General features: G+C 33.1%; 2 protein-coding genes across 2 annotated transcripts; one reads left to right on the top strand and one right to left on the bottom strand.

The window, feature by feature from the left end:
• The first annotated feature begins 9,104 nt into the window (after positions 1–9,104).
• On the top strand, positions 9,105–11,562 carry LOC107954686 (protein WHAT'S THIS FACTOR 1 homolog, chloroplastic). The gene has a single exon (XM_016890316.2). It carries the CDS (start codon positions 9,287–9,289, stop codon positions 10,532–10,534), a length of 1,248 nt encoding a protein of 415 aa, XP_016745805.1. The 5' UTR covers positions 9,105–9,286; the 3' UTR covers positions 10,535–11,562.
• A 14,153-nt stretch (positions 11,563–25,715) lies between these two features.
• Positions 25,716–27,320, bottom strand: LOC107956160 (uncharacterized). The gene is made up of 4 exons (XM_016891893.1): positions 27,153–27,320; positions 26,726–26,917; positions 26,289–26,631; positions 25,716–26,206 (listed from the first exon to the last, which is right to left on the bottom strand). The coding sequence occupies exons 1-4, from the start codon at positions 27,318–27,320 to the stop codon at positions 25,716–25,718; spliced, it is 1,194 nt and encodes a 397-aa protein (XP_016747382.1).
• Positions 27,321–53,932: the final 26,612 nt, after the last annotated feature.

Genomic DNA, 53,932 nt, shown 5'->3' on the forward strand with positions numbered 1-53,932 from the left:
GGATAAAGCCCTAGGCTTTTGATTAACTCTATAGTTCGCACATACAAGTGGCGACCCCTGAACCCAAGTCGTGGTATGTCATACGCAATGATCTTGGGACCCACATGTTGAGCGTTGATCCTAATGCGGTGCATGCTTTCGAGTTCCCTGAGTACCTGTATATAATACCTGCTCACCTGATTTTGAAAGATCCTAAATCGGAAGAGTTATTCATGGGCTAAAGATTTGCGAGCAAAGATAATTGTGTCACTGCCATCAAGCGGTATAGTATGATAATGTCGGTTGACTACAAAGTCGCTAACTCTAAATCAACAATATATGTTGGCGAGTGTTGAAGGTCGGTAGAATGGTGCAAGTGGCGAGTATGAGTTGTATTTATCCAGAGGTTCCAACTATGGGAGATACGTAACTATGTTGGGCTTCATATGTGCACTTCTGCACGTGTAATTCAAGACCACTACAATCTTGATTCGAAAACTATCTGCAACTGCATCATGCCAATGGTTAAAGGTATGCCCATCATTACTGTATCGGTACTGATTTTCGAAATGCAAGAACGATTTCAGTACCGAGTGTTATACTAAAAGGCATGGTTGGCTAAACAGATGGCCATAGAGCAATTGTAAGGAGATTGAAATGCATCGTACAATGAACTTCAGGAATGGATAGTCGCAATGTAAGAGTACGTGCCAAGACTGTTGTTGAGTTACAGACGTGGCCTTATTACGACTAGGGCGGCCAACTATATCTGGGGAAAAGAATTTTCCACCAGATGTTTTGGACATTCGACCTATGCATTCGGGCCTTTCCCTTTTCCCCACTGTAAGTCGCTTGTGCAGGTTAATGGGACCTGGTTGTACGGGAAATATACGCAGATCCTCCTTATTGCGGTTGCAGAAAACAGAAACTAAAATTTGCTACCGATAGCATTTCCATTGTGGAGTCGAAGAACATAGAATCGTGGTAATTTTTCTGATGACCTTGCGAAGGTATGTTGTTACACAAGACAATATTTATATCATTTCCGATAGATCAAATACAACAACCCATTCTCTATATACCACCGCTGGTAGTTGATCGAGAGTGTGAAATTAAAAATACATGATTCGAACCAATGCCTTCTCTCAAACCGGGCATTCCATAATGCAATATATTTTTTATGCTTTAATGCCCAATTCCGTGGACTTTATCAAAATTTTGTGGAACGTTTGAAATATCTTGTTTGCACCTAAATTGATGCAGCATTCAATCCCCGTTGTACCACTCAATTGTTGAAAAATTGAACACGGGTGCGTTAATGCACCACATGAGTGAGTAGACAATAGTTGACAGAGGAATGATAGATGCAACCTCTGGGATGCTATATGGCGTCCACACGAACTTCATTGTAACAGCCCAATTTTGACCCTAATCGGACATAATGGTTTTGGGACCACAAATCTGAGTTAGAAAAATATTTTAAAATTAATTTTAGTATTTGCAGTATGGGAATTACAGTGTGTGAAAATTTCATATGAAAATTTGATCCTTTGAGTGCTCAATTTGATAAAAAGGGCTTAATCGCGTAAAATGAAAACTTAGGGATTTAATTTAAAAGCATCTATTTGTTGATGTCTTTTTAATTAGGAGGCTTAAAAGTGTAATTAACCCACTATATAGATAGTGTATGGTTATGGACTAAATTAACCTTAATGATTTTATATTATAAATTATGTAAATAAGGTTAAATAGGTAAATAGATATATATTATATAATATACTTTAATTAAAAGACATAAAAATTGGTTAGTTGTCATCTTCCTCAAGCTGATATTGAGAAAATAAAAGGGAGAAACATCCAAGTTAGGGTTCGGCCATTAGGGAGCTTGATTCAAAGTTCGTTTTTGTTCGATTTTTGAAAATTTTTACATTTTTGTGATCGTTGCTTCGTGTTCTATCAAACCCATGCTTTAATTTTAGAAATTGATGGTGATTTTGAGATATGTCATTGATTAATGCTTGAGCTTTTTGTTAGTTAATGGTGAAATATGAAAGATATGTGAAAGATTAACATGTTTTGTATTTGAATTTTTGGCGAAATTGAGTAATTATGACTAAATTGTGAAATTAAATTTTTGAGGGACTAAAATGTGAAATAAATGAAATTTGTGGACTTGTATGAGCACTAGGAACATTCGGCCCTTGTAGGGTGTGGGCAAATTTTTATGTATTTTGTGTTTTATGCAATAGGGACTAAATTGCAAAAAATATAAATATTAGGGGCAAAATGGTAATTTGTCCATTTATGTGTTTTTGGATTAAATTGAATATAATAATATTTAAACTAGCTCATTTTGAATATGTTTAGATCAAGAACCAAAGAAATTGGAGTTAGATCGGGGAAAAGCTAAATTCGTCGACTAATTGGCCGGTTTCAATTTTTCACTGTTCAAGGTAAGTCTATTAGCTATTAAATGTTATTAAATTAGTATATATGTATGTATATGTATTGTATTTTTGCTGGACTATAATTTAAAGTATATTGATTTAATAAATTTAAAGTATGAATGATTTATATATAAGTATTTTGAACAAATAAGTTTATACTTATATAAATTTTTGCAAATGGTTAAAGTATGAAAGGTATATAAGTATATATATATAAATGTTCTTGAACATGGTTGAAGTATGAGGGTTTCATATGTATATACAAGATTCAAATTCACGTATGTATATACATGTATAAATTATTGATTTAATCAAAGTTATAGGTAACATAAATATATACAAAAGGTTCGAATGAATTTAAATTTATATACATGGTAAACTTTTGGATTTGATTTATGATATGTATGTTATAAAAGTATATGATAAATTCGATTAAGCACGCAAATATACATGTGTATGTTTCTGTATTGAATTTAGATATGTTACTATTTAAGTGTATGAGGTTCGATTATACATTATACATGTATAAATTCTTGTTATGAAATTAAGTATGAGTTTATATAAGTACATGATAAATTTGAAGATATATATATATGTACAGGTATAATTTCTTGTATCGAAATTAGGTATGGAATTATATATTGATATATGAGGTCGAATGTATATGTATATATATATGTTTAAGATTTGCATTGAATCAAAAGTATGAAATTGTTAGCTTAGATTATTTTAATATGTTCGAATGTTAAATGTATATTATTTAAGTATAATATAAGTTAAATATTATGATAGTAGTAGTTGAATCTATAGTATAAAGTTATATATAAATGTATTCGGTTGAATCATTGAATTATCAAGTTTGGAATTGGTGATTGAACTTTATATAATTATGTGTATCAAATATATAAGTTATGAATTTTAAGATGAATCTTTATGCATGGATTTTGTATACGTATATAGTTCAAAAATGAATTATATCTTATGTCAATTGAGTATTCAGGCTCAGCGCCTAGCAAGTATATTGTCAGTGAACCAATTCAGGCTAAAAGCCTAGCAGGCTAAGTGCTGGTGAACTGAATTAGGCTATAAGCCTAGCAGGCTAAGTGCCGATGATCTGAATCAGGCCTAGCAGGCTAAGTGCCGGTGAATCTGTTTAAATTAAGTGATTATATACATTGGGTATATATGTGATTTGGTTATTTATATTGGATAAATATATGAACATTTGTTTCTATGTTTTTTATGAGCATATAAACGTTCGAATCTTTGTTTTTAGTGAGTATATATATTGGTTATCATGAAATTGTTGGATATATATATGTGTACGCATTTGACATATGTGGATTATAAGTATATATATATGTGCATTCGGCACATGTGGTTGATAAGTATAAATATATGCTTTTGGCATATGTATTTGAATAATATATATATGCATTCGATGAAGTGCAAGCGATAAGTACACTAGAAATCAATATATGCAATTAATGAGAATGTTGATAACTTGGTTATATGCATATAATGTATATGCATATGTTCGTTTATATGTATTAGTTAAATATACATTCTTTAGATATCAACAAAATGACTTAAGATATTAATATTTGAGTAGTAATTATATTTGATATTTGTGATCTCAACAAATTTACTTAAGGAATTATATGAGTCTTTTATAAGTATTTTAGTTATGCTATAGACTTACTAAGCTATAAAAGCTTACTTTGTTTGTTTACATTTCTCTGTTTTATAGACTTAAAGAACAAGTTACAAGCTTGGGGATCGTCAGTAAATCATCACTCTATCTACAGTCTCGGTATTGAAATGTTTAAAATTTTAACTTATGGCATGTATAGACTGGATAATATTTTGAAAGTCGTACTTTTATGTACAATATATGTAATTAATAGCCATACGAATATGGCTTATTTTCTTATAGTTTAACTGGATTGAAATCTTATGTTCTGTTTAAAATGGTCAAAGTAGAATTTATATATATTATACTTATTTTATACTGGATGTCTGTTTTGATTTATGTTTGATTAGTAATGCCTTTTAACCCCAAATTCGGCGACAGACAAGGGTTAGGGGTGTTACATTCATAATTAATAACATGGTTACGGTGACATGATTAAAATACTTAAAATAACGTAAATAAATAAATGAAGTAATTACATGACATTAATATAATTTTATTTTATGAAAATAAATTACACCCTCTCCGACGTGTGCCTCGATCATCTGTCAATAGAAAACAAGTGTTTTCGACTTCTCAATATTCAGACAAGTATACCATCTAAAAAAGCAAACTTGCAAGAACATATTTTCACGAACAATAAATCTTGATCCAAGTTTCAAAATTTTTTTTACCTATTTACAAGTGGGAACACGTGTTTGGTGACCCACTGAGCCTAGAATGGTATCCTGTATAACACCTAGAAATGTTGTTAATACTATTTTTTCGCCCAAAAAAGCTCACGGTACAATATTGCTAATATTGCTGATCTCCAACTGTACGAATGGGCAGCTCGCAAATCAGATAATAGAGACAAGTACATCAAGTGAACTTTATTACTATTGGCGTCCGACATAAGTAGCCCTTTGTAACCTGTAGTATATATGCCCGAGAAGTGCACATCTTCTCCCACTCAATCATATTACTCGATAAAGTTTCGAAATTTATCTTTAACCAAGAAAATTTCAAACTTGTAAAAGTCGCTTCTGTTGGAAAAAAAACCCGGTTTGAAAATGGTTTTCTTGCATGGTGAAAAATTAAAATTTTAAAAATCGACTCGGTTTGTGAATCAACCTTAACCGAATTCGTACTTGTGTTTTTGGATAAGCGGATTCTTGATGCTTTTCGGCTTTCAACCAAATGATCTTCTCCGCTATTCTCGTACCATGAACTGCTACAAGTGTAGGCTCAAACCAATTGAATCAAAACACAAAACTAGAAAAAAATTTCCTTTTAGGGGTGAAAATGGAAATTCTCTCTTCTTTAATAGAAACCGGTAAAATTGTTATTTTAAAAAATATGTTTATAAGTTGAGAATAAATTCTTTATTTTTCGACAGAATAACAATCTCTCAAAAGTTGTGTTAATAGCTCTATTGGTGCCATCTATTTATAGGAAGAGAAAGTGGAGCCCTTATAGAGTTGTAGAGATTTATTTTAAATGGAAAAACAACATCCTACTTAGAGTAAGAGAGGGGTGAACAATTCACCCTTGTATTTCTACTAGGGTTGCCACCACCTTCATGTTATATGAAGGGTTTTGGGCCTCTCTCATATCGGGTCCAATTACGAGTACTTTCTGAGCCTTTTTGACCCTGTACTCAGTAATGTGATCCAACCCGATTCAGTTTTTCTATTTCTCAAAATAAACTTTAATGTTTACATATTAAATAATTTTATCATCCCAATTTTGTTTTAGTAAAATTTTGATGATTTTACCCCTGACAAAATTTCGAGAAAATTCGTTCAATATGCCTTAGCATGTTCATTATGACTTAATGGTTTATTTTCATTTTTGGGCCTCAAAACAGTCCAAAAACATGAACTCATTCTTCCATCATTTTTTTAAGTAATCCTATATAAGATTGCAAATTTCTATTTTTATTTTCATTTCTATTTTTGAAAATCTACATTCATTTCCAAATGATTTCATTTCTCAATTTCGGAGAAAACCATAATCATTCCTGAATGTTTCCCATTTCTCTTTTTCTCTTTATTCTGTTCATTTTTATTCAAACACGCAATTCATTTCTGGTTTCAACGAGCTAGCGGAGGGACCGATTGGACATATGAAGTTGAAGCTCAAATGATTTATCATTAAGTTCTAGCTTTTCACCCATTAATTATAACCTTGTTTAGTCATGAAGTCATTTCACTATAATATCGTGACTAAGCTCTCTCCAACAACATACCATTACGGAAAGAAACTATTTAACGCTTGTCCAATGACCTTATCATTAGTGTGTTACCCTCATAGTATATCATTGATCTCTTTGGGATAATATCCGTTCTTCTAATATAATTCTATTTTATCTCATGGTAATCATTAAATCTTCCTTTATGAAAAGTCAATCACTATAATTAGTGATAAAGTCATCTATCATAAAGACGGATGACCCGTAACCACGTTTACTTTTCATCAACCATGTAATGCCAATGAGAGGATATCATTTACCTATGTTTTGGGCTATGAATTCCACTGTTGTGAATGACACTACATACTACAAAAGTCGTACACCCAACACATCAACTTTTGGTTCCTTATCTATTTGAACTCAAGTTTTTACTTACATCAAAGTGTACGAGTCACGCATACATAGTCCGCCATCCACTTAGGATTTAGGTATGCTACACTATAAACGTCATAAGTGAATAAATCTATAAAAAAATTTAGAATCTATTCTGCTTAGGTCCTATCCGATGTACTGTCAGTTCAGTTAGTCACATATATGTGTCTATCTTCTGGGAGTCATCCGCTTCAGTGCCCAAGACAAGACATTTCCCCAATTAGACTTGATAGAAGACATATTAGTCTTTTAATCAGTTCTATCATTTCTGATTAAACTAAGGACATGTTTAGTTTCGTCTACTAATCCAACCTATCTTTTCGTTTTATGATATGTAATACCATTTAGTATTAATTAAACATTAGATAACCAATGAGCAACATTTGCTTTCATTTTGCTTTGCCTGCAAAAACCATTTGAGGACAATAATACAAAGTATATTAATCGTAATAAATTGATTTGTTTTCAAACAAATTGGTTAATAAAACAGCTTCACCATCATCAGGTGAATCTCCAAGCAAGTCATAGTAGAACGTCGCATGTTCAAACACTTTGCTTGAACTGACGACCGCATCACTGTCAACGGGGAGCCCTAGTTGCATTACTTCATCTTCTAGTGTGATGATGCATTCCCCACACGACAAATGAAATGTGTACATCTCTAGGCGCCACCACTCAACCAATGTGGATATTATGTCTGCCCTCAACTCAAACATCCGGATCAATGTCGCTGATCCAAATCCAAAAACATTTAGGTAGGGCATAATCTGTTCGTCCGACTGGTAGCTTGAACCATGGACACGCACCCTCAACATGTGATACTCTCCCTAACCATATTAAATTATTACATTAGTTAAAATCTTCCAATTAAAAAAAAATTACGTGCAACTTTATATATATACTCGTGAATACAAAATAACACATTTTTTTACCAACACATCAATCATCTTTATTGTGTGATTGTTTGCTCTTATCAAAGAACCCATTTCGATATCTGCAAAAACAATAAAAATTCAAATCGTCGACTGACCAAATAAACAATATAGAAATAACAAAAATTATTTTTTTCCTAACCCATTTTCGTAATTAAATTTTTATATACATTTTTTAAATACAAATTATATCTTAATATTAAAATCTAAAATTATTATTACAATATAAAAAATATATACAATAGTCAAACCAATCTTAATATTACTTTTAACACAAATCTAATCATTCAAACAAAAATATAATGTTGAATGTTATATCTTAAAATATACAAGTTATTATTACAAAAAAAAAAGACATACACTACCAAAATTATCTTAATGTTACTTTTAACACAAATATAATAATTCAAACAAAAATATAATGTTGAATGTTATATCTTAAAATATACAAATTATTATTAGAATATAAAAAACCATACACTACCAAAATTATCTTAATATTACTTTTAACGCAATTCTAATAATTCAAACAAAAATATAATATTAAATGCTATATCTTAAAATATAAAAATTATTATTACAATATATAAAAAAAATACACTACTAAAATTATCTTAATATTACTTTTAACACAATTCTAATAATTCAAAAAATTATAATATTAAAAATTAACATACCTTAATAATAATAATCTAATCTAATAATATATCAATAAACCTTTAACACAAATCTAATTTAATAATAATCTAATCTAAAATATAAATAATACTTCTTTTTGCAAATTTAATATTACAAAAAATAATTAACACACCTTAATATTCCTTAATTTTTTCTCCTCAAACCGCCAAACAAACACTCAAATTTTTTTTCTAACCCTTTTTTTTGTGGGCTGTGGGGACATTTTTTTTACCATGTGTGGGTGTTGGGGGACCAAACCCCCCTTTTATACTAAAAATTTAAACACAAAATAAATTTAAAATTCAATAACAACAACAGATAAAAAAAAAGAAAAAAAGGGAAATTAAGCATAAATCGTGATTGATCGGTCACTGTTTCATCTTAATTTCTCCATTTTCAGCCTTTTTTTATTTTTTTAATTTATCTACTTTAAAATTTTTATTCTAAATTTTCAACTAGTGCCCACTGACATATTAACGGTACCATTAAAAAAATATTTTCTTAACTTGATATTCATAAAAAATACGGATATTTTTTAGGCAATACATACTAGTGCTATCGATTTCTCAAGCGACACCAAAAAAGTATTATTTTTTTTACTTTTCAATTATTTCAATAATGATTGGTGGCCGATGAAGATAATGTCGCCAATTGACAATCTATTTTGCCTATTTTTGTAAATAAATTTTCTATCCTATTTCAGTAAAAAAAATTATTATTTTTATATTATTAGGGTTAGAAAGCGTATCTTCTTTATCCATTTCAGAGTAGTCCATCAGGTCCTATTGGGCTTGCCTCTTGTTAACTGTTTTCATTACTTTACTTCACCCCCTAAACCCTAAATTCTACTATTCACAAATTCTGCTTTGCACCCAACTTCCTACTGAGAATTCCAAGAATCATTTCAATGTTTTAGTCTGATCAATTGCTTTGGGGTTTCCTTTCTCCCTCGATGATTATTCCAGGTATTCTCTTCAAATCCCAAACCAGTTTTTCTTCCATTTCCAACCTTAAGCTTAACTTCAAATCTTTCTTAAACCCTAAGTTCACCCTCCAATTTAACCCCATTTCAAGCCTCAAAGTTGTTTGGAGAAAAGATTGGACATTAGATAAAGCCATTGAAAACGATAAACGATACAAGCTCTGTGCCCGGGTCGTCAAGCAAGTCCTAAAGGAACCGGGTCAAGCCATCCCACTCCGCTACTTAGACAAAAGGCGGAAGAGGTTACGCCTTAATGTCGGAGTTAAAACCTTCATTAACAATAACCCGGGTCTTTTCGATACATACTATGATCGGATTAGACCAAAATCCAATCTTGTCCCGTTTTTGCGGCCTAGTAACAGGCTGAGGAATTTCCTAGAAGAAGAAAAACGGATTTATGATGAAAATGAGGAGTTGGTTGTTTCTAAGCTTTGTAAGTTGTTGATGATGTCTAGATATAAGGTGATTAGTGTGGATAAATTGGTTCATGTGAAGAGGGAATTTGGTTTGCCAAATGATTTTTTGGTTAACTTAGTGCCCAAGTATTCGAATTACTTTAGGTTAACAGGGTCCCCTGGAGAGGGGCAATCGTTTCTGGAATTGGTTGAGTGGCATCCTGAGTTCGCTAAATCTGTTATCGAGCAAAGAGCAGAAGAGGAATCCCAGTTAACAGGGATTCGAGTTAGGCCAAATTTTAACTATAAGTTACCACCGGGGTTTTCTCTTAGGAAAGAAATGAGAGAATGGGTTAGGGATTGGTTGGAGTTAGATTATATTTCTCCATATGAGGATGTGTCACATTTGGACCAAGCCTCACGAGAAATGGAGAAGAGGATGGTGGCAGTTTTGCATGAGCTGCTTTCCCTGTCATTGTTGAAGCGGGTTCCTGTGCCGATATTGGGGAAGTTTACCAATGACTACAGGTTTTCGAATGCTTTTTCGAGTGCATTCACGAGGCATTCAGGGATATTCTATATGTCACTGAAAGGTGGGATCAAGACTGCAGTGCTGAGAGAGGCATATAAGGGTGATGAGTTGATTGATAAAGATCCGTTACTTGGGATAAAGGATAAGTTTGTTGAGTTGCTGGAGGAAGGATGGAGGGAGAGAGCCGAGATGTTGAGGGTGGAAAGAGAACAAGTTAAGAAGGATATGGAAATGATGGCAGCAAAGAATGGGGAATTGAGTGAACAAAGTTGTGAAGAGGCAGAGCTCTGAGTTTGAACAGGTAAAAAGTTTGACTTGGAGTTTGAGTTATTGATGATGCTGAGCTCTATATTTGGTTTTGAGAGGATTTCACTTATCTAATAGAACACAGTGGTTTAGAGAGGAACTACAATGCAGGCACCTTGCACTTTTGTCCGGGATATCTTCAGATTGTTGCTTGACTTTTTCGAGAACAAGGAGCATGAATTGGTTTTCTTATCCAAAGTATTGGGTCTTTGGTACTCTTCATTTCTGTTTGGAAAAGCTGTTTCACTAGTTCACGACTGATTAGAATCCATGCTTTGTAGCTTTTCTTTGAGAAGTTAGTCCCCATTCTAGCTTTCAACGTTTTGTTATGGATTAGCACTTTTACAGTACTTGTTGCAACTTCCTTCTTCTTTGTGCGGCCTTGAAAAGAACTTGGAAAGGGTCCTTTGAAAGGGAAAGCCCAATTCTTGTATAATGAATTTCTTAGAAACCGAGCATCAAACCTTTTTTGGTTGAAGTTGCATGAGAAAATCACACCTATTTCGGCATGTTGTATTTATGAGTTTGGTCATGATTTGCATCAGGTGGCTGCTACCCGTGTCTCTTTTGAGTTCTTGATGACTCAATTTCCACAGGTTCCTCTATGACTTTGTTTCTCGAGTTTGGGGGAACTCAGTTTTGGTTGAGTGTCCATTGTATTTATTGATTCAGATCGGAGATGTGTCCACTGTCACAGTAGTAAAGATTTTCATAGAGATTCACTGCATCAAAGGGTATACTTATCTTAATGGCTAAGAGGGCCGAGAGGACTGAAATGGTCGTGTGATCATATGGGGGTTTCTCTTTGCTTCCATTCTATTGACAGGGACCTGATTCAAGCAATGGAGGCTTGTTTCTCCTTTGTTTTGTACGGGGTTGAGGTCCTCAATTGCTTTCCTCGTTCTGTATGTTTCAGAATTTTGGTCCTCAATTGATGTAATACTTTCGTTCTTTAGGAAATAGATGTCTAAACAAAAAGTTTAAATATGATTTAAATCCCAATACTTTATGTATATTTGGAATTCGCTTTTTATTTTTAGGAATTTAATTCTTTTGTTTTCCGGATTTAAAGTTACAAGTTATTATTATTATTTTTTATTAAATCGAGTAACTTTTTTTATTTTAATTTCAACAATTTTCACCATTAAAATTTTAAATGTGCAACCATTACAAAGACTAAAAACAAGGCAACTGATTAATATTACATTTATTTTAGTAATTTCTATTCTTTTATTAGATAATATCAGTGTTGAGTTTAAGAAATGTTGATTAACATTGAAGGCTTAACGGTAGAAGTTAAAAGCTTAAGGGTAAAAGAAACATGGAATCATCTAAAGTTGCAAAGTTCCAGGATGATTTAATAGTTTTTTCTTTACTTCAATATTGTGAGAGAAGAAATTAAATCCAATTTAGGTTTCTTCAAAAGTAAATTTTTGGATTACTTTTTTTCTTTTCATTTTAAAGTTAATTTGGCATTTATGGATGTCTGAGTTCATTGAATATTCAAGTTATCTTGTCTATCAGGAAAAGAAGGATTGAAATATACAGTTTACAAGACTAAGTTTTTACTTGCATGTTGTGACAACCAACCCACTTAATTCAAGAAATTTAATACTTATTGATATAAATATTTCACTCCATCTTGCATTTCAAAAAAAAATCTTCTCAACCTTGCTTTAATGTTTTAAGAAGAATGCATAACTTAATCATTACCAAGATTCTAATGGAGCGGGAAAATTTTGGTGGCACATTATATACTATGAAATTAGCCCTCCAAAAAATGTATTTTGAGTATTAACTTTTAAAGAAAATGTTAGTTTTAATGTTCCAAGCTTTTGATATACTTGGTGTATGCCGGTTCGCAACGGAATGTGTAAGTATACACAGTCGTTATCAAGTAATAAGTAAATAAAAAGAGTATCGTCTCTACAGGGGCTGTGTTTAAATCAATAATTGTAAAATTAATATTTACAAGTTGGCTAAGAAAACACAATATTTTGAGACGATGGATGTTAAAATTAAATTAATAAACTATATGCAAATGAATTAACCTAAATGCAATGAAATGGTTTAGCAGCAATTCACAAGTTTTAACAATAATAACATGAATAAGCTAGAGCAATTACAACACTCGACTCAATTTGTTCTTTATCTTGTTTAACAATGTTCCGGACAAATTCTATGGCAGCTCGATCATTCATTAACTTAGAATCTCATATAAGTTCTTTCGAAGTCTTATACTTACGAAAACATATATATTTCTATGTCAATATTTAACTAAGGATTTCTTAGAATTTATGTGAAGTAACAGGGATTGAGTCAGTTTCAAACAAGTTAATCGCATAAACCTAAAGTTATGCAAGGTAATAGTATTCTTTCGGAATCATTACGAACCTTTAATTTATTCTAGGTCAGATATAAATTAAGCATGCACCTTCCAATTATTGTGTCTATTAATCACCATCTGGTTTGGATTAAGTAACTAATTCTAATGCATTTGAACATATTTTAATGTATGAATAATATGAATGATTTTAATCGGAAGCATGAACAACTGAGGCACAGAACAATAAAAACATGAATTGAATGAATTTAATCAAAGCATCGCAATTATTCTAGCTGAAATAATTTAAGCCATTATCATTAATGGAAAAACAATCAAACAATTTGCAAACATGTTTATAAACTAAAAACAAATTAAAGATAAAGGAAAAAGAAACTCTAATATGAATCTAGGAATTTCCTGAAGACTATTCGTGGTGGCTTCTTCCGATTTTCGTAATTGCTCCTTTGCAAATTGCTCCTCAAGGTGGCCAGCCAAGAGAGTTTTTCTCTTAAGGAATTGCTTGCTAAGGGAAAATGGGAAGATGAAGATGAATGAAGGCTTTAGGTGAGAAAAAGAGAAGAGGAATGAGTGATGATTGAAGAATGATGGATGATTTAGAAGGTGAAGGGAATGTGATATTTATACGTGAGGTGGAGCTTGAGAGTTTCCTAAAAAAACATGCACATCCCTTAGAAATCTCCCATGCATGACTAGTCTTGATTTGTGGGATGAGGAGTTGTTGGTTGCTTAATTTGTGCTCAATTTGTGCTTGATTCAAGGCGAAGGGTTGGGCGGCGACCATGACAACTTGTTGGGGCAATTATGTGATTTTTAACACATGTAGGGACCCTTAAATAATTTTTCCAAAAGTCATTGTGGGCTGCTCTTCATGTCTTTGTCAAATTTGGGCTCTTCTCCTCCCTATTGGACGGTTTGGCAACCCAATTAGAGGCAGACTTAATTCTTTTCAAAAATCGTCTTCCAAGCTGGGTTAAAAAAATTCTTTAAGTCCAATTCATCAGCTTGTCGTCCATAATATGAAATAAATATCTTTCTTGCATTTGTGTCCTTATTATAGCTCCCAACATTGAGCAATTCGATGGTTCAACTGTAACAATTTAAGCAAGAATTTAACATGTAGCATAATAAAGTGAAATTATGTAAAGTTAACACCTAATTATGTAGAATTACAAATTTTACTAAAATTATGCCCAATGTCTTAATATGAACTAAAATTACATAATTAACTATCTAAATGCTCAAGATATGCATAAATTCCAAGTAAAAATGTGCTAAATAACCTTATATAATTTTGACTTATCACACCCTCAAACTTAATCCATTGCTCCTCCTGAGTAACGTTTCATGCAAAGCAAAAATTTATGGTAATCTTACACAATATTTTAGTAGAATCAACTTTTCACAAAACCATGCATCAAAAAATTTATGCTCACAAACTCTTCTTGCTGATAAGTCACTCACATGCAAATATTATTCCCAAAATTAAGTAAAAGAAAATGTTATCATAAGTCATAATTTGCATGCATTTCAAAGTCATATAAAATCAACCATTCGACAGATTTTCCTTATCTAATTAGACAAAACGATCCTAAGATATAATTAATTGTCTTCATATGTTGAACTTAGTAATTTCTCTCCACTAATGTAGTCGGCATAATTATTAAAATCAATAGGTCTTTTATAAGGTCGTAATGGGGTTAGGCTCAATGTAGGGATATAGAGAAGTGATTCTTAGGCTAAATAACCCTAAACTTGCCTCGGATATTTATAGCACAATCCACCTTATTAATTGGGTTAACACCTCTAAACTTAATTTTGAACTCATGCTTCTGAACACTTTGATCATAACACTTAATCATACATAAACATTTGATCATGTTTTGTTTTTAAGCATATACTTTATTCTAACTTTTTCCTAAAGATTTCTTTTCACCAAAGCAAGTAAAGTTAAAATTGGTGCAAAGATAAGGTAAAACTAATGAAAAGAAGGTAAGATGACTTATGATATAGGTAAATCAAATAACAAAGGCCATATAGCTCAAAGTAAGGTTTCAAGGGTTAATTATAAATATGGTAGGCTTGAAAAGGCTCAAACGATCCAAACAAAATGTGCCTATATCATTTTCAGATTCTTTTGTCGACTAGAATTTTGCCTTAAGAAAGTTACTAAGATAATTCTAAAGACTTAAACCTTCATGCATGTCTATTTCTAAGGAAAGTAAATTTTCATAGCAAAGACTATATAAGACTAATGAAGAATACAAGCATATCATAACTGAGCTAACATATAAAAAGAACTTAAATAAAATCAGAAATGATACTTGCATATGAGCTAACTTATTAACAAAAATCTTCTATGAGCATTACTTTATTTTAGCATACTTATAAGTGAAAATTGAAAAAAAAATTAAAAAATCATTCAAGATTGGCCCTTACCCCTTTTAAAAAGAAGCAATGTTCTCATTGCAAAATAACAAAGTAGTGAATAGGAACTATCCACCATGTGGGATTTTACGAAAGAGAGGTGAGTCATGAAGACTGCTTAAATACTAAGTCTTTTTTTAAAAAGTCTAATCCTAGACATGTACAAAATTAATGGAAAAACATTAACTTAGTTTATTCATAAATTGAAAATTATTTAATTTTATTATGCATTAAATAAAATATTCCTAAAGTAAATATAAAAATGTCTTAAAAACAATACTACGAAAAAAAGAAAAAGAAATCCCCCTTTTATTAATTTGTATCATCCCCTTTGTCTTATTCCTTCCCCTTTTTGCTCTAATTCCCGAACTCTTTTTGCCTTGAATCTTGCTCCCATGACTCGAAAACATGATCTAGAAACTCAGGAATGAAATTGTTAGAGAAATTCTTAAAAGTATTCCTTATGGAATCATCTATAATTTTTGTATATTTCCACTAAACTTGTTGTTTGTTATGCATAAATTTCCACATATCCATCATAGTTAAAAGTTCTGACTTATTAATGGTGTTCGAAGCAGTGGTCATTGGAATGGTCAACTCAAGATTAACATTTGGCTCAACTGGTTCAACAATATTTGGTTTCATTCCTGGTTCAGGGTTGTAACACCCCTAACCCGTATCCGTCGCCAGATTAGGGTTACGAGGTATTAACAGACATAGCACAATTGAATACAATTAAAACAAAGTCATAATTCACAAAGTGATTTAAAGAAATAAATATATTTTTCTAAATAAAAAAATAACTAATTATACATAGTGAACCATTCAATTTAAAACAAGATGACATCTCATATTAAACAGCCAAAATCAATTTATCTAAGCATGTTCGAATATAAATATTTATACATATATATATTCAACATATATTAAACCTATGCTTTCATGTTTGCGAGTTACAAGTATATATGTTTATATCGATTATCAAATCCTATAAATATAAGTATATGTACTATCATCTCTTAATTTACTAAAGGAAATTTTGTTTGTCATATGATCTTCAAATAAATATATTTATACTTCATAAAATACACCAACCAAACATGCAAAGTCAAACATCATTTTAATCTCAAAATATTATAAACCACAAAGCCAAATTTTCACCAATCAAGTTTATATATAAATACCAAAACCGCATATACATATTCATAATTATTTATACAAAAAAACATTTACAAAAGTTTTTCATTTCATTACCTTATAACAATGGATTTCATATCCCATTTTAAACATATATACTATCATATAAATTCAACCTTTAGTCCTATGAATTTAGCTTCCCATTTGTATAACCCTGATCAAACTCAATTCCAACAACTAAAACATTTATATAATTGAACATTCATTCAATCTACTTATAATATTTAGTAAAACGTTTCCAAAATTTCGCATATATACTTCCATTTATATGCATAATATATATATCTATATATATTCATCTGAAACTAACTCAAACAAACCGCACAACCATGCATAAATATAATATGTCTCGTATAATACTAAACCTTAACCAAAATATGCATAATTATTCACTCAAACCAAAAACGGTTAAAACAAACTAATTAAACCACATTCGCATGACTTTAATACATATTTACTTCCAAAATAAACAATTTCAAACTAGTCTTAGTCTATACATGTCATATACTTAAAAAAAAAATTCAATTTAAGATACCGTTATCTGTCGATAGTGTGATAAACTTTACTGACGATTCCCGAGCTCGTAACAACCTCAAAAATCTATAAGACAAAATAAACAGAAGCAAACACAAACAGTAAGCCATTAATAGCTTAGTAAGTCTTTAGCATAAATAAATCAAATAATCATATAATTTTCTAAGCAAATTTATTTTAATCGCAATTACTACATATGCTCACTATTTAAACATTTGCTTTCTTATGATCATTGTATTAACAATCAAATATATGTACTCCTCGAATGCATATAACTGAATATTGATATACATCAAGAGCATATAACCGAGTATTTATATACATCAAGAGCATATACCCGAATGTATGCATATATTCGACAAATACATTTAACCTAATTCGTACACATCAACGCATATATACTAATGCATAAATATATATTTATCAAACACTTATACTCGAATGCATATACCCATCCAAGGTATATATGTATAACCGAATGCATATGTACTTATCAAATACTTTTAGCCGAATGCATATACACATTAAATGTATATAATCAAATGCTCATATATATTTATCAAATACTTATAATTGAATGCATATATACATTAAGTAGAGAACCGAATACATACAACCACATTTTTTTGTATTTTATTTACAGTTTATCAATGTGCTTAACTAACTTCTATTAAGATATAAATAACACATATTTAAAATGATTCACAAGCATATAGCCTGTTAGGCTTGAAGCCTGACTCAGAATACCGGCATTAAGCCTGCTAGACATTAAGTCTGAAAAACTCACCAGCATTAAGCCTGCTAGACATTAAGTCTGAAAAATTCACTGGCATTAAGCCTGCTAGGCACAGAACCTGAATATCACAAATATGAAGATAATTCCTCATATAATTCTTACTAGCAATACACATGTTTGAAACATTTATGTATAATTCATGTAACATTAACCTCACTTCAAGAAATTTGCAAACCATGTTCGAATTATATAGGTATTTAAAATTCATACTTTTAATTCAACTCAAGTAATTGTATATACATTTATATCCATTCGAACCACACACATTCATATATATATATATAAAGTTCATACCTTAAATTCATTTCAAGAATTTATATATATACATACACCTATATTCGAACCTCACACATTTACATGTATGTTTTTCACATCTTTAATTCAACTTGAAAACTTATACTTGTATATATATATATTCAAAACTCACATATAAAATATAACATACATACCTTTAAATCAATTCCAAAAATTTATATAAGTATATACATATATATTCGGACCTTATATATATATATAACTTCCATACTTCAACTAAATTCAAGAACCTATATATGTGTATACATATATATTCGAACAATATATATATCATTCACACTTTAATTAAATTCATTCTATATACTTTTTATCGCAGCTCATTAAGAATACAATAAATATACATGTATATATGTTGATTTAATAACATTAAATTGCTAATAGACTTACCTTGGACAGTGTAAAATCGAAATTGGACGATTAGTCGACGACTTTAGCTTTTCCCCGATCCAACTCCGATTTATTTGGTTCTTGATTTAAATATATTCAAAATGAGCTAGTTTAAATATTATTACATTCAATTTAGTCCAAAAACACATAAATGGGAAAATTACCATTTTTCCCCTGACATTTACACTTTTTTCAATTTAGTCCCTATTGCATAAAACACAAAATACACAAAATTTGTCCACACCATACAAGGGCCGAATGTTCCTTGTGTTCATACAAGTCCACACATTTCATTTATTTCACATTTTAGTCCCTCAAAATTTTAATTTCATAATTTAACCCTAAATTCTCAATTTCACCAAAAATTCAAAGACAAAACATGTTAATCTTTCACATATCTTACATATTTCATCATCAACTATCACAAAGCTTAAACATTCATCAATGACATATCACAAAATCAACACCAAATTCAAAAATTAAAGCATGGGTCTTGTAGTACACAAAGCAACGATCTCAAAAACGTAAAAATTATCAAAAACCGAAACAAAACTAACCTTAATCAAGCTATGAAAGTGCCGAACTTTAGAAAGCCATAGTTGAGTTTCTTTTTGCTTAACATTCGACTTGGAGAAGATGATAACATAGGAATTTTAGTTTAATTTTAATTAACATATATTATAATATATGTCTATTTACTTAATTAACCTTACTTACTAAATATAAAATATATATACATTAAGGTTAGTCTTGACTTTAACTGTCTACTATCTATATAGTGGTTAAATTGCACCTTTAAGCCTCCCAATTTAATAGACAACAACAATTAGATGATTTTAAATTAAATCCCTAAATTTTCATTTTACACGATTAAACCCTTTTTATCAAATTGAGCACTTAAACGATCAAATTTTCATACGAAATTTTCACACATAGTTATTCACATATTGCAAATACCAAAATAATTTAAATTTTTTTTCTGACTCAGATTTGTGGTCCCGAAACCACTTTGTCCGATTAGGGTCAAAATCGAGCTGTTACAAGGGTTGTTCAATTTGCCTTCAGATTCTACTTTTCTTGATTCAGTTACTGAGTCAGCTTTTGGTTTAGATTCGGTTGATGACTCGTCAGATTCTAGTTTGTCTGGCTCAGTCTGATGCAACTGTTCAACATTCTCTACTAACCTTTCAAGATTGTGTCTTGTTATGCAGCCTTGAACATAACGACCTTTCAAGTTCGCTTTTGAATGAACTTGAGCTCGTAAATAGAGTGAAGTAATCAATGATGGAAAGTAAGCACTTCCTACTTTTTTCTTAGCACAATCTTGGATTTCCTTAAGAATAATTTTTCCCACATTAATTGACTTTTCTATCATAATTGCATATAACAAAAGCATTCGTTCCATCGAGATGGTAGAACTATGTGAGATAGGCATGAAGCTATATCATATAAAGTAGAACCATACCTTAGCCACTGGTTTTAAGTACTCCCTTCGGCAAAAGTGATTGCCATATTTTCTTATGGTTCATTGGGATCCTGGATTTAAAACAATGTTAAGTACTCGTTGAAGAAAATCTCAATTGATATTTATCATCATGGTAGAGTATTCATCTTCTTCAACATCAGGAAAATTAAACAAACTATTAATGGATTTAGATGTAAGGGGTACCTTCTTTTTACAAACAAATACTTCAGAAGCGTCTGACACAATTAAATTGGTGTAGAATTCTCGTACTAATTCCTCTTCAGGCAGTGATCGTGCACCACAAAATTGATTCCACTGTAACACCCCAAACCGGCCTAGACGTTATGGCCGAATCTGGCGATGTCACAAGGAAAGGGATTTGAAGACAAGATTGTTGAGTTTAAAAACCGTTACAGTAAGTTAGCTTTTATTTAATTAAAAAACTAGTTGATTTGCTTTAAAACTTGTCTCTTAGCGGAAGCTTTTGTAACCAATTAATTTAGGGAAAATCATTTCTATTTACGAAAAACCTTAATTTTTAGAAAAAAAATCGTATTTTGTGGAGTTGCAGTTTTTAAAAAAATTCATAAAAACAATATAAAGTCCCAAATTTAAAGCCAACTAGTCCATAGTCCAGAAGATACATCAAAAACCCCAAATAAGTAATAAATTCTAGGCATTAACAGAAAATAGTCTAAAATTTACGTGTGGCCACCGTCGAGTCCTCCACGGCACCGACCCGTCAAGTCTAAGGATTACCTGTACAGATTAAACAGAGAAAGGGTGAGTTTTTACAAACTCAGTGTGTAATCCCCACAGAAAACATGCATACAGATAATTAACATAATTCAGTTAGATACAGTCTAAGGCCCGTGCCCATCACAAAATTAGTTTGGGCCTTAGCCCATTCACATCCAGTCTCAGAAATACATTATGGCCTTGGCCTATATCAGATACAGAATACAAATACAGTAAATCAGAATCCTACCGACCAGTCTCTACATACCATCTCCGTTCAACCCTACACACCATGTGGGGATTAAATCAACCCACCCATCCCTACACACCATGCTGTACTGAAATGCGGCACATAATCAGAAGGTTGCAGCTGAGCTGCCAAATAAAAGGCTTAATAGCCTTTCAGACACTTCTTCCAAATATCATCAACCCACCCCGATGCAATGCAACATACAAAATATGTCATGCAATTATGCAATTAATAGTACACAAATTCAGATATCATAAGTCATGCTCAGTATAGAAATCAGACAGATAGATCACACATATAGGGGTTTAAGTAAAGCTTACCGATCCTACAGTAGGTCTATAGTCGACTTGGGTGACCCATGCAACCTTACAGAACTTTCCAAAAAAATGGTCTCACGCGCCTATGTGGCCCATTTGGCCCAAATTGGCCTTGGCGAAGTGATCCATTTTTAATGTAACCCGTGCTAGTTAATTATTCATATGTGTTTTCACTATTTACTCATATGTTCCTTCAAAGTTGTCTACTTGAGTCACTATTACTAAATTATTTATATCTTGAGCTACAGAATTCCAAATTAAGATCTGCTTGATGTCTTTGAAACTACACTCAAATACTTTTCTACCATAAAATTTTCAGAGTTTTTGGTTCAGCCAATAAGTACAGTAAAATCTTCAAACTTACCCGTATTCTGCTGTCTGACAGCTTCGTCCCTTCTTTGCTAAAAATTAATTATCTCTTAGTACAAAATTTGGATGATGTTTGTATTTATTTCTATTGAAAATAGACTCATTAATAATTTAAACATGTAAATTTTAACCCCTAATTATTTTTCTCCAATTTTTGATGATTTTCCAAAGTCAGAATAGGGGAACCCGAATTCAATCTGACTTTGTCTCACAAAGTTTATTAGACGTCATGATTTACAATTACATTACTTACACCGTTTATTCTATGAGAAAATAAACCCAATAAGATTTAATTCCATATTTTTTTCATCCTCTAATTCGATTTCCATAATTGATGGTGATTTTTCAAAATTAGCCTACTGCTGCTATCCAAACAGCAAGTAATTTCAGCTTTTCGCCGAATTCATTTTTTTTTTGCGTTTCGGGTACACACCTGGTTTTGTTTGATGCTAAAACAGTCCCCGAGCACTCAAAAGCCTATAATCAAGATACTCAACATCAATTTAACGGATTTACAAGCGAATTGACAACCAAGAACGAACAAAAACTCTACTTACCACCAACGATAACCCTCTGTTTAACTATTGTTAAGACGAGAACATCGAATTCACTAGTTCGAGCCTCCCCCTACACCCAAATCTTAGAGAAAAAATAGTACCACTTCAGTCGTTAAGAGATTCATGACAGAAATAAAGAGAAACACTTACCGAAACTAAGCGAGCACTAACCACGTGCAAAAATGAAGGAAAATAAATGGATTAGGGAAAAATCAAGAAGAAGAAAAAGAAGAGAAAGATGGAAAAACTTAGAAATTCTTGGCAACAGGAGAGAGAGAAGAATAGACGGCAGAATTTTTTTTGAAAAAGAGAGTCAAAATTCGGTTATGGGAAAAAACTAAATTAAAACCTGATAACCCCTAAAATCTCTTAATCTTCTCCTTTAATTCCCACTACACATCCACTACTCAGAATCCCCTTATTACACAACTCTATCTCGAAATCTGAGCAAAAAACAAAAAATAATACCCTTACCTGTATAGGGATTCAAACACAAGACCTTCACCATAATAATACACCATTTAGCCACCAAACCAGCAGGCCTATTCTGATGTAATTTACCCAATAATCAAATAAAAGACTACTGAACAAAAGTAAGGCCTAATTCATTCAAAATACCAAAATTTGCGCAAGCGAAGGCTTGAACTTGGGACCTCCTAAACACACCTAGAACACATAACCACTAAAGCTGACAGATATTTGTGTCATATTTTTACAATAATGAAATTAGAAAGTTTAGGGCGTTACAACTCTACCCCCTTAAAAAAATTTCGTCACCAAAATTTTACCTGATCAGAACAGATGAGGATATTGCTGATGCATCGCATCCTCAGGCTCCCACGTGGCCTTCTCAGTACTATGATTATGCAACAGAACTTTCACTAAAGGAATAGACTTTTTCTGAAAGACCTTTACATCATGCTCTAGAATTTGAACCAGCTCCTTCTCGAAGGTCAAGTCTGGCCTAACCTCAATCTCCTCAACAGAAACAACATGCGTGGGATTAGAGCGGTAGCACCTCAACATCGAGAGGTGAAAAACATCATGAATGCAGTCCAACTCCGGAGGTAACTCCAACTGATAATCGACAAGTCCCATACGTTTCAAAATGCGGTAAGGTCTAATAAACCGAGGGCTCAGCTTGCCCTTGCGACTGAACCTCAGGACCTTTTTCCATGTCAATACCATGAGAAAAACTAAGTCCCCCACAGAATACTCGATCTCACGCCTCTTCAAATCCGCATACGATTTCTGCCTATCAGAAGCCGCTTTCAAACGATCCCAAATCAATCTAACATTATCCTCTATCTTAGAGACCAACTTAGGACCCAGAACACGTCGCTTGCCCAACTCAGTCCAACATAAAGGAGTGCGACACTTACGACCGTACAGTGCCTCATAAGGTGCCTTCTAGATGCTAGACTGAAAGCTATTATTGTAGGCAAATTTCGCTAACGGCAAGTAGTTCTTCCAACTACCTCAGAAATCAGTAGCACAACTCCTCAACATGTCGTCTAGTATCCGAATCACCCTCTCCGACTGACCATCTGTCTGAGGATGAAAAGCAGTACTGAAGTCTAATCTTGAACGCAAAGCCTCATGAAGCTTCTTCCAGCACTAAGACGTGAAACGATGATCTCGATTGTAAATAATCGAGATAGGTACCCCATACAGTCTCACTATTTCTGATATGTAGAGCTTAGCTAATTTCTTAAGAGAAAATTCTGTCCTTACCGGGATGAAGTGAGCAGACTTGGTCAACCGATCCACGATGACCCAAACAAAATCCTTTTTAGTGGGTGTTAGAGGCAACCCACTAACGAAGTTTATCGTTACTCGCTCCCATTTTCATAACTGTATATTAACCGACTGCAGTAAACCCGAAGGTAACTGATGCTCAGACTTAACCTGCTGACAAGTTAAACAGTGAGCAACGAAGTCGGTAAGTCATGCTTCAACCCTGGCCACCAGTACAATTCTCGAAGATCTTTGTACATCTTGTTCCCCCTGGGATGCATAGTATAGGGACTACCATGCACCTTTCTCAGAATCGATTGCCTTAAATCCTCATCATTCGGTACACAAATCTGACTGCGGAAACAAAGTACCCCATTATTGTTTATCCCCAAATCAGTAGTGCCATTATTCTCAACCTCACGAAAATGTAACTTGAGAGACTTACCCCCTAACTGTTTACCTCGAATCTATTCAATCCATGTCGATTTGACCTGAATTTCTGCCAAAAGACTTTCATCATCGAATAAGCTAAGTCAAGTGAACATCACTCTCAGATCGGTCATAACCCTACAGCTCAACACATCGGCCACCACATTAGCCTTGCCGAGATGGTACTCAATGGTACAATCATAATCTTTAAGTAGCTCAACCCATCTACGTTGCCTAAGATTTAACTCCTTCTTAGTGAGGAGATACTTGAGGCTTTTATAATCAATGTAGATAATACACTTCTCACCTTACAAATAATGCCTCCAGATTTTTAATGCAAAGACTATGACGGCCAACTCTAAATCGTGCGTTGGATAGTTCACCTCGTGTGCCTTAAGCTGACGAGACACATAGGCAACCACCTTACCATCCTGCATCAACACACATCCCAAATCGACATGTGATGCATCACTATAAACTGTGAACTCCTTTCTAAATTCAAGCTGTAGCAAAACAGGAGCCTTAGTCAGTACAGTCTTAAACTTCTCAAAGCTCTCTTGCTACTCATTAGTCTAGTCAAATGGTACACCTTTACATAACAGCTTAGTCAAGGGTACTGCAATCAGTGAAAATCCTTCTACAAACCGTCGATAATAACTTGCCATCCCCAAAAAGTTACGAATCTCAGACACATTCTTAAGCTGCTTCCAGTCCAATACAACCTCAATTTTTTGAGGATCGACTCGAATCCCCTCAGCAGACACCACATGACCTAGAAATGTTACTTCACGTGACTAGAACTCACACTTGCTAAACTTAGCATAGAGCTGCTTTTCCCTTAAAATTTGAAGAACAAACCTAAGGTGCTCGTCATGCTCATCCTTAGTCCTTGAATAAACCAATATGTCATCGATGAACACCACTACAAACCAATCTAGGTAGGGCTGAAACACTCAGTTCATCAGATCCATGAAAGCTTCTGGTGTATTAGTCAGTCCAAGGCATCACTAGAAACTCGTAGTGGCCATAACGAGTCTTAAATGTCGTCTTATGCACATCAGCCTCCTTAACCCTAACTGATAATACCCAAAACACATGTCAATTTTGGAGAACACAAACTCCCCTCAGAACTGGTCAAACAAATCATCAATCTTTGAAAGTGGATACTTGTTCTTAATAATCAACTTATTTAGTTATCGGTAGTCGATACACATCCTCATGGATCTATTCTTTTTCTTAACAAACAGTACCGGTGCTCCCCACGGAGACACATTAGGGTGGATGAACCCACGATCCAATAACTCTTAGTTTTGAGCCTTGAGCTCCGTAAGCTCCTTCAGTGTCATTCGATAGGGAGCGATAGACACTGGAGCTGTACCAGGGAGAAGCTCAATCCCAAACTCCACTTCCCGATTCAGAGGTAAACCCAATAACTCCTCAGGAGAGATGTCCAAAAAATCCCTTACAGTTTTAATATCCTTAACAGTCTGAACTACTTTATTACCCCCTTCAGTTCTCAATAGAACCCTCTTAGTCTCACAGTCTAAACTGACACGATACTTGACCAACCAGTCCATCCCTAATATCATATCGAACTCTCCAAATGGAAGCTTCATCAAATCAGCCAGAAATACCATCCCTTGAACCTCTAAAGGAACATTCCTGTACAGTTTGCTAACTCTAACAGATTGCCCCAGCAGGCTCAGCACAGTCACCTCACTAGAAGTACTCTCAATAGGAATCCCTAGGTTTTTGGAAATAGAACAGGAAACATAGGAATGCGTAAATCCTATATCTATCAACGCAATGTAAGGCAGATCAAAAATAAAAAAACATACACGTGATGACGTCTAAAGCATCTCTATCCTCTCAGAGACGAGCAGCATAAACTAGGGTCGACTGTCTCACCTCAGCCTGTCCAGCACCTTTGTCCAGTGCACTTTGCCCACGACCCATACCATTACCACCCCTAGCTTGATCTCGACCCCTAGGCGGCTGCTGAACTACCCTCGGTGGCTGTGCAGTAGCAGAACTCACAACTTGCACCTGATCGGCCCTCAGTGGACACTCTCGAACATGGTACTCAATAGACCCATATCTTAAACAAGCCCCAGTCGTCCTCCAATATTCGCTCGGATGGCGTCTTCCATAATGCCCACAAAGTGTGATCCCAATAGGTTCAATAGGGGTCTCAACTCTAACTGGCCCACTAGATCTGACCTTTTTCTTAGGCCTCATTACAGAAATCAAGGGCTTCGAATCCCTTTATTCTTGTCCCTATCTTTATCCTGGTTTTGGCACTCAGCGCCTTCACCTTTTCGGTGATCTTTTCCTTCTCTACTAGTGCTAAAAAGTCACGCTCCCTCTGCGGAGCTATCAGAACTCTCAAACTGTCCCTGAGTCCATCCTCGAAGTGGACACAAAGCTCATATTCAGTCATCACCATGCCTAGCGCATAGCGGCTCAATCTCAGAAACTCGGCCTCATACTCGGCCATTGAACGATCCTTTTACGTGAGATTAGAAACTCATGTCTTCTAGCGTCAATATAGTTTGCCTCCACATATTTACCTTGAAAAATAGCCTTATAAAAATCCCAAATCAGTCGTTCGAATTGAGTGCCTTCTTTAACGATCAGCCACCATTGGTATGCTTCATCGCGAAGCAAGGAAACAACCCCTTTCAATTTCTTTTTAATAGTAAAGTGCAGATCGTCCATGATTCTTTCCGTGGCCTCCAGACCACACTAGGGGCGACTCCAGTGACACCCTTAAATAGCTCAGCCCCATTGGACTGGAGTCGTTCTGTAACCGACCTTTGGCCCCCAGATTCAGTGTTGGGCCTAGCAACCCTCTCTAATATCCTCAGCATAGCCTGGGATAAAGCGTCACCCTCGGCCAGATTCGGCATGCTGCCTAACGACGAGGACTCAGCTCGAGCCCCTCTACGTCATCTACCTCGGCCTTTAGTACCCCGTCTACAGATACCTCGTGCACTTATCGTAGAATTTGTAGCTTATCTGTGCTAACAGTTTTATGAATTAGTTACAGTTTCGATATCTATTAGTAGATATTTTGTGCAAAATAGTATCAGAAGTTTAGAGTCTGTTATCACAAATCGCAGTCTTACTACAGTTTTCAGCTTCGCTACTATTTTTAGTATACACTATTTATAGTGTTCTCAATAAAGTGTACTACCTATAGTAATTCCAGAATATGCTACTCATATTTTAAAAAACTTATCAGAATTTTCAAAACACTTACAAAATCGGTGCCGGACACTCGGTGTACCACATACTCAGTCAAAAATATTTCAAACCATTTAAAAATTATCTCTTTAAAACCAAGTTTTAAAACCCAAATCCACAGCCGACTTTTGTAACCTGGCTCTGATAATACTAAATGTAACACCCCAAACCCGACCTAGACGTTATAGCTGAATCTGGCGATGTCACATGAAAAGGGATTTGAAGACAAGATTGTCGAGTTTAAAAACCGTTACAGTAAGTTAGCTTTTATTTAATTTGAAAAAAAACTAGTTGATTTGCTTTAAAACTTGTCTCTTAGCGGAAGCTTTTGTAACCAATTAATTTAGGGAAAATCATTTTTATTTACGAACAAACTTATTTTTTAGAAAAAAAATCATGTTTTGTGGAGTTGCAGTTTAAAAAAATCCATAAAAAACAGTATGAAGTCCCAAATTTAAAGCAAGCTAGTCCATAATCCCGAAGATACATCAAAAACCCCAAATAAGTAATAAATTCTAGGCATTAACAAAAAATAGTGTAAAATTTACGTGTGGCCACCGTCGAGTCCTCCGCTGCACAAATTAAACAGAGAAAAGGTGAGTTTTTGCAAACTCAGTGTGTAATCCCCACAGAAAACATGCATACAGATAATCAACATAATTCAGTTAGATACAGTCTAGGGACCGTGCCCATCAAAAAATTAGCTTGGGCCTTAGCCCATTCAGATACAGTCTAAGAAATACATTAGGGCTTTGCCCCATATCAAATACAGAATGTAGATACAGTAAATCAGAATCCTACCCACCAGCCTCTACACACCATCTCTGTCCAACCCTACACACCATGTGGGGAGTAAATCAACCCACCCATCCCTACACACCATGTTGTACCGAAATGCGGCACATAATTAGAAGGTTGCAGCTCAGCTGCCAGATAACAGGCTTAATAGCCATTCAGACACTTCCTCCAAATATCATTGACCCACCCCGATGCAATGCAACATACAAAATATGTCATGCAATTATACAATTAATAGTACATACATTGAGATATCATTAGTCATACTCGGTATAGAAATCAGTCAGATAGATCACATTGATAGGGGTCTAAGTAAAGCTTACCGATCTACAATAGGTCCACAGTCGACTTGGGGAACCCGTACAACCTTATAGAACTTTCCAAAAAAATGGGCTCACACGCTCATGTGGCCCACTAGGCCCAAATTGGCCTTGGCCACGTGATCCATTTTTAATGTAACTCGTGCTAGTTAATTAATTATATATGTTTTCACTATTTACTTATATGTTCCTTCAAAGTTGTCTACTTGAGTCACTGTTACTAAATTATTTATATCTTGAGCTACAGAATTTTGAATTAAGATTCACTTGATGTTTTTGAAACTAGACTCAAATAACTTTCTACCATAAAATTTTTAGAATTTTTCGTTTAGCCAATAAGTACAATAAAATTTTCAAACTTACCCTTTTTTTGCTGTCTAACATCTTCGTCCTTTCTTTGCTAAAAATTAATTATCTCTTAGTAAAAAATTTGAAATATTTTTTTTATTTGTTTCTATTGAAAATAGACTCACTAATAATTTAAACAAGTAAATTTTAACCCCTAATTATTTTTCGCTAATGTTTGATGATTTTCCAAAATCAGAATAGGGGAACCCGAATTCAATCTGAGCTTGTCTCACAAAGTTTATTGTACCTCACGATTTACAATTCCATTACTTACACCGTTTTGTCTATAAGAAACTAGAATTAATAAGTTTTAATTTCATATTTTGTTCATCCTCTAGTTCGATTTTCATAATTTATCTCGATTTTTAGAATTTAGCCTACTGCTACTGTCAAAACAGCAAGCAATTTCAGCTTTTCACTGAATCCTTTTTTTTTGCGTTTCGAGTACACACCTGGTTTTGTTTGATGCTAAAACAGTCCCCGAGCACTCTAAAGCCTATAATCATGATACTCAACATCAATTTAACGGATTTACAAGGGAATTGACAACCAAGAACTAACAAAATCCCAACTTACCACCATCGATAACCCTCTGTTTAAATATTGTTAAGACGAGAACACTGAATTCACCAGTCTAAGGCTTCCTTTATGCGCAAATCGTAGAGAAAAACATTACCACTTCAGTCATTAAGAGATTCATGACAGAAACAAAGAGAAACACTTACCGAAAATAAGTGAGCACTAACCGCGTGCGAAAACGAAGAAAAATAAATGGATTAGGGAAAAATCAAGAAGAAGAAAAAGAAGAGAAAGATGGAAAAACTCAAAGAATTTCGACAAGAGGAGAGGGAGAAGAATAGGCGGCAGAATTTTTTTGGAAAAGAAAGTCAAAATTCGGTTATGGGAAAAAAATAAAATAAAATCCCAATAACCCTCCAAATCCCTTAATCTTCTCCCCTAATTCCCACTACACATCCACTACTCAGAATCCCCCTATTATACAACTCTATCCCAAAATCTGAGCAAAAAAAAAATATCATTGCCTGCATAGGGATTCAAATACAAGACCTCCACCATAATAACACATCATTTAACCACCAGAGCAGCAGGCCCATTCTGATGTAATTCACCCAACAATCAAATAAAAGCCTACTAAACAAGAGTAAGGCCTAATTAATTCAAAATACCAAAATTTGCCCAAGCGAAGGCTTGAACTTAGGACCTCTCAAACATTCCCAGAACACATAATCACTAAAGTTGACAGATATTTGTATCATATTTTCACAATAACGAAATTAGAAATTTTGGGTCGTTACATCCGATTTAAGGAATCTATTATTTTCTGAATTGAGAATGACACAATCATCTTATAATTTCTTTTCAAGTTGAAACCTTTTTTTGGCATCATAGGCTGCTTTTGAAGATGGAATCAAATCTTTCTCTTGCTTCCTCATCTTGAATAAAAATTGGGTTTTCGGTAAAAGCTTTTGAAGATCTAGTTCTTTTTCGAGTCATGGTTAATTGACAAGGATTTTGGGATAATAATAAGAATGGTGCGACGACAATGGCATTGTGGCAAGGGCTTTGTGGTGGTAAAAAGGAATGGTTAATTGTGGAGGTTGCGGTAAAACTTGGCTAGGACTGGGGACGGTTGTTACGGAGAAGGAGAGTTGCGGCGGTGATGGGGAAGATTTGCTACGGCAAAGGGTAATGCAGTGGCAAGAGAAAGAAACAAAAGGAAATTAATGAGAAAGCTTTTGAGCTTTGAGGCCGACGGTTAAAGGAAGAAAAATAAAGGGAAAAATTAGGGTTCATGGCTTAAGTGTTATGAAAAATAAGATGGTGTTAATGGGGTTTTTATAGTGGTAAACTAAGGCAAATTTTAAGCAAAAATTTAGCTAAGGAAAGACTTGAGCAACAATGCATGAAGAGAAATAAGTGGCCGCAATTTTAGGGTTTTGGGAAAGCTTAAGGGTAGCAAAAATTTAGGTATTTTCCTCCTCTTCATTGTTCTAGGCCTCAAGCTTAAACTGTAATTATTACTTTTATTATAAATTAAATTGAACCAAAATAAACAGATCAGTGCTTCGGCCAACTTGACCCTCTTATTTAGCACAAAGATGAAAAATAAATATAAAAATAAAAGTTCCTTATAGGCTAATTAGAAACTTTTCTCGAAAGACTACATTAAATTAAACTCCCAGAAAAGGTTGAAGGGGTCACAATTGGTCCCGCTTAGGTTCCAATCTCCTTAGACAAAATTAATCTAATGTACTAATTCAAGATAATTTTTCTAACTATGTCATTTATTCTAACAATTACATTGAAAAAATTATTAATTCACTCAAATTCATCATCCTAATAAAGCTTGAGATGTTGACCATTAAATTTAAATGTACCTCCCTTTTGATCTCGTAATTCTACCACTCCATATGAATAGACTTTGTGAATGGTGAAGGGTCCAATTCATCGGGATTTGAGCTTTCTTAGGAATAACCTTAGTCTTGAATTGAACAAAAAAACTATTTCATCTTCTCTAAATTCTCGAGGTTGTATACATTTGTCATGCCATTTCTTAGTCTTTTCTTTATACATCTTAGCATCATTGTATGAAAACAACCTCAATTCCTCCAACTCATCAAGTTGTAACATTCTTCTCTCACCGGCTTGCTTTACATCCAAGTTTAATTGTTTCAAGGCTCAGTGAGGTTTATTTTCCAACTCAAGTGGCAAGTGACATGCCTTTCTAAAGACTAACCGATAAGAAGTCATTCCTAACGGTGTCTTTAAAGCTGTCTGATAGGCCCATAGAGCATCATCAAGCCTCCGAGACCAATCTTTTTTGTTAGGTTGAACCACATTCTCAATTATTCCTTTGATCTCATGGTTTGCAAGCTCAACCTACCCATTTGTTTGTGGATGATAGGTAGTCTTTACTTTGTGTTTCACATCATACTTGTTAAGTAACCACTTAAGCTATTTATTTACAAAGTGAGATCCTTCATCGCTAATTATAACTCTAGGAGTCCCAGACTTTGTAAATACATGCTTATGTAGGAATTTCACGACTACCTTAGCATCGTTTATTGGGTATGCCTCAGCTTTCACCCATTTGGATACATAGTTAACGACCACTAAGATGTACTTGTTACTATAAGAAGAAGGAAAGAAGCCTAAAAAATCAATGCCCTAAATGTCAAACAATTTTACCTCTAAGATGTTTGTTAAGGGCATGATAATTTAATGCCCCAAACGTCAATGCTACTTATACAAATTTCAATTAGTTCACAAGTTAACTTCAGACAGATTCAACTAAATTACACAAATATATATACAATAGGTAGATACAACTATGGCACATGATAATTTAATTACAAGGATATCTAATTCAAAATCCTAATCTCTTATAATTATCCCAAAATATGGTTTTTTAAGTAATATTTCAGACTTCGAACAAGCTACCAAACTTGCTTTGTATGCATAATAACCGATACGCCACTTCGTTCGACGTAGTCTTAGTATCATCCCTCCTGGCACATATTCACATTCAACCTAGAATATAAAGTGTAACTCATGTAAGTTCATAAGAACTCAGTGAGAAATAACCTCTTATACCCTAGTCATCGTTTCAATAAAGCGCTAGATAGTTCATCACCACCAGCTTCTCTTCTTGCCTCATCTACTATCTATCACAACGAGTGTCATAAAAATTGCAAAACATTTTCATTCATTATATATACTATATCCTAGTCTGAATCCATTACCATCATATATCAATAACTTCATTCTCTCAGGAATCTCCTTCAGCTCATCTTGATCATGGATCATAACCCGTATTATTTGCAAACCATTGCTCAAAATTACTTTTCATACCTAACCTTAACTTCTACTACTCTTTTCTATTATTGTTTACAGATAGATACCCTTCTTCAAATTAGTAGACGCAACCTTTGTTCAGACTTTTTCTTTAAATGAAAGCTCATCCATCTCGTTATTTCTTAAAACTATCATCTTCAGTCATTTCTTGAATTTACTTGGTCCTTACCTTGAAATCATCAAACATTCTAACTTATTCTAGTCTTTCTGATTGTGATTAAAGGTCTTTCAGGATATGCCATATCGTTTCATACAGAGTCTGCTACAAAGGCTTATTCTTTCATAGTTCGCCACAAAGGCTTATTCTTTCGTAGTTTGCCACAAAGGCTTAATCTTCCGTAGTTCGTCACAAAGGCTTATTCTTTCATAGTTCTCCACAAAGGCTTATTCTTTCATAGTTCGTCACATAAGCTTATTCTTTTATAGGTCGTCATAAAGGCTTATTCTTTTGTTGTTCACCATAAAGGCTTATTCTTTCGTTGTTCACTAGAAAGGCTTATTCTTTCCTGATGTGTTTACGACATGGATTTGTCTAAACTCACGATATGTGAGGTTTATCCATTGTCGTTCTGGGAAACGTAGAGAACCCCATTGGGTAATCACCATCCTTTAATTCCTTTCAGAGGGTTCCATGGCCATGGACTTTTCCTTCAAAGTTTCATGTTTAAAGTCCTGACGGGCCCCTTTTAGACAACTCGGCAGAGAATAGACACATTGTAATAGCTCATTTTCAGTGGTGTCAAAAATAGTGATTTATAGACCACAATTATAATGATTTAATTATTGTTATTTATTTATTTAATGTCTATGGGATTATATTAAGGTCGTATTAAAATTTCATTAAGAAATTTTGATGTTAAAATGGTTAATTAGGTGAAAATGACTAAATCGTAAAAGGTGTAAAAGTTGAGTTATATTAGTTAAAAGGGTCAAATGGTTATGGAATTTTAAGTTAATGGACTTTAATGGTGAATATACCATTTAATGAGTTAGTTAATAGTTATGAACAAGGTTTTAATGAAATTTTAATGATTTTAAAAGGTTAGTTTGGTAATTTAGTAATTAAAAAGAAAATTAGGTAAGAAAAAATGAACCAAAGTTATCATCTTCATATTTTTGTCATTTTGAAACCCTAAATTAGCCATTAGAGAAGTGAAAGGTTCGGCCAAACAATTCACCTTGCATGTAAGTGAATTCAAGCCTCGTTTTTAATTATTTTTATGTTTTTGAGTCTGTTTTAGCTTAATCTAGCTATCCCGGGGGTCAATTTGCAAAAATGTTAAAGGTTGAATGACTTTCCATGAACATTTTGAATAATATTTTATGTTAGTTGGAAGATTATTAGTTTTGATTGTAAAACAAATATGTTTTGTTAAGTGATTTTTAATGAATTTTGAAATTAGGGATTAAATTGTTAAAAGTGTAAATCTATGGGTTTTATTTTGAAATTTTGGTAAATATGGGTTGTTTCAAGATCCCTTGTAACCTTGGTTAATATGGATTTAGGTTAAAATGTATTATATTTAAGTTATGAGCTTAAAGACTAAATTGTGAAAAGTTAAAGTATTAGGGAAAATTCATAATTTTGCATAAATATGAATTATTGATTAAATTGAATACTAGAAGTACTTAATTGATTGAAATTATCTATTTACATCAAGATAAACCACATTCGAACTTAAATCGAGGAAAAGCTAAAGCTTCAAAATAGTTCGACTAAACTACTATGCCCTAGTTATCGAGGTAAGTTCGTATGAACTACAATCGTTTTAATGTTAGCCAAATTAACTATTTACTATGTTTTTTTTAATATAATTGAATTTGAATACAAATGTATCAATGCTATGATGAATTGACGGGTAACGAGTCACAGTTGAACCTTAAGAATTCTTAATATACAAATGTAATGTCATTAGGGATTTCATGTTTCGGGTTCTGGTCTTGAATGTCCTACCGATGGTTAAGGTCCTGTAGTTATTGCAGATTCTCCACAGCTCGTGTGAGTAGCATCGTGTAACTTGCATTCTAGCCCACAGCTCGTGTGAGCAGGCCTATTTACAACTCGTGTGAGCATTGATGTAAAGGAAATGTTACAGTTATATGTAAAGGCACACTATGTGTGAGCTTTCCCAAGTATCTGATGTAATTCAAGATGGTTCAATGGGTAAGAAAAGGGAAATGAAATGGTAAGTATGCAAATGGAATGTATCATGATCTTATGGCAACATTGATGCGTTAAATGTTCCGTATATATATGGTAAACTACATATCGTATGGTTGATTTTATATGTATCATGAACAAGTGTACTAACTTGTGAATTTGATGATGTTGTATAGGCTTCTACTAAGATAATGGAATTGGTAATGGTTTATAGTTAATCTATGAATTGTATTTTTGGAAGTGGTAAGTTATGTTTAAAGTTTATACGATCTTACTAAGCATTCGTTGCTTACGTTGTTATTTTCTTTTGTTTTATAGATTATCGGAAGCTCAATCGGTTGGAAGCTCGTCGGTGACCTGTCACACTATCCAACAACTAAATTTGTAGATTTTGTGTATTTTGGCAAAGGTTAATAATGACATGTATAGGTTGTTTAGTAATGGTACTTTGTAAATGTGTTAAGGGTGATTTGATATGTATGAGCTTTGACTTTCACGTTTGGTTTGGTGAACCTTATCTTCTCACCAAATTATGTCATTTTTGTCATTTTCAAATGCTTGTTTATAAGGTTCTTTTGGCATGTTGATGATGGCTTGAAAATGGTTACTTGTGACATGTTTTAGTACATATTTAAACTAGGCTATTATGTTTGGAAAATGACAATATTGACATGTTTAAGTAAATGATGTTTGGATGAAATTGTGGTGCCTTTGAATGGCATATTGGTTAGGTGAATTAGGTTGTTTGAAATGGTATGATTATATGTATTTGAATGATTCTTAAGTCCTTTGAAAGTGTGCACAAATGGATTGGTTAGTTGTAAATTAATTAGATGCAAAGATTGATCCCTATGCAATTTTAATTTAGATGTTGTTTACCTAAATGTATGAATGAATGACTTTAGCAACAAAAACAATCAACATTAAACGGGCTAGGATAATTATATTAATCAATTCAATTTACTGTATCATGCTTAACAATGTTCGAAAATACTTTCACGGCAACTCGGTCTTTCATGAGTTTGGAAACCAAATTAAATACTTTCGGAGTCTTTTACTTAGATAAATATGCATTTTACTGATCATATTAACTAAGGGTTTCTTAGCATTTACATAAGGTCATAGAGACATTTACATTTGCAACAATTTAATTACATAAACCTAAAAGCTATGCAAGGCAATGGAGCTAACTAAAGATATTATGAACCTCAACTTAGTCGGGTTTAAGGATATAAATTGAGCATTGCACTTTTCAATTATGTGTCTACTAGTCGTCACCTGGTTAGGATCTCTCAGGTAATCTGAGTGCACACAATCATGTATGAATGAAATACATCATGATATTAATTGAAAACATGATTGATCGAGGCCTAAACATGTTAAACATGAATAAAATATATCTCATTGAATTAACATCATCATCCTAGTGAATAGTATTTAAAAATTCATAGTTGATGTCAAAAATAATAAACTCAAAGCAAACATGATTAAAATAAATAACAAAAGGAAAGAGTAAACTCTATTCTGTTCAGCAGCCTTTCAGATCTATTGTGGCTGACTCAGTTCAGTAGCCTTTCGGATTTATTCTGACTGAGGTGCTTCTTCCTTTTGATTGATGCTTCGTTTGCTAAGTGTTTTAGGGGTAGTTGGCCAAGGAGTGCTTTTGACAAAGCTTTTGAGGCTAAAGAATGGAGGAGGGATGGACGACTATGCAATGGAAAAAGGGAAAAAGAATTGAGATGAAACTAGTGAGAGCGAGAGAGGAATGTTGAGGGATAATGGATGAATAAGGGATGGCAAGGTATTCATAGGTGAAGGTAAGGGTTTGATTTCACTAAAAATAATTTTAAATTTCCTTCCTTCCCTCACTCATGTGGTCGAATATGCTTCAAGGAGCAAGGGATGACCAAGAATTCTCCATTTGAGTTTCAAATTCAAGCTAAAAATAGCTATAGAATGGACGGTTTCAACAGGGAAGTTGTTGGGCTAATTTTGATTATTTTCAAACTATAAGGACCTTCAATTAATTATCCCAAAACATATTATGGGCAGCCACCTTTAAGTGCTGAATTTGGGCTCTTAGTTCCCCTTGTTGGACGATTCTTCAGTCCAAAAACTTAGCAGGCATGTCCATCTTTTATCACCTTCTTTATTGGTCAAATAGTCAACCTCATGCCCCAAATTGCATGGTCTTGTCGTCCACATGGATAACTTTTACATGTCCATGTTTTATTTAAATCATGTCTCCAATGGGCCTCCTACATAGTGAAAAATACATACATTAATAAATAAATATGAATTAATATAAAATATGTATGAAAATCATGTAATTAAGCATAATTTCATATACTTTCTAAATTCATGTCTAAAATTACTAATTAAGTAAAATTCACTTATTTCAATAATAATTACTCAAGTTAAACACATTTATTAAGTAAAAAGGTGGTAAAAATATATAGAAAAACCCTATATAATTTCGAGTTTACACTTACCTTGTAACTTAACTTGTACAGTGCTATAGATAAAATGGTATACTACCCCTTAGGCATGAACTCATTCCACAATACCTTTTTACTTATCTTATATCCTACTCTAACAATCATGGAAATCTAATATCAAACCACCATTATCTTACACTCACATAATGGAATATGCTCGCACTATGCGCCAAAAGATGTACTTGGTCAAATACCACCTCGCCAAACAAACTATTTTAGGACTACACGCCAAACCTTGTACCCGTCAAAACTGGGATTTTACATTAGCAGACTCGAATAAATACCCAAGTTTAGAAAAATAATCACTTAATTAAATAATTAGCTAAACATTCAATTTTACAAGCTAATTATGAAGCACAAGTTTTATTCTCATATTTATACAAACATTTCATTAATTATATTAATGAAGTAGATATAAATAAGAGAATAGAAAAGAGAATGCTAATTGATTAAATCGTGATAACAACACACATCCAGAACAACCTCTGCTCGCTATGTCTAAGTTCGGAATAAAGAGATTCTAATTAAGCAAACATAATAAAGGTCTAAAGTAATGAAAAACTCAAAATTGAATAATGGCTAAAGTTTGGTGTCTCCAGAACCCCCATTTAATTTTGTTTACAAAGTTAATGATATAAGCAGGAATCTAAAGACTAAAATGACCCCCTCATTTATACCAACAACTAGGGTTTTAAGTGGGAAAAAGGCACTTAGTTTCCCTTGAAATCGCAGCTGAAAATGTCAGGAATTGTCACAATGTCACGACGTAAAGTGATAGCGTTAATATATAGCGTTATTAAAGTGATTTTAAGCTTATATTTCAATTGAGTTAAGAGGGGTTGATAACTATTTAGTAGCTATTTTGGCTATAATTCTATTGAGTATTCAATGTTGAAGGGTTTTACTTTAATACATTTTTAGCCAATTTTTATGCTAAAATATCTATTTTATCCTTGAAGGTGGCTATTGAAATCCATTCAATGCCACAGCAACGTCGTAAGCCTTAAAATCGATGAGAATAAGCTAGCTCACGCTCAAGGGGTACTATGACAACTACTAGGAAAAAAAAGTCAGCACGCATCAAAACTTCAGCTACAGAAAGCACACATTGCTCTCGGACATGTCGTAGTTGTCACTTCACTAATGAGAGTTCTACTCGCATACATTGCTCGTAGATATCTTGCAGTTAGAACATAGCTTGCACTTCATCAGTTTGCAAACTCTTTGTCTGTAATTCGCATGAGACAACTCGCACTTCACCACTTCATAGCTCCATCTTAGTTTGCAAGATCTATGTTTGTAGCTCACATGCATTGTTTGTAGAAAACTAACATTTCATCAGTTTGCAGCTCTATCTCAAATCGCAAGCTCTCTGGTTGTAGCTCGCATGTAGTGCTTGGAGACAGCTCACACTTCACCAGTACAAAGCTAGCGTTTTCAACACACACGTATTGCTCACCTACATTACAGCTCGTAATGCACAACTCACATGCATAGAGATCACACATACCACATTTTGCCATATCATAGATATGTGAGTTATGGTATGGCTAGTCAAACTCCACTACATGCTCCAGGGATTTAGTCTACTATCAGATTGTGGGAAGTGAAAATCATAGAACCACTATAAAGATAGAAGAAATCACGGAACCATTATGCCTAAAAATAGAAAAGATGAAGTGAGATCAACAATATAAATAGGGATTGAATTTCAACATTAACACCACGTTTGGTTCGCTGTATTGGAATAGAGGCGTAATGGAATAGAGGCGTAATAGCAAATCAATTGTTTGGTTGAATGTAATGGAATAGAGGCGTAATAGTATTCTTATGTTTGGTTGAATGGAATGGAGGTGTGATAGCATAATGGAAAAAACTAAAATGACTGGAATACCCTTAGAATAAATTTGTTTAGGTATATGATTATTATAAGCATATGACAACTTTAAAAAATTATAATTAAGTTCAATAACATGAATGAAAAGAAATTAAATTATAATTCAACAAGTTTAGTACAATAGAAAAATCAATTGAAACACCACCAAAGTTTCACAAACTAGATACATAAAAGAACATAAACAAATTAACTCAAACTCATTTTGTCCCTAAACATAACTAATTTCTAGATGCTTGCCATTCATTGAACATTTGGTTGGATAGTTCCATCCTCCAAGTAGCCCAAGCATCCGATGGATGAATATTTGCGATATTCGGTTCATCGTCATCCACCACATTACTAGGTAATCCTTCTCCCACATCCGCTTCAATAGGATCAATACTCATATGAGTTCGAATAAAATTATGGAGCAAACAACATGCAATAATGATTCTATTGTGCACCCTTACAGGATAGAATGATGGACTCCTAAGTATTCCTCATCTAAGCTTTAATAACTCAAAACATCTTTCAATAACATTACGTACTGAGGCATGTTTCATATTAAAAAATTCTTGCGGAGAACTTGGCTGATAACCCTGACGCCACTCGTTCAAATGATATCGTTGTCCTCTAAAAGGTGCAAGAAATCCCTCACAATTTGTGTATCTAGCATCAACTAGATAATAACAACCTATAAAATAATTTTTTTTTAAAATGATTAATTCAGTACAAAAAATTTGATCTTAATGAATAATTCAAAGTCCTCTAACTATCCACTTTACCATGAGCAACTGAACCTTCCCAACCAGGAAGAACATAAACAAATTGCATATCATGTGTTCAAACACCTAGCATATTTGTTGCTATGTCACCTTTTCGCGTTCGATATCTAGGCTTATCAACTGTTGGAACCCTAATCTTGATGTGAGTTCCATCAAGAGCACCTAAGCAATTCTATATCAGATGATATAAAATCTTGAGTTAGGATACTAATTTAAATCTAAATCAACTAAATGTTGTACAAGCTATATATAAAACTTAGTCCAATACCTTAAACCATTTCCACCTTGTGTCAGAAGAATCAGCTGTAATTGGCTCCGCCTTTTTAAATAACACATCTTGTAAGCGTATGACAACATTTAAAACACTATGAAATGCTCTGCTAACAGTTTCCCCGGACCTTCTAAAGTGATGCTTGATAACTCGATTTTTCAGGTGATGGGAGATGATATGTAAAAACATTGCCACTTGCTCATCAACAAGCATGTTTCTTGACGACTTCAATCCCCCTAACGATTCTAACATCTCACATAGTTTAAAAAAGGCAGTTATATTCATCCTAACTTGTTCAATACAGGTCTCGTCACTAGCATATACAAGCCTTTTCACATAATCTTGTTTTGCATAAAAATCTAAGGTATAGGACCTCATCCTTGGTCTATAAGTACGTAGGCTAAGGTTGGCACCCATTGTAAATAAGAACCAAATTGCAATTCTACAGATTTCCAACCATATTGTCAAAGTAATACCAATTCTTTTACGCCTCACACTTTGTGCAATTAAAGGCAGACGAGCCATTACTGCAATATATTAATGTATTCCATATTGTCAAATCGCAGTAAAAGGGTCACATTTCTCCAATCATAATTTCAATAACAGTAAAATAAAATTAAATAATTTAATTGCGAAAGAACTTACAATGATTGTGTGAAAAGAAGACGGTACACTGTGGGTGGAGGAAGCAATCAAACAAGCCGCTTCAGTAGGAAGCAATATCACACTATCAAAGAAGAATGAACAATACAAGTTTAGAATCTTAACGAAGCAAAAAATAGAAATTAAAATTACCTTTGCAATTTATATCTCGTGTATCATTGTATTAAAATAAAATATATATAACAAAAGAGTAGAAGTTGAAACTTGAAAGCACATGATTACAATAAATGGTATTGGTATTTTTAATCAATAAAAGCCAACATGAACGATGAAAATGAGAATGAGTTAGCTACAAATGCGATTTAAGAGAATAGTCACTTAAAATATACATGGTTGTAGTAAATACTGAACATGGCTATGCTTAAATGCCTAAATTTGGGTCCACATGCAATTCATCATATAATAATTCCACTCTCAACTTCTGCTTTTATAAGTAGATCAATTTAGTATACTGTTTTCATTAAAATTTCTCTAATTCAGCTTCTGCTTTTATAAATAGAGCATAGACTCATTTCCTTTTATATATTAATATGCCACATTAACCGGTTTATATTTATATCAATGGCACAAAAAATTTGGGAGAAGATTTCTGAGTACTGCTTTTGTTTGCAAATAACAACATCATTCATTTTGTAGGGAAAAATTATGAATGAGTCTGCTTATTAATTACCTTTTTTATTTTGTACTAAGCTGCCATATTTTTTTTCTTTTGAAAATTACTAGACTTGACCTTGTATAACTAATAAAATAAATATAATTTAATATTAAAATAATTTTGATTTTTCATAATTATATATCTATTGTTTATTTAATTGTTTCAAAATACCCTACGTATAGATGATTGAAACATCAACAATTATTGAACTTACATCTTATTCAATATATAATACTTCATTTAATTTAATAATGATTGTAAATATCTTTTATATTTAGAAACCAAAATCTATTTAATTTTTTTAAGTCTATGTGTAATTTTGAGATCTATTCAAATAAAATACATTATTTTTTAAATTTCTCAAGTATAATGTTTTAATATATTATTTTTCAAATTTTCTATTTTTAATTCATATAGTGAATCCTTTAATTAAAAAAAGAATATTTTAATTATCAAATACAATAAACCTTACATGATGAAACTAATTTATTTCTATTAAAGCTCAAGTAAATATAAAGTACCTTGAGAATATATTTAACCACATAAAAAGATTAAATTCTATTTACTTACTACTATAATTTCTATTGAAATTATAGAAAATGAAAAAGGCTTGGCTCTTCAACAAAAGCAACATGTACAACTCAGGCGATCCACAACACAACTTAATCTAACAATATCTTTTACTAATAGTCTAAAAAATTCACATGATGAATTAAGCAAATGGAAATTAGCAATTTAGCATACAGTTCATCATAATCATACAGTTCAAAAAAACTATTTATGTAAAATAACTTGACAAACTCAACAGTCTAGAACTCATCTTAATCATACAGTTCAATTAAGCAAATGGAAATTAGCAATTTAGCATAATCATACCACTCAGATTCAAGTTCATTTTTTGGACAACCGATTCATACATGATAATAAGGGTAAAATAACTTGCATGTAAACATTAGCAATCTAACGTATGCATTCATGATAATATGAAGGTCAGGAAGCATGATTTACAACAAACCAAACACATCCACAACCATATGCAAAAAATCAGCATATATGTGTTTTACTGTTTTTCTCTGTATTTGATTTAGAAGGTTGGATAAGTTACCAAACCTCTTGAATTGCAACAACAGCTTCAGCTTGCCAACGATTTATATCTGGAGCAAATCGGTAGCTAACAGTCCAATACCTACAAAATTCCACATAGAACATCAATATACTGGAACAACAATGGACAATACACCAGGCGCAAGAAATATGACTTATGTAACTATTACACAAGTAATGGTTTTACATTTCAATGATGTGTTCATAATAATGCATATATTGACAACGCTACTATGACTTGAGAAAAATTCAGGGACAACATGAAACTGGAAAAAGATCATCAATACAAACTACTACAGCAATAATAAAATTTTTATTGCAATTCCACCCAAAGTATAATACAGTTAAAGCAGCCATCAATAATGATAAAATTTCTTTATAATCCTTTTAAAAACTAAGAAATAATATGGTAATACAGTGATAAAATTGTACTCAACAGAACCTCACCATATCAAATGTGTGAAGCTAAACAATGTACTCAAGCCTGCAATTTTTGAGAATGCCAATATAATTTAGCAACTACGATGTGGTGTGAGTATAATTATCTCTATTTATTTTTCTCCAAACAATCAAAATTGATCCTTTTCATGGCCATGGCAGTTGAATTTATCAATCGTTTTATTTCTTATAGGGTGTCCTTGAGGCAAATAGGATCAGTTGTGCAGGATATCCAACAAGAAGAACATTTTCTAAGTTTCTTAACCGTTTTGGTTTATCTGATTTTATGCGTCCTTTATTGACACAGTAATGCATGAGAATTTTTCTTTTATATTTGATGGCCATGGAAGTAAACAATAATCAAATTATTGTTCTATTAATCTCACCTAAAGGTGGTCTACTATTTCAGGGTTCAACAAATGCATCACGGACCTGACTACAATATTACTAAAACAGAAGCAAAAGAAAAACACAGCAGTAACTGTATGCATATGATTTGATAAAGAAAATAAGATCCTAGTTCAGGAAGCAGCTTAAGTAATCAACCCATTTACATGTTTCTCAACTATGAAATGTTTGGCTATGAATTATGAATATATTCATTTAGAGCATGGATAAATAAACACCTTAATTCCAATTACCCTTGACTTTTTTGGCTTATTCACCTTTAAACTCTTAAGCTACACTTAATAACAATCACTCCAAAATTGAATGAAGAACCGATCCAAGTTCCTTGTACACGACAGCAGTTTGAGCCATCCAACTATTGCTTGCAAAGTCGTATTGAGCCATTCATAATTTATATTCAAATAAAAATTGGAATAAAAAATAATTTATATTCAACTATTTCTGTGTCAACAGTGGTCAGATACACCAGACGCAAGAAATTTAACAACTGTGCTAATATACAAAATAATTTACACTTCTAAGCATTCGACTAGTATTAAAATCAATCACACATGATTTAGATAGGCCTGAAATCTCAAATTTTGCAAGGCCTGAAGTCACAATTGTTATGCCCACAATGCTAAAACCAGAGAAAAACAGGAACCATAACCATAGACATGAAAAAGGAACCAAACAAAATATAACCAGCAGTGGAAATTGCTGCCCTGCTATTAAATCAAACTCTAAAAGAGAAGTAACTGGGACTCACTGAAAGAAGGAAAATTTGACATGGTAAAGAAGGAAAATAACCACTCAAAATCAAATCTGAAGTAGAAAAAAGCTCAATTTCTTGAACCTAATGGATCAACAAGGAAAAAAACAGTAATAAATTTACAGCTGCAAACATTAAAGCAGTTTGAGAGCAAAAGAGAGTTAGAAACCTTGGTTTACCTTTCAGTTGCAGTAAACTTGGAAACCCACCAAATGAGAGCAAGCGAAAGAGTGACAGAGAGAAAAAGAAAAGAAAAGGTTGAGAAGGCCAAGCGTAAATTGTGTTGTAAAAAATATTAGAGAGACAGATGGAGCAAATCTGCAGAAACCCCAAGCTAGAAGGAAGAAACAGAAGACAGAAAGGGGAAGCGTCGATCGAGAGGGTAAAATAAGGTATAAAACTGAAGTAGGACCTAAACTGAGCAAAAGGCCGGGATTAGAAATCGGTGGATTTTGGGGATTAGGTCTGTAATGTAATATACCCGTATTAGCCAATACACTGAACCAAACAAAGGATTAAAGTGGGATTAAGTGGGGCCCATGGAATAGGGGTGTAATGGCTATGCCAATACACCCAACCAAACATGGTGTAAGGGAACAAAACACAACAAAACAAAGTAAAACGAAAACACACAGAATTTGAGAGTAGATAAATCAAAACATAAGAGTGAGAGCATTGAGCTGAAAAAGACATAGAGAGTTTCTAAGGAAGTAACATGATATAGTTATGGAGAACTATCGATATTCGGCTAATCATTCGTTCTTTCCCTTATCTATTTCTTTCTTCTTTTGTTTTTAAATCATGGTTGCAACTTGTTTATTGGTTTTCACTGTAATAATTATGACTTAAATTTGTTATGCTAGAATATTTATGGATCCTTAGCATGAAATTACAATGTTTTGCTAATAATGTTTTGTGCAATTGGTTGTTTATTCATTCGAGTGGTTTTCACGTTGATCACTTGCTAAAGTCTAGTTAATATTAGCAATTAATTGATTTAATTATTACATCTAAGAATATGGTAATTAATAGGCATACAACTCGAAAGGTGTATGTTTAATTCGTCTAGTAATTAAATTTGTAATAGTATAGACATTTATTGTTACCTTGCATAATCCTTAGGAACGATGCTTGAAAAAAGTGATCTTGAGGCTAACTTGGCATATACATATGTTAAGGTGATTAAAAGATTTAACGTAGTGATTTCAAAAGAAGCCTACAACTAGTGGATTTCGAATTAATAAACTACCATATCATCGCACATTCTATTGCATTGTGTTCAATGATTACATGTTAGGGGAAATAAATGTTTTAGCCTTCCATGTCATTGAACTTGTGTCATTATTTTCACAGCTATTACATTTTGTGTTATTGTTTTAATTTGTTTTGCATACTTAGTTAAATTTAATTTAAGTATTGAGCAACTCAATTCACTCATGTTTATGTTACTTACCTTTTTTCCATCATTTAATTTTGCAATTAATAGAATTAAATTCAGTCCATGTGGAGACACTACTCTATACTTACTACTTTATTACTTGTTGACAACTATTGACCTACTGTAAAATGTAGTAGTAATTTCGGTCTATTTCTGCACTTAAGGAGCTTGTTTTCTAGCTATTTTAGTATTAATTATTACATTTTTAATATTTCATAGTTAGTATTAAATATTAGTAAAATAAGTTTTTTTAACACATTTTGTGAGTGTTTGTCACCTATTAGGTTGACACGGGCCTTAGGTAGTTCTAATGTGCATATTGAAGTGTGTAGGATGATGAATTATAGGCCAATGGACATAAGAACTTGAGGCAAGTGATACGCAAGCTTTCCGAGCCATCAAAGCATGAAACAAACCAAAGAAGGAACAAAACACAAGTTACGTCATGCCATAGGCCTTGCATGGTGCGACATAAACCCGACGTGGTGCCAAGTATTCCAAAGTTATCTTCGTCCACACAATCAACTTTATACGAAGACCTAGCACGTGCCAAAGACCTAATTTGGGCTACCAACACTCCTATAAATAAAACTGTAGGCGTTTGATGTAACTAAGTCATCTTCGATGCCTCCAAAAACCCTCAGAGTTTAGCAGTAGGATTTAGATTAGGTTTTCCTTTATTTTTCATAAACTCTTTGTTCTTGTCTCTTGGAGTTGATTTCGATCCAAGAGTTCTTTTATAATATTGAAGTTATATAGTTTATTCTCTTTCGCAATCGACGATATTCGTTATTCCAATCGAGAGATACACTTCTCCGTTCTTTAATCGACAGCAAATCAAGATTATTCTAATATCTTCTCTCTTTCAATTCATTCGTGTTATCTACATGTTTAATTCAAATAAGTTTGAGATTATGAATATCTTGAGTGGCTAAATCCCTTAGGGGAATTTAACGAGTGGATGGGGATGTGATTAATTGAGGATTGAGGGCTTCCCGATAGGATTAGTTGGTTCAATTTTTATGTTCCTAAACCCTAGGCTTGACAACCATAGGAAGTAATCATAGGTTAAATGAGGTTGGGAGATAAGTTTTACCGAGTAAATCATAATTTATCGTGGTTAAGAAAGTGAGGTTGGGATATAAGCACGTATCAACCAACTAATCAATCAGTTAGAATCCATGAGGTAATCATTGTTTAGTTAATAGCTAATCCACCCTAAAACCCTAATCCAAAGTTAATTACAAACTCTGAAACGAGATAATCTTCCTGATTGGTTTTATCGATTTAGTCATTTGTTGATTTATTTTAGTTTTAAAATTTTCATATTCAACCCTTTTATAATTTATCGTAATATGGAATTTAATTACTACTATTTAGACTTATTATTGTAAAGGGATTTTCCATAGATCTAATCCATCCTCCCTTGAGTATGATCCTCGAAATACTTCCCTATGTTCCGTTATACACAATACTATATTACAAATTGACCCGTATACTTACTGACACTGTTGCTTTAATTTCTTATATTTTGGTGTAGTATTTTCCAACCAAACGTTTGCACGTTTCGTGGCGGTCAAGTTGTTGGTGCCATTTCCAGAGAGGTTTTGACGTTAAGTCTAGAAAATATCTTTACAATTAATAAGATAAATAGGAAGTTTAAAGACTAGATATGATATTTTTATATTTTTATTTTTAATTTTTGTTTAATTTCTTTTTAATTTGTAGGTTGTTTATGACCGAAAGCTCTAGCACCCCAATCAAGCCATATCTAGATTCGAAGTAATTACTCAGGCACGAGTGTTAGCTGATAAATACTAATCCACCCATGGCAATTAATTTACAGCTGGAGAACCCATTATTTGACGATCTACAAGAACAACAAGCGAATATCTAAGAAGAAGCCCTAATGGATCAAAATATGTTGTGTGAGTACGCCCTACCAACACTAGATGCGGTGTAAGGAAGTATCGAAAGGCCAACTATCAATTCCAATAATTTTGAGATAAAGACGACCACTATTCAGATAATCCAGAACACGCTGCAATTCAAAGGAAACATAGTGGAAAACCTGAATAAACACTTGAAGCGGTTCTTACAATTATGCGACATCTTTAAATACAACAGAGTATCCGATGATGATATGCGTCTCCGATTATTCCTGTTCTCTTTGAGCAACAATGTAGTCGAATGGTTAGACTCGTTGAACCGGTTCCATTACCATGTGGGATGATTTAGTGGAAAATTTTCTTCATAATTTTTTCTCGATTAGCTTAGGCAAGAAATTGCCCACTTTAAGTAATATGAAGTGAATCCCTATACGAGGCGTGGGAACGGTTCAGGTCAATGCTTTGGAAGTGCCCACACCATAGACTACAAGCGTGGCTCTAGATTCAATTTTTTATAATGGTGTTGACGATAATATCAAATCCAACCTATACGAATCAACTGGAGGATCTATTATGTTCCACACATACGAATGAGCCTACAAAATCATAGATGACATGGTTATGAATTTGTACATGTGGCCCAATAAGATATTTATGTACAAATCAAAGCCTCAAATGGTAAAATCTATAAGTGTAGATAACGAAGATCATCGACACCAACAAATTTTAAAGAAGCTTAACCATTTAGAGATGACCATCAAGCCAACGAGAGCGAAGCCCTAGTCTAAAAACCAACCGGAAGAAGCGAGCTACATAAGTGATACTTGTTAAGATCCCTATTCAAATACCTGTAACCCCAATTGAAGGGATTATTCGAACCTCAAGTGGAGAGGTAACCAAGGAGGTGCAAACCAATCGCAAAACCATCAAAACCTTTTGTACCAACTTCCACACTTAAAACAACGACCCGTGGGAAATGATTATACTCCATGTGGTCAAAGATTCGACCGACTAGAATGGGAATTGCAAACTATGAGGATGGACATTCGACAAGTTTAAGATACATTTGGATGACTAAAATCCCGAATGGATAGCCTTTGTGACCAGATGAGCCAACTAATGACCATGTTTCAAAAGTAAAATAGCCAGAGTATCCCTAATAACATAGAGAATAATCCTCGGAGAGATGGGAATGAGTATGTAAAGATGATGACTTGACGATCATGAAGAGAATTAAAAATGCCCAACAAGTCCACCCATGAAGACAAGGAGGTTCTCGAAGCGATCGACAAACCTATGGAGGAGGAAAAGCACAATAAGCAGATTGAGGAGATAGTTGAATTGGTGTCTAATCTGGCCATCACAAATCTGACCACAATGAAGGTACCATTCCGAACAAGATTAGATGGTAAGCAAAAAAGGGACGAGGTAGATTTCATAAATTTTATCAATTTATTTAAATCCCTCAATGCCAATTTACCGCTCTTAGAACTTATCGATAAAATCCTGAAATATGCTAAATATCTACAAGAAATCATGGCACGACATAAGAAAATGACAAAGGGTGAGAAAATTGACATTGATGCTTTGTGCAATGCTTTAATTGTGAAAAGGATACCTCCAAAATTAAAAGATCCGGGTAGTTTTACAATTCCAATAGAGATAGGGCATCGACATTTCAGCAGGGCCCTTTGCATTTTAAAGGCTAGCATAAACTTAATGCCCCTAATGATTTATCGAAAACTTAGACTAGGGACCTTTAAAACACCTCAATAATGCTATAGCTAGCCAATAGATCCTTGGTACACCCAAAAGGTGACCTTGAGGATTTATTGGTTAAGGTACGGGGATTTATAATCCCTATCGATTTTGTAGTCTTCAATTTCGAGGAAGATCAAGATATCTCCATTCTGTTGGGTTAACCATTCTTAGCCACATCTAATTTAATCATCGATCTTAAATGAAATGAGCTAACAATAAAAATCGATGGTGAAATAAAAGTGTTCAAGTGCGGTCACAATTCCCAAAGTGATGGATTAGTTAAGGAGGATTATTATGTTTTATTTGAATTAACCTCTAACGGCCTTGATCAACGGTATCTTCCAAGTTGTGCAAGTGTAGGTACTTGGAATGCGAGTGAATAGGACAAATAGAGAGATATTGATAGGATGAGGAGTGATTGGAAGGACTACGGTGGTCATAAACGACGGATGAAGTCAATGGTGAAGTTTAAGGAACTACCAGACAAGTCCGGTAGTGCAACATAATTTTAAGCCATTGAACTTTAATTAGTTTGTAAATATTGTAAATTAGATTTAAATTTTCGTTTGTATTTAGATTTTTAGAATAATTATTTTGTAAATTGCATGTTAGAATTGGAAGAAAATAGGTTTTCAAGCATAACGGAGGAGCTAGACATTAGTTGGGATCAAGTAGGGACAACCAAAGGCCTATGACAAGTCTTAGAGAGGCCAAATTGAATCCATATTGTCACATAATAATCCCATGGCACGACACAACCCCTTCGAACCTAAAAATACAAAATTTCATCATCATGGCACGACATATAACCTCCATGGTGCGACACAACCTCGATGGAAGCAAGAATAGGGTAAATGTAACATCTCAAAATACGACCTAGAAGTTTAGGCCTAGAAAGTAGGTATATGCCAATAGGCCTGGCAAGCTGGTGTATGCCAGTAGGCCTAGCTAGCTGGTGTATGCCAGTAGGCCTAATGAGTTAGTCTTTGCCAGTAAGCTTGACAAGCTAGGATTTGCCAGAAGGCTTGGCTAGCTGATGTATGCCAGAATTTCTGGCGAACTGGGGACGCCAGTGGATTTAGTGAACTATGATCGCCAATGAGCTTAGAGAAGCAAAGATCACCAGTGGGCCTAGCGAGCTGTGATCTGTCAGAATTTGTTGTAGCAGATAAAACTAGTTTTCATACTTAAGGAGCTTGAATATAAGCAATCTTATTAGGTTATATTTAGTTTTTCTACTTTAGTTTCAATTTAATAAAAAGTGTGATTTGAGTTGATTTTATGACCTTAGGAGCCAAATGAGGCCTAAGGGAAGACTAACGTGTTTGGCGAGTGTGCAGGACATCGTTCATGTCACCGGAACAAGGTTACGAGACATTACCAGACATATCAGACAATCTACAAATAATTCTTAAGCAAACAACAAACATATTATAATATAATCATAATTTCATATAAATATTTTTATTACTAATTGACTTTATTTTTTTTATTGTTTAAATTAATAAACTTCATTCATTCTATTTCAATTTGTTACTAAATATACCAAATATGTTATGATAATTCTATTTCCATTTCATTACACCAAGTATCAAAATATCATTTTAGTATTATTTTCAACCAAAAGCATTAGACACTTTCAAGTGAACAATATAACACCTAAGTACATGCCACATTACCAAAAGAAAGATTGTATCACCAAAATTTGTACTAGAGTCGGGATCGCTCTGGAAGCTGAGCTGGAACCTTAATTTCTACTAACCTGCGCATGGAAACAACCGTACGCTGAGTATTTCATACTCAGTGGTATTATTATAATTCAAATTATAATATAACAACCAAATAAATTAAATCATTTAATTTTAAAAATTTACCAAACTAATTCATATTTAACTTTCATTTCTCAATATCTACAACTCAGTTTGGCTTTCATTAGTTAATATCATATACTATCACATTGAGCCATTATTTATCTCATGAACATTTAGTTCATGCTTTCTATTCACATTTTCATATTCAATTCACATTTTCAAATTATATTCCACAATCACGTTTCTTTTTAATGGCTCAATTGATTCGTTTCATTCGATTTAACTTTTTAATTAATTACCCCTATTAACAGACTCAGACTTTGGCAGATACACGAATCCAACCAAACACACCAAATTGGCACCCAGTGCCTCATCGGATAGTTCGAAGCAAAGTTGACACCCAGTGTCTCATCAGCCTAGCCGAAGTAAAGTGATGCTCAGCATCTCACCGAATCTATCCGAAGTTAAATAATGACATCCAGTATCTCAACGACTCAAAGTCGAAGTATCCCTGAACTCTTCCAATCCTATGGCATGCCAACTATATCCGATTCAGCCCGACTAGTTAATAGGGTTTCCAATTCTCAATTCAAACTCACTTTCATTTCAAAATTTACTTTCAATATCAAATTCACTTTTTTTCATTCACTAATCAAAATTCAATTCCATACTAACACATATTTCTCATTCAATTCAATTTTCTAAATTCAATTCAATAAAGTTACTTAACTCAATATTTACTTAACATAAATTAAATAAATTAAAATTAATATTTAATAATGAATAACTTGAATTATAGTAATACAAACCTGAATTTCGCAATTACTCCTCGATAACTTTTTCCTTTCCTTTCGATGTCGATGTCTCGGGTTCTTTGCTCGTGACGAAAATTAAAATAATTTACAATCATTAATATATCACTAATTTACATTAAATACTTTCTATTTAACTTTCACTTAATTTTCAATTTTAGTCATAACTAAATTCATCTATTTTCCCATTACAATTTATATCTTATTCCTATCCAAATTCCATATAAACTTAAATTTAACTATCAAATTTTCATCATAACTTCATAATTTCAAATTTCTTTCAATTTAGTCCTTACAACACAAAACTTATAGCCTAGTTTACAATTAATCCTTTAATCAATTCTAATATATAATTCTATCAAATAAACCCCTAATTCAATCATTTATTCAACATGAACCCTACTAAAAAATCTACTAATTTTCAAAATTTCAACTTAAATTCAATAATATTCAACTCTAGGACTCCAAAAACATCAAAATTATAAGAAAAGGAACTAAATTGACTTGCGAAATTAAACCCCAAGCTTTAAAAACCCTATTTCTCCCTTTTCTTTCTTTTCTTCTTTCCTTTCTCTGTTTTCGAATGGTTCTGTTTCTTTTTATGCTTTATTTTGTTTGTTTTATCTTTTATTTTACTTTAGTTTATTATATTATTATTTCAACTTAACAATAATTATTATTTCTTAAATAGTAAGTAAATAAATATGTATTTTACAATTGTAGGTATATGATTTATTATACTTGTACTTTACTATCACCATATATTTGTCAACTTATTAATTTGTTCATTGATCTAATAATTACAAATATAAATATTACAAATGTTCACATATATTTATCTTTTATTTTATCATCACCATCCACTTGTCATAATTTCAATTTATTTATCATATAAATTTTTTTTACTAATTGATAATAAATAATAAAATATCTTTTTACTAATTACATATAATACTAATGTACTCATTTAAATTAATACACTTGTATTTTATTTTTACCTTACACTTGTCTTTTCTTAATTTATTTCATAATATAATAATATAATCAATTTAATAACAATAATAATATATTTTATAATTAAACAATCATAAAAATCAAAGATTTTTATGCTTTGCCGCCTCATTCATTAGAATAGGCTTAATTTCCTATTTAGTCCTGTAACACCCCTTACCCGTATTCCTTACCGGAACAGAGTATGAGGTATTACTAAATTTTTAAAAATTTTCGACAGCATTTCTACTTATTTTTGCTTAAACCTCCTGCAAATTTAGAACACATTCCAATATACCAACCAATTTCATTTGTATAAACACACATGTAGTTTAACTATTAATAAACACTACATTTAAAAGGGAACCATAACATATATTTACATGATGATCCCACATTACATAAAGTCTCTATACATGCCATAAAATTTCGGAACACTAGTAGTAAAATACCCCAAATGTGAAGGATAGTGTAGATGATTGTCTGACTTCGTTCCAATTTCCGAGTTGTTGGAAGTCACTATAACCAAGAGAAAAATAAAATCGAGTAAGCATATAGCTTAGTAAGTAAACACATGATAAATAAGTAATTACTCCCATAACTACACCAAAATATAAACTTA

The sequence above is a fragment of the Gossypium hirsutum genome, chromosome D07 (genome assembly GCF_007990345.1).
Source record: "Gossypium hirsutum isolate 1008001.06 chromosome D07, Gossypium_hirsutum_v2.1, whole genome shotgun sequence".
Classification (NCBI taxonomy): Eukaryota; Viridiplantae; Streptophyta; class Magnoliopsida; order Malvales; family Malvaceae; genus Gossypium; species Gossypium hirsutum.

What these genes read in the sequence shown, in the direction of transcription:
- LOC107956160 (XM_016891893.1), bottom strand. Translation starts at nt 27,320, where the DNA reads ATGCCGAATCTGGCCGAGGGTGACGCTTTATCCCAGGCTATGCTGAGG. An exon ending in AGGAAAAGATCACCGAAAAG is followed by an intron (nt 26,632 to 26,725) that starts GTGAAGGCGCTG and finishes CCTAAGAAAAAG; the next exon opens with GTCAGATCTAGTGGGCCAGT. An exon ending in GACCCTAGTTTATGCTGCTC is followed by an intron (nt 26,207 to 26,288) that starts GTCTCTGAGAGG and finishes TTGCGTTGATAG; the next exon opens with ATATAGGATTTACGCATTCC.
- LOC107954686 (XM_016890316.2), top strand. Translation starts at nt 9,287, where the DNA reads ATGATTATTCCAGGTATTCTCTTCAAATCCCAAACCAGTTTTTCTTCC.